Source organism: Urocampus carinirostris, chromosome 6 (genome assembly GCF_059441175.1).
Source record: "Urocampus carinirostris isolate Australia breed hairy pipefish chromosome 6, RoL_Ucar_1.0, whole genome shotgun sequence".
Taxonomy (NCBI): domain Eukaryota; kingdom Metazoa; phylum Chordata; class Actinopteri; order Syngnathiformes; family Syngnathidae; genus Urocampus; species Urocampus carinirostris.
The window spans coordinates 38,654,974-38,715,034 of NC_142354.1; the positions used below are offsets into that span (position 1 = coordinate 38,654,974).

The 60,061-nt window shown below is 39.3% G+C and overlaps 1 protein-coding gene across 1 annotated transcript; it reads right to left on the reverse strand.

Annotated features, from left to right (window-relative positions):
• Positions 1-268: 268 nt before the first annotated feature.
• On the reverse strand, positions 269-36,203 carry nudt3b (nudix (nucleoside diphosphate linked moiety X)-type motif 3b). Its single transcript, XM_088338971.1, has 5 exons — positions 35,921-36,203; positions 31,452-31,562; positions 8,130-8,174; positions 7,957-8,041; positions 269-1,971 (listed from the first exon to the last, which is right to left on the reverse strand). Exons 1-5 carry the CDS (start codon positions 36,017-36,019, stop codon positions 1,775-1,777), a joined length of 537 nt encoding a protein of 178 aa, XP_088195097.1. The 5' UTR covers positions 36,020-36,203; the 3' UTR covers positions 269-1,774.
• Positions 36,204-60,061: the final 23,858 nt, after the last annotated feature.

The following is a 60,061-nucleotide window of genomic DNA, read 5'->3' on the forward strand; positions in this document are numbered from 1 at the left end:
TTATTCTATCCGATATCTCAGCCTCATCACTCCTTCAACGTCACACGTACATCTAACTGGCATTTCGTCGATCCCCGTTCACGTGATAATGACACCCTTGTATGCTCGGCGTCGATCTATACGAGAATGAAACGATTTACAATAAAAACATCTTCCGTGCATATCTACAACAGCGCCTCCGTTTTCACAGTATGGAACAGGCGGCTTTTGTGGCGCGGCCAAAGAAAACCCTTGCTGGATGTTTAGGGAGAAAGAAACAGAACAAAACTAGTATCCCAAAAGCATTTTACATGTTAAAAACAAAGTGTCACACTGTACAAGGCTTTTTTTTGTGCTGCATCCTGCCACGCACAGCATCGCCGATTTGAACTTTCAATGTCAAACTGGGGTGCAAATTAAATACATAAAACCTCCCGTTTCTACCTAAATGCCCCCAGTAGGACGAAATCTGGACCACTCCCAATATAAAAGACACTTAAATAATCGTTGGCTATCTATGTGCTGTGTGTCCAGTGTAACCGAACTCATGCAAGGTAATTCAGAACTTGTATTTGGAGAAAAATCGTTGTGACCGGAAGCAGTACAGATTTCAGTCTCCTGGGTTAGCATCGGTGTAAATACAATAAGAGGGAAATTCATCAGGGGGAAAAATAAAAGTCAACAAGCCCAAAGTCACCTGTAAACAATACAAGCCAGGGATGTCAAACTCAGTTCAGCTTTGGGGCCGGATCCAGACTTTCTGTTCTGAGATGGGATGAGTATAAGAATTTCAATTCCAAATTTTTAGCTTTGTTTTTCAGTATGTTTTATCATTCATCCTTCATTAGTAACCTGCACTACATGCTATACGAGGATAATTAGGGACAACACATTTTTCACAAACAATGGGAAAAATATATTTTCAGATTTAGCATTGAATGTGTTTAACAGATGGGTGAATGCAGTTTTAAATCCGAACCAACTCACCACGCTATACAAACTTCAACACTGTCCTTTAGCGGCCAGAGAGAACATTTGGTTTGCATTGATTTAAAATGTTTTACCTTTTGACAAAAATGACCAAAAGACTTCACGGCAGGCTGGATTTCATCATCCGGCGGGCAGGATCCGGCCCACAGGCTGTATGTTTGACATTCCTGACATATGCAAACTGAAAATGGAGGGGGGAACAGGATATGTACTGCATGGTTTTTGAAATGTTTGTAATTTGACCCTCAGCGTGTGGCGGAAGACATTTCAGTTCATCAAAAAAAGTGTTTAAAAAAAACCTACGCTCAAGGTGACAGTATAGACATTCTTTCACTCTCTTTGGAGTGAATGTTCACCGTGCAAATGTCAGAAGAGCACAAAAAAAGGGATCGAAAAACAGACAAAAACCCGGAGGCAGGGGAAAAAAAAAAAGAAGTCAAAAATGGAAAGGACATCAAGAGTCTGTTTTAAGCACAAGAGAGATACACACATGACAACAGTAAAACGCATTTTTTATCATTCAGTTAACACGCAAAGGGTGCATCGAGAGGAAAGTAAGGGGGGCTCTTTTTGTTTTCATGCAACGAGGTTCAGTATAAAGAAAACGGACAAAAAAAAAAAGGTCAAAAAATGTACAAGTCGTCTGCCCCCAACACTCGTCATCAGTCTGCGCCAAGATGGTGGCGCCAAGGAGTCGGCAAGGCAAAGCAGATAGAAGAAAAGTAAGAGCGCGAGTGGTGGCCGAAAGCTCCCGACGTGGAGGGTGGAGAGGGCGCGGTGGTCGGTGTTCGATTCAAGTTTTTAGTTATCTGATATCCGAGACAGAGCTCTGGTTGATGCTGTAGTTCGGGGAGAGCTCCCCACCTATCGTGGCCACCAACGGGGTCCCGTTGCTGGTCAGGCAGCTCTCCTGGAGAGCCTCCAAGTAGGTGGCCTGCACCGGCTTGTGACACCGCAACAACTGCATGGCATCATCTATTTTAAACCATTCCCTTTTCCTTCCTGTTGATGACACACATACACAGCGGTGGAGATGCAGGTCAAGATAAAGAACAAATGAGGCAAACACTTCATTTCAAGGGGTTGAGGGGAACACAATTTGTGTTAAGGCTATCCCTCTCATTTTTTTCCAAACAAAATCAAAAATGGATATACAGTGGAACCTCGGTTATCGACCATTATCCGTTCCAGAACCCTGTTCGAAAACCGATTTGTTCGATCACCGAAATCATTTTTCCCATTAAAAATAATGTAAATCGTTTTAATCCGTTCCAACACCCTGAATTTTTACCTTGAATGTTTAACGTAAACATAAAGCTAACCCAGGCTAATCGTACGTTCGCGTTATCGTAATCTTCCGTACGAAAGATTACGCTCACATGAACGTGTAAAAATAAAAAAAAAACAGGTCGTTTACAAGTCATTTAGCACCCGGGTCTCCACAACAAGTGGTGAGCGGTTCATTGGAAAGGGGGCTCCGTTCCAACACCCTCAATTTTGGGCTCCGTTCCAACACCCTGAATGTTTAACGTAAACGTAAAGCTAACCCAGGCTAATCGTACGTTCGCGTTATCGTAATAATTAGGATTTCTTACCTTTGAGGTGGTCAGCTCATTCATATTTGGCTATTATTTCTTTCTTAAATGCAATAGTTGTACGCACTACTTTTCTTTTTTCACCAGTAGCAGCTATCTGCTTGCACTGACTTTCTAAGAAAGGGGCTAAAACACCCGTACGCCGCTCAGCATCGCACCCTAGCGTACGCACTCACGCATTACCGGCGTTCGAACTCCGATTTTTTGACCGAACAGCGAAGCAAGAATTTCTCGAAATTTTTGGTCGGACACCGATTTGTTCGAACTGAGAGGCCTTCGAAAACCGAGGTTCCACTGTACTTAAAAACTAGATCATGAGAGATTCCAATGACATATGAAAAATATTCGTTATTATACCGTTATCACACCTTTTACTCACGGTGCCAGAAATAAATGTTGCAGGATGGTGAAAACAAAAAGTCGTCCGGAAACATGTAAATAAATGCAAAGTCCGATTCATCATCAGATGCATCAGTCGTTTCCCTCGCCGTGATTTTTTCGCATTTATCTTTCAGGACGACTTTCTGTTCTCTCCATTCTCCAACAATTTATGTCCCTTTCGTATGTCATCTGTACCACTAGTGGTCGAGCGGTTAGGTTTGTGGTCAGCGACGATTTTTGACTGATCCAAAATTGCAGCAACTAAAGTGTTTAAAATGTGCAATAGTAACATAAGAATAAATATGCTAGCTTTTACTGTAGTTCTAATTCCCAACACATTAAGAGTCCCGTGCGCCTTATATATATATAGAAATATGACAAAAGACTACTTTCGGGAGTGCGCCGTATAGTGCAGTGTTCTCGTTTGCCCGCGTCCCTGCGTCCTAGACGCATTATTTTTGCTGGGGACGCATTGTGTCAAATCAACGTGCGTCTCGGGACGCAACTTTTTTGACACAAAATTGTCATTATTACCAGATTACTTTTTTTTTTAACAAAGATTTACCGCACTCCAAACTTTTCGTCAGGCAGATCCGCCATTGTTGTTTTGGTCTCGCGGTTCGAGTTTTCGTCTGCACGCCGATCACAGCCAACGAGATCTCGTTGCTTCGAGATTACGTCATTATTGTGGAGCTTGTCGTCCAGCGAAGGTTAAATATTAGGTGAAAATCAACAAAAAATTAGTAATTTCTACAGTGTCAGCAATAAGTGGAAACATAATGCAGAAAGTGATAACAACGGCAATAATTCCGGCACGAAAAAACGGCAGAGAAATTCATATCTGGCAACCTGTACGTCTTTGCCGTACAAAGTACGTTTATTATGCATTTTAAGACGTGTACGACGTACAAGAAAATCTGTACGGAAAAACCTAAAATTTGTCAATGAGGGTTCGTATACACCGACTATAACGAAACGGCAAATCAATCAAGTCAAACGAGTTCGAGTTGTGTAGTGAAAGGAAGTCCGTCTTTTTTTTTTGGCTCAACTCATTAAAGAGAGCCGGCTCTCAAACGGCTCACTTGCTTTGATGCATTATATTACAAATGATTATGTTGTATAAAGAAGTTGAGAAAAAAAAGGAAGTACAAAAGGAGAAAATGAAAAAAGACAGGTTTGTGGTTATCCCTTTAATCGGTATATTACCAACAATAATTTGATGCAGAAAATGAATTAATAATTTGAGGATTAAAACTGAATGAATATATAGATTTTTATTATATATTCGTCACCGATTTACAATTTCAACCTCGATAACACTAAATTTTGGGGACCCATAGATCTCTGTTGGGACCCATAGATTTTTGAGCATCACTTTTCACAGGTAAAATGAACAGTGCTTATAGTCCGGAAAATACAGTATTTATTTTCTATAACATTTATGATACGGCTGTGCCATTTGTGTTTTCTTAGGAGAAAATCAGCGGGTTTAAAATGAAAATTGACAACATGGTTAGAGGGAGGAAAACGTCAAAATAAAATGGAATTGACAATACTTTGGTTATGTTAGAAGAAAGTAAGCACTAACTGTATGAATTCATTTTCCTGTTGTGAAGCTTTGACAGCACAAGCTCGTTGCCACAAAGCTGCAGATGAGGTTAATTGTATAATCAGCTCCTATTTAGGGCTACAAAACAACAGTCCCACTAAAGTGAATCTGTGGAATTTGCTTTAGCTTCAAGGGAAGCTGTGAACTACAGTAATATTTGACGAAAACTTCAGTAAATTCTGGACTATAAGCCGCTACTTTTTTCCCAAACGTTCAACCCTGTGGCTTATTCAGTGATGCGGCCAATTTATGTAATTCTTCTAACGGCCGCCAGCGGCGCTCGAGTACAAAAGGTAAGATTTAGACCGGTGGAATATATGCGCCGAGGAAGACTGCAAGTTCTTAGCTTGTGCACAAATTAAATTGGCGTAGAAATATCCTCACCATGCAAATTGCAAAAAGAAAGGCACATGACGCAGCTTTCAAGCTAAATGCAATCGAGCAGTCCGATAAAGAAGGAAACAGAGCTACTGCACGTAAACTTTACTTTACGAGCGTGTTGCTAGCGTGTGTTTGAATGAGGGAGCGTGGGACGACGTCTATATGACAAAGTCTCTTTCCCATACTGGGGAAGACGACTTTGTTGACGTCAGTTATAAGGAGGAAGACGAGGACGGTTTACCCGTGATTACTGCAAGTACGGTATGTTTTTTTAACAGAGCCGTTTACTGTGTTGCGAGCGTGTTGCCAGTAGCGTTTTGCTACCCTTCACAGGCACGGTTTGGGATGAAAGTTATAATATTATTATTAAAGCTTTGAAAACTCTCTCGGTGTACCGTCTTTCTTTGTAAATATGTGTAACCATGTATAATATGTATTTGCAACTGTATATTTTTGTAATGTATTTATTTTAGAGACTTATTCTGAGATGTTTTCCACAGGCGAATCAAAAAGAAGGGGCAAAAACAACGGGGGCTGACGGGAAGTGGAGTAAAGGTGAGACGGGTTTGTGGACGCAGCGGACAATAGTGGATATATATTTTTCCCACCCTTACCTTTGGAAATATAATTTTTTTTCCCCTTGGATTATTTTCAACGGGTCCTGGACTCTGCAGGTCTGCATCAAACCTTAAGTACCGGTATCATTTTCCGTTCATTTTGCCTGCTGTGGTTTTTGGACTGTGTACTTTATATTTAGTTAAAATCGCGGGACTCAAAGTCGTAAATTTGTGATTGTGTTACATGTTTTAATGTGGGCGCATGCGGCTTATATACAGGTGCGCCTTGTGTAAGTACAAAAGCGGTTATCCCCTTAAAATGTGGTGGGTGCGGCTTATAATTAGGTGCGCTCTATAGTCCGGAATTTACGGTAAATACGGTAGACCCATGGAAACGGCGTCCCCACCTTACGATGCGGATTAAGATGCTTTTTTTCCACAGCTTCACGTCACGGCTCATTCCCCTCTATAAGACTACAAAATATTTTATGTGCCCAGAAACGTACAAATTCAAACTTTGCAGTGTTTATGCGATGACTGTGCAAGTCACGTGCCTCATGCGACTTTAAGATAGCTGTCAGCAATCGCTAGACGTCATGTAGGATGCTAGTCCACCATTGGTTTGAGTCTCAGTATCATGAAGATTTTATCACTCTACCGGCCGAACTACCTCTCACAATGCCTTTTTCTCTTTTTTCCCCGCCAAGAGCCTCGTGTGCATTGTAAAGAGTTTGCAATTGGACAGTACAATATCTCATATTTTGTACTGTATTTATTTGCTATTGGTCCTAATGCCTGCAGTGATGCTAAAGGGAGAAGCAAATATATGATAACCATGGAAACAAAGCTTGCGATTGTCAAGGAAATGAGAACGGGTGATTTCACCCTTGTTAAGGAATATGGCCGCAACCAATTAACGATTGGGACTATTATCGAGAATAAGGAGGCGATTAAAGTCAGTTTCAATCGCTGTTTCACATTACGCCAAAGTCAAATCCAATTTTATTTTTCCCTTCACATGTGTATGTTTTTTAATCATAATCACGTATATTACATACAAGCAGTACTTACAATATACCGTTTTGTTATTTGAATCCTTTATCTGAGGTTAGGAACGCATTAAGTAATTACCTTAGGTCTCTTACCGCCACCCTAAATCAATTTCACTTTACGACTCCCAACTTAGACGGAAAAATGTCGTTTCCTGAGGGTCTACTGTACACTGCCAAAAATCGCATGGCACTTTTAGTTTTAGTTTGCATAAACATATAACCCCAAAATGTTTTTTTCAGGAACTGCTTCGTTAAATGTTTCTTTTGAGGATTTCAAGCGCGATTGCATTTGTAGGTTAAGCCGGATCTTAAAGGCCACATTGAAAACTGACCTGTGCCATAATCCTGAATACTAATATCATTAAATGTTTTCATCACAAATTCCTGGGTATGTGGTCAACTTTGCATATATTAGGGTAATTGCCTTTTTTTCTCAAAATGATTTGCCTTCTGTAAATATAACTCAACATTTGAGGGTCACCGATTTATCTGGAACAGATAATCAAATTCAGGCATCTGCAGAGGTTTGCTGTAAATGTAAATGGGGGGAGGGGGGTTGTGTTGGTAGCAGTGTTCTGGTTTGCCCGCCTCCCTGCGTCCGAGACGCATCATTTTTGCTGGGGACGCATAGTGTCAAATCAACTTGTGTCCCCGGGACGCAACTTTATTTAACACAAAATTGTCATCATTACCCGATTACTTTTTTTTAACAAAGATTTACCGCACTCCAAACTTTTCGTCAGGCAGATCCGCCATTGTTGTTTTGGCCTCGCGGTTCGAGTTTTCGTCTTCATGAAATTCTTCGGAAGATCGCGGAGGCAAGGAAAACACATGTGTTTAAGCGAACGATTCGACGAAAGAAAATAAACAAAAGAATACTCCTAGCAATTAAAGGACTTTTCTGCCAAAATAGACTAAATTATATTCTTGGTGACATTATGAAGAGGATGATAATGGATTGGACCTTGAGAAGGCATTACAACTGTGGCGGGACAGCAAACCATGAAGTATATATGAATTGGAAAACTGGATAACTGCTTTGTATTACCAATGAACTGTGATGATTAAAAGTGCATGAATATATAGACTAATATTTCAGCAATATTATTTTGTATAATGTACAATATTTTTGTGAACTGAAAAATCTTGAAGTGATAACTGATTTTTATAATAAACTGTGATGATTAAAACTGAATGAATATATAGATTTATATTATATATTTGTCGACGATTTACAATTTCAACCTCGATAACACTTAATTTTGGGGAGCCATAGATCTCTGTTGGGACCCATAGATTTTTGAGCATGCGAGTCCCCGGGACCCATCACTTTTCAGACGTAAAATGAACACTGTGGTAGTAGTACAGGGGTGAGAATTTGTAAGGTGCAAGTAAACAACAGTGCATTTTACCAATGTTGACAGAGTCCTCCCAGTCCTCTAGAACCTCCGTAACAATCAGAACATAGACAAAGGTTCGGTGTTTCCTCTCCTGGTTCTGTATCGGATGGAAGGGAAAGGAAGAAATCAGGTTACACACATTTACTCTTGACCCAAACATGAAAGGTAAAGTAACAGTGGCTCACCTCAAACACGCCGACTAGGCGACCCAACGTCCCCTTCACACCCGCCTGCCCAAAAAAAACACATAAAACAAAGTGAGACCCCTCAGGTACGATTAGAGCGAAACTAATACCCCAAATTGTTGCATTCAGCCATTAGGATTCCAAGGACCTTATCAGGCACCATGGAGGATCCCCTGTGTAGTCAGTCAGGCAGCATTTTTAACAATAATCAGAAATGGTTCTTATGAACTCCTAAAGCCATATCAATATCAAGGATCGTATAAGTAACAATTTAAAGAAAAGAGCTACTTTCCGTTGGCCTAATTATAAAACACACCATATTAAATTTGCCAGGTATTAAGAGCAGTACACTAAATGGAATTCATATATTACAGGTAGCATATAACAGCAGTGTTCTCGTTTGCCCGCGTCCCTGCGTCCTAGACGCATCATTTTTGCTGGGGACGCATAGTCTCAAATCAACGGGATGCAACTTTTTTGACACAAAATTGTCATTATTACCCGATTACATTTTTTTAAAAAACAAAGATTTACCACACTCCAATCTTTTCATCAGGCAGTTCAGTCAAATGTTGTTTTGGTCTCGCGGTTCGAGTTTTCGTCTGAACGCCGATCTCGGGTTGTATGTTGAAAAGTCTGTCTCTTTTCAGAGAACCGGCTTTTTCGGCTCAACTCATTCAAGAGAGCCGGCTCTCAAACGGCTCACTTGCTTTGATGCATTATATTACGAATGATTATGTTGTATAAAGAAGATAAGAAAAAAAGGAAGTATGAAAGGAGAAAATGAAAAAAAGACAGGTTTGTGGGGATCCCTTTTAATCAGTATATTACCAACAATAATTTAATGCGGAAAATGAATTAATAATTTGAATAAGAAAATGTATTATTCTACTTAATTTGCATGTATTTTTTCCTTCTACAGTAAACGTCCAAGCGACTTCATTTTTGAACTTTTTTTTATAATAAACCTCATTCATGTCGAGCAACTCAGTGTCTCACAACAAAATGTTCATTAACAATATATATGATATAAGGAAACACATGTACAATATAACATGATAAACTACATAAATAAACATGTTTGAAAAAAAATAAAAATGATTTTTTTGTATTTTGTAAGGGAAAATACGACAGTTTGTAAGGGCATGGAGCACACTAAATTTTGGGGACCCATAAATCTCTGTTGGGACCCATAGATTTTTGAGCATGCGAGTCCCCGGGACCCATCGCTTTTCACAGGTAAAATGAACACTGCTGTTCTGACATTCATGTGATCCAACAAAATGGGCATAAAATACGACCGCAAGCCAGATCAAGCTCCTGATTTTCTCTGAATCACCATCCGTACAGGTTGAAGGATTTCTTTAAGAAACTTTCCAATGTTCCATTCACATACTGAATGCAAGCTAGACGCTGACTTTGACAAAAGGTTCACAGGATTTTTTCTTCATCTTCCAGTAACTGTTTATAAATAGCTGTTTACTCCACTTGCGGTGTCCATGTCGCACCCTTTGGGTTTCAAGAAAGATCATGTGGTGGGCAGGGTTGGGTAGGGTTACTATAACTTGATTACTTTCAATTACTTTTGGATTACCCCAATACCAAATATGCTAAAAAAAGACAAAAGAACCTAAATATGAATAAAATGACTCAATTTTGTGCAGACTTGGGGAGTAACGGAACACATGGAACGGCAAAAATGATGTTGGCGAGCTGTTTGGATTTTTTTTCATTTTGTTTCTGTCGCATTTTATGTTAGTTTTGCCGGAGATCAAAGAAATCAAAGCCAGGAGAGAAAGCTTACCACGTGTTGTGAGTCATCATTTTATTCATATTTAGTTTATTTTGTCCTTTATTGGTAAAGTAATTAAGAGTAATCAAGTTAAAGTAACCCTACCCAACCCTGGTGGTGGGAGGGGGGCAAAAACCCAGACAAGAGTTGGAAGGAGTTCAGACATAACCTGGTCACAAGGATAAAGATTGCTTGGTTTAAAATTTTAAGACGCACGGCTTAGAAACAACATTTCAAATGATGTAACAGCTTCCCGTGTATGCAAAGATGGAACTGGGATGTGCAACGACCAAATAAATAATAATAATAATAATAATAATAATTTCCTTGTATTGTCATTCTGTGTAACAATGTACACAGAACGAAATGTCGATTGCACCTGACCCGTTGTAGCGAGCCGATGCAGCCGCAGCCAACAGAGGGCGCCGCCGACCACTTTTTAAGTCTTAGGAATGACTCGGCCGGGGCGCGAACCACCGACCTCCCAGTCTCAAAGCGGGCGCCTTACCATCTAGGCTACTGAGCTGGTAACACAGATACTGACAAGCAAACTGATAAAACGTGTTTTTTTTAATGGTTTTGCACTCATGCAGTGGCCAATTATATTGATAAAAAGGCAATTTTTCCCCAAAAAAATCCAGAAGTGAGGGAAAGCTGGCACAGGGTTCGTACACATTTTTCATGGCCGAATTCAAGCACTTTTCATGTCCTATCAATGCCAATTTTAACTATTTTTCCAGTACCTTTAAAGCACAGGTGTCAAACAGGCGGCCCGCGGGCCAAATCAGGCCCGCTAAAGGATTGAATCCGGCCCGCAAGACAACACTCAGAGAAGCGCAAGAGAAAAACAAGCTGCAGGTTGAAATATGTCAACTTGATGTTGCCAAAGCCAGGTGCCTCTCACAAAGACACTGTACTTGTATGTATGTATGTATCTCTCTCCCTCTCTCTCTCTCCTCCCACTCTGTCTCTTTCTCTCTCTGTGTCTTTTAACCTCTTTTGCTCCAACTTCTTTTTCTCTCTTTTCTCTTTCTCTCTTCATACCGTTTGCGCTTTCTTTTCTCTTTTCTCTCCATCTGTCTTTCTATTTCTCTTTGGATTTCTTTCTTCCTCCCTTTCATTTCCCCCTCTCGCACGACTTTTTATCTTTTGTTTCTCACGCTCTCTCTCTCTCCCTCCCTCTCTTTTTCTTTCTTTGTCCTGCCCGCTCTCCTTTTCCCTCCCTCTTTCTCTTATTTCTTTATCTCTTTTTTGTTCTCTTTAATCTACTAGTCTGGCCCCCGACAGAATGTTTGTTCTATCGTGTGGCCCCCGACTTAAAATGAGTTTGACACACCTGCTTTAAAGGAAGAAATCCAGCTTCTTTCAAAATAGCGTTGTTTTTGTTGATTGTGATGCTAGCACAAACTTTGTGCTATTTTGAGCCGTTTTTTTTTTGCATAAATGGGCTGCTATAAACTGACATGAATTCTGCCATTCTGCTGAAACAACGTATGCGCAGCCAGGCTTCATCACACTTGTTTACAAACACCGAGTTCAATACGGAAGACACAAAAGAAAGGAAGTACAATATGTATAAAAAGTAGAAAAATAAGTCAAATTTTGACTCATTTTTGTGATAGTGATCATTATGAAGCAGAGTGCATTCAATCTGTGAATCTTAAAGACTACTAACCTTAAGCAATTTTTTTTTACTCTTTTAATTATTATTTTTTTCACAGACGATCCATGTCTAAACTGGTTAAAATAGAATTTTAAAAAGTTATATTTTTTTGCATTTTATTATTCAGTTTTGGCACTGAAGATTTAATATTTCGAGTTCTATTGTTTTGCGTTTTCAGGGATTTTGTGTTGTTCAATTTTCAACTGCTTTTGGCTCATAAATTAAGTAATACAACAAATCTATGTTCTAATTAGTTGCCAACAATTTTAATAATCTATTTTATTGATAAATTGTTGCAGCCCTAAGTATCATGTAAAAAGCTCAAATTGATTTGTATTTTACATTTTTTGGGGGGAGTAGATCCGTTAATATTTTAATTTATATGTCATGCAGTTTTCAGGTATACCCTGCAAAACATATGAAATTACTAAAAATTAAATAATTTGGTGCATATTTTTTATTATTCAATGGATAATTTATCATTAAATAAACAAAAAAAATCTAAGAAGCCATTTGGGAGAAAAGAGTCAGTGAGCTGAGCTAAAAAAGATCGAAGATTTTCTAAGTAGAACAGTCCACTTAGGTGCAACCAAACAGGGGTCATTATGACAACGCCATCATGAAAAAGTCATTTTCATTTTGTGTCGGCGTCACTGTCACGCACTTAAAAAAAAACAAACTTGTTTTCATTTATTAAGTGGTCTAAAAACAAGGGCAAATATTTAAAGCATTTAAAAGCACTTCACCCCAAATTCAAGCATTTCCTGACCTTGAAAATATAACATTAAAAATCAAGCATTTTGAAGGTTTTCAAGCACCCGTACAACCCCTGCTGGCACCATCCCGCGACGAAACAAAGCCACCATAGAAACACAAGGAGGAGCAATGAAATCAGCATCCGTTATTGTACTGGGACTGGCACGGTGAACGGCATTTTCACGGTGCCAAACCACGGACAGCCGGGCAAGAGGATTCGGTGTCTTCGCTCCGATTGAAATGCCAACAGAGTCAACAGCATGTACGCTCCAGAAATACTCAGTTTAGGCAACAGATAAAAGGGGTCACAGACAATGTTCCCTCTAATTTTCCACGGGTCTGAGCGTTCACACAAGGTCGGTGAGCAGCGCTTGAAACAACAGTGAGCAACCATAATCCCAAGTGTGGCAACTAATCAATTATCAAACATATTCAAAACTTGACATCGTTACATTTTGCTGAGTTTCCGGCAATGCAAAATGTTTTTTCTCTTTTGAATGAATTGACTCATGTACGATTGCCTACAAACGTTGTTTGTTCTTACAATTCTTTCACAAGATATCCATTTCTTTTTATTTCCTGATATATTTTGTCGCATAATATTAACATTTTTGGGGGCTTATTTAGTCGGTTGTAAGATACAGAACTGTACTTAATCACATTTTATAGTGGAAGTACAATGTTGGCAACAAGATTCACTTGTTATAATTGGAAATGATTTGAATGCAACACAAACTTTTTCTTCTTTTTTCCGTGTTTTTTTTCTACCTTTTTTGAAATTCCTTTAAAAAAACATCTCATTGTGTTTATTTTTTCCGAGCTGTTCCTTTTTCTTTTTGTTCTCCATTTACTTTTTTCCTACATTTCTTTCTTTTCTTTTTTTCTGGCTTTTTTCTAAATGTTTCCTTCTTTTTCTCTTCCTTTTGTTTCTTTTTTTTCTCAACTTTTCATCACTTTTTTTATTTTGCTATTTTTTTTCTTTTTTGTTCTATTCCCCCTTCATTTAAGTCATTTTGTGCATAATTTTGCATCATATTTGGTCATGTTGGGATTAAAGAAGCAAAAACAACCTGAACAGCCGTTTAGGACCCGAACGAGCCGGTTCCTTTTAGTGAGCCGAGCCGAAGAAGCCGGTTCCCCGACAAACTCTACTAACTTTACTCAACTTTGTTCTCCTTCGACTAGACTTCAAAATACTGCATTTAGGACACAACGTCAGGGGAACCTAAGTATTTTTACCTTCATGCACTGTAACTTTGACTTAAGTCGCTTCTTAATTCGTAATTTTGAGCCCTCATTTTTGTGCGCTGGCTAGATTTTCTTGTGCGCTGAGAATGTGCGATCAGTGCGCAATTGCGCACGAGCGCAGCTTAGAGGGAACACTGGTCACAGATGTAAAAAAATCGGTTTGAGGGGGACACTTGTTAGGACTGTATAATTATATTTATCCTACAGTTGACATTTAATATGTTATATGTGTTCTCAGCTATGTTTGAAGAGTTCTCAGCCTGCAAGGCCATGAGTTGTGTTTCGATGTACAGACTGTGTTTTTGTTCTCACATACCAACGGATGTACCCTGACCTATGACCTGGCATCCCATAACTCAAGATTGTTCTTCACCAAAGAGCCTGGGGAAAAAGGAGTTTTCCCAGGACCAAGGTCACCTGTCATCATTGGATGGAAAGCAGACCTTCGAAAGAAGACTAATCAACTCTACGTAGCAAAGGCAAAAACTGAATATTAGAAGGGAGGTTTTTCGAGGAGATCCTCAGAGCCAGAGCCGAGCCGAGCCAGAGCGCAGCAAGCAGGGCAGAGCGAGCGAAAAGATGTCTAACAACGGAATGTCGGCGGTTCTCAAAATGATGATTAATAAAGTAACTAATTATAAAGAACCGATTCTCTTTGTCCTATATTGCAGAGCGTTTTATTATAAATGTTGGAAACGTGAACCTAACATTTAATTGGTCCTTCGAAACCGGATTCCAAGATACCAGATGATTCCAGGACGCGAGAGGAAAATCCAGGAAAGACTGTGGCCACAGCATAAAGACCCTTTTTCCGGGACTGGACCTTCCCTCGCGGGCTGGGATCTGACGGTTGACGGAAAGCCAAGGACTTAGAGAATCGTGAGTAAAATTTATTCGTAACATTGTGTGCATGTAGATAACCGGTAAAAGAAATTGACTCGCGAGCGGGGGGGGTAGATTCTTAAGGTTTAAGAATCCTCCGTCGAAAAGATTAAGAATTCTCTGTAGAAAAGGAAAATCTTAACAGAGACAAAGTTTAAGAATCCTCCGTTAAAAAAAAAAAAAAAAAAAAAAAAAAAAAAAAAAAAAAAAAAGAAATTACGGGGGGCAGATTCTTAACAGAAAAACCCTGACAATTCTAGACTCTATCAGGTAAATAGTTTTCAGACAGTTAAAATTCCGCGGGAGGTGTGGACTCCCCTAACCCAGCGCTTTAAAGTTAGTTAAATTTCACAAGGATGTGCGGAGTCCTCTGTCAACTGAAAATAAGTGGAAAAAGAACAAGCGATGTAAGAACGTGATCACGATAAAAAACAAGACGTCTGTGTGATTGAGAAAGAGCGAATGAAATATAAAGTTGCCCCTGGGCAATTGTATTTATATAAAAAATAATAATAATAATAATAATAAATACTCGATGAACTCATAGGTGAAGAGTCATTTATAAGGAAGACCCGACCGCAATCGAGCCTCTGTGTTACTGGATAAAAGTGAGAAATTTGGGAAAAATATAAATGAGCTATTTAGATGCGTTAAATCAAAATAATGCCAGAATAATACCGAAAAAGATAAAATATTCCTGTTTTCAGTTCAAAAAATTGGTAAAAAAGGACTGGGAAGAATAGGAAAAATCTAATTGAGTGAATTGAAATACACTAATTTGAGATAAGGGCATTTTTATACCAAAAAATATTGAAAAAATTGTTTATAAATACTTTTTTTTTCTCTTTCAATTAAAATGGAAAAAATGGATTGAGTGAAATTCAAATGAGTAAGATAACTCATAAATAAATACATGCCATTTTCACATTAAATAGGTGAAGCTAAAATAGTAGATTGAATTGGTTTAAAGAAAAAAAAAAAAAAAAAAAAAAAAAAAAAAAAGGGAGAGAGAAACATAAAGGGGAAAGTTAATTAAATATTAAGAGAGATAATTTGGTGAAAATTAAGTGAGACTAACCTTAATACAATAGATTGGAAAAAAAAAACTTACTTTTTCAACATTGAACTGTTTTAAATCTAGAGTAAGTAAATGGGTAGAGTGGAGCACATTATAGAGTGCTTTTGAAGATCTTCATTGACTTGAAATGCGTTGTTTAGATGCAAACCATTTGCGATTTATGGCATTACCTTTGTGGAAATACCGTAATGTATCCTAAAAAGGAGGATAACGAATATACAGGGCCATATAGTGAACCGCGTCGATTAAAGGGAGGAAGAGCAGGCACACAGTAATACGCCTCGCTCCACGCCGCCCCCACAATATGCCAAATCATTCACATGCGCTAACACCCCCCAGGCCATTTACCCACTTCCGAGGAGAAGCCGTGAAGAGGGTAGGGTTTTACCGCCCGATTCTCAATGGCTAAAAGGCCAAGTGGACCCCCTTATTGACAGAGTAAAACATAGATATAGATAACGAGAAACTGACTAATCCTGAGTAGGTCAGATCATGGGTCATAGCACGGCCTTGGCAGTGATTAATTAAAAAGGGAGTTATTTTTCTGGGTTGAATAATGGTTTTAAATCTAGAAGTGGGATTCACACGTGACACCGAGCAAGCTGTGAATAATTAAAAAATAAAATAAAAAGAGGTGAATATGAGGACGCAGGAATTAAGTGGACACTAAATTGAGGAGAAGATAAAGTTATAGTGAAACAATATTTACACAGAAATATTTGCATGTAAGATGTTACATACAGTTGAGATTTGTGTAATATGCATTTGGTGAAAAATAGTCAAAACATGTGACAGTAATTTTATAGATAAGCTATAAAAATAAAAGAAAATTATATAAAGGATGAAAATCTATTTGAAGGCAAATGAACATAGACATAACATATTGTTTTGCTTTAGAACAAGAAATGAGAGAATTGCAAAGTATTACAATAATAAATTCGACTACAAAAATACTGTAGTGATACAAAAACTACACTATTTTGTTGCCATAATGAGAAATATTATAGACTAAAAAAAAAAAATATATATATATATATTAGTGAACTATCGTGAAAACACTGCAAAGGAAGGAAACGTTTGATTTTACAGCAAAAGTGTTGCTCTAACGATGTTTTTGAGTTTCAGAATTTTGGTTCTTGTCTCATTTGGACTCAAAAATCCGCTGAGGAGAAAATGGAGGAACGGTGAGGAAAAAAAGTAGCATTACTAACGATGATGAAGATATTTGAATGGGATGAACGATGGTAAGTGAAACACCAATTTTTATGATATTAAAGGAATATGTCAACAATAAAGGCGTTACAGGTGAGAACCAGAAAAGTTTTGTGTTCATATTCGGCCGGTATGAACCATAACTATGATAAGTAGATCTCATCTTGTTGGAATCCATCACAGCGATCATCGAGCAGCGATTGGAGGACACCCTGAACTGGTTGCAAGCCAATTGCAGGGCACACAAAGATAGACAATTCACTAGCTCATTCACACATAGGGACAATTTGGACCAGTCAGTCCACTTGAAATGCATGTTTTTTTTTGAAAGAGGAAAGTAAACCGTAACAATGAGAGCATGCAGGCTGGCTTGGAACACACACACCTGTTCCCAGGTCCTTAGTAATGCCGCACACGTGCTGGCCACTGCGCCACCGTGCTGCACACACATATATAATATATATCTCATCTCATCTCAGCAGCTGCACTGCTTATCCTCAGTAGGGTCGCGGGGGTGCTGGAGCCCATCCCAGCAATCATCAGGCAGTGGGCAGGGGACACCCTGATATATATGATTTTTTTTTTAAACTGAACTATCAATAATGATAATATGATAGGAATTTTGAATTCCGTGTACTAGCTTGCTAAAAGATTTATAGATCTTGGCAGAACCCCTGAAATTTAGTGATACAAAGATCGAACTTATAAATCGGTGACAAATATAGTAGATATCTGCGTATTCATTCAGTTTTGATCATCGAATTATTAATTTATTTTCTGCATTTGTTGATGGTAATTGCGAATAACAGGCTTGTCTTTTTCCATTTTTCTACTTACTGTACTTTTCTTTAACATCTTAGTACAACATAGTTCGTGATATCAATCATCAAAACAAATGAGCCGTTTGAAAGCAAGCTCTCTTTGATGAATTGAACAAGGAAAAAAGCCGTTTGTCTAATAAAAAGACTGACCTTCGCTCGACAAGAATTACCAACAACAATGACGTAATCTCGAAGCGACGAGATCTCATTAGTGAAGATCGGCGTGCAGGAAAATAAAAAAAAAAACTCGTACAGCAAATTCAAAATAATGACAAAGCTTGTAATGCGTTAAATCTTTGTTAAAGAGTAAACTAAATGATAATGAAAATTTAAAGGAAAAAAAAAGTTGCGTCCCCAGCATAAATGATGCGTCTAGGACAGGTAAGTGGGAAAATGAAAACACTGAGTGTATAATACAAGATAATTATACAGAATAGTTTAAAAAGAAAGGATATTTGAGTAAACAACTAATCATTTTTCGTTGAAAATGCGAATAGCAAAGGGTAATAACTTTAAGACGTGTAGTTTTGCTCCTAATAAAGCAAGGACGATTAAAGCAATAAAGATGACTAAAAACGGTCCATAATTTTAGTGTCAATCTTCTCGTTCGTAAATGGACAAATTCAAAAGAGGCGTAATACGTAAAAAGATTATTTCCTTAGTTGTTCTCGTATTAAATAATACATTACTCTCAATAAAATAATCAAAATTTTGAGAGAAGTTTGAAAATGACGACAAACTAACACAGAAAGGAAAATTCGAGATTAGAAATCATTAATAACGTAGCTGAAGCTATTTCAGTCAATGAATGAAATGTTACCTTTAAACAAAGGAAAAAAGAAACGTATTAATAGTCGGACCAGATCATGTTGATCTGTATAGCCTTGATCACAAGGGATCTCGAAGGGCTGCATAGAACATAGACTAATGCGTAGAAGCAAAGATTGTTGCGCAGAATAAAAGATAATGAATAAACAAAATAAATACACTCAACAAGATTGGTTCATGAGTGACGGGTATGTATTGCTGTATATTGAATCAATAACAAAAGATTGATTATGATTACAGAGAGAAGAAAATACAATTAGAAAAGTTATGACATTAAGTTCGATTTGGCATTTTTAGAGATTTTTTAGATCTTTTGAGATTTTTGATGTTTAGATAGTGTGTGGGTTTGGAATTTTGACAAGTTTAGCCCAAAGGACAATTGGGAGGACAATTGATTACACACTGAATTTTTTTAGAATGAGTGTTACAATTGACAAATGATAAACAAATGTGTAACAAATACTGATTTATGGTTTGGTTAAGTTAAAAGGAAACAGTTTCTATGGAAGAGCATTTTTAGAAGACAATGAGAAACTGATCAATCTTGAAGAGGGCCATAGGAAAAAACGGATTAGTTGATTTTGAGACATATCGGGCTAATTTAAGAATAATTGCATGGGAAATAAATGAATAGAAATTAATTAAACTAAGATAATGTCTACTAGTAGTTAAATTGAGAAAAATTTGAATAATCCGGTTAATTTACAAAAAATCCCACTACGTAAGCACAGTGGAATTAACGAGACTCTCAAGTGCCAGTGAATTCCGCAAAAAGACTCTTTCTAAGTCTCCAAAGGACATATAAATCTGTCAAAAAGAGGCCATGGACTAATTTGCTGAAAGAGCCAAAGACATCAGTCATCCATTGTCTGCGCCGCTTATCAACAGCGAGGCCAAGGGAGTGATATGGAGCACATCCCAGCTACGCTCATAAACAACGAGCTCACGGGAGTGTGGGGGTAACACACACGGCGAGACGTAAAGTGTTGGGCCTGCGGTCGAAAGGTCACATGTCCTTTGAATGTGAAGAAGAAAGCTCTGCTGAGCATTACCAAACAGCGTGACTAGGCCAAGATGGTATTCAGACAAGGTCAAATAGATAGATAGATAGATAGATAGATACTTTGTTCATCCCCGAAGGGAAATTCACATTTCCAGCAGCATCCCTGAGCTGAGAACAAACAATCGAGAACAATCGAAAATAACACGGGAGCTGCTGGAGTGGCTGCCATTCGTGACGGCGCCGGAAGAAACGATTCAATTTGAATCATGTACAAACAAACAAACAAAATATTATTGCATATGGTAGCAGTTCTTTTTTCGAGCAAAATATAGAGTGGTTTTCGAGTGCCCTCTTGGAAACAAATGAAAATCATGGAACTTCAATGGACGCTCAGATGCCAATTTTTGAACGCTCATTGCAAATCCTGTTGCGTTTTTGCTTTGGAAAATAATTGTTCATAAGTATGAAACTGATTGTGCTTACTTGAATAATGATTTGTGTTTATGGTAACTGTGTGTACAAAATAATGTTTGCCATAGCAGCAGTATTCTTACCTGATCCACTCAAGCCAGATGCTATGGCTGGGATACAACCAGTGATTGAAAATTTAATATAAGCAGGGGTGTTAGTGGAATGTGCCGACTCCCCAGTAAACACGCCACAACATGCACTCTTGGTTAATATCGTGGACCTATAACAACTCTGTGACAGTGACTGTGCCACCAAATGCCACCATTGTGATGTCCATACCGATAACCTCTTTAAAAGGGTTCCAGTGAGGCAGTCTAGGGAGACAGCCAACACATATTACTGGGCAAGGGTGGGAGGAGTACTGGTGGTACGTGTTTGGACACGGAGCGTTCCAAGGGTGGGAGTATTTGGTTATAACGGAAGCAGGGGAGTACTGGACCCCAGGGGACAGCTCTGAGGCCCAGTATTTCAAAAAATCGGGTTAAATTGCAGCATCAAGGAAGCAATTTACAACTGACTATAACCGTTACAAACCAGACAATTCGACCTCCGGGATCAGATTTTTTTTTTTTTTAACAGCACGTGCTGGGGTTTCACGTTATGGGCCTGGTCCTCGGGCATGGACCCCTTTTTTCCCGGTCGTAGTGTGTGTAAATGACAGTATGAAATCGACTGATCAGCCAAAATTAAGTAACTACTCTGTAACGACAAATATCACATCAGTAAGCATGTCAGTCGAAGACATTGATGGGTGGTTCAAAGTTACCACAGGAATTTCAAGGATAGATAACAACTGGTTGCTAATGGCTGAGCAGGCGGCACATGCTGTCATAAATGATTGTGTTGTGTGTAGTCTGAATGATATACAATGTCACCGAATGTTGACAGTCAATATAACATTTAAACCACTCTCCCGGAGTGACATCTGGTGGTGGTGTGGAGAAGACAAGTTGTATGATAGACTACCGTACAATACCACGGGATTGTGTGCATCTGTGTCTCTTATTTTACCTGTGTCTATAACCGCCACCACAATCCCTGAATTGCTAACATCTGTGAAGAGCTTGTTATCACATGCATGGAAAAGTAAAGGTCTACCTATGCCTGGAGTGACAATGATCCTACACACATCGACAGCATCGGTGTTCCAAGAGGCGTACCAGATGAATACAAATTAGCAGATCAAGTAGCAGCGGGTTTTGAATCTTTGATTTGTTATTGGTGTACAATTAATAAAAATGTTGACAGAATAAACTATATCCATTTCAATGTGCAGAAGTTAGGAAACAAAACAGAACAAGGTTTCTCCGCCATACACGAGCAACTCTCTGCTACCTCCCTCATGGCTTTCCAGAACCGGATTGCTGTTGATATGCTACTGGCTGAAAAGGGAGGGGTCTGTTCTATCTTTGGTGACCAATGTTGCACGTTCATACCGAACAACACGGCAGCAGATGGAAGTCTGACAAAGGCCCTGGAAGGCCTCAGGTCACTTAACAACAAGATGAAAGACCACTCAGGAGTTGACACATCAATGTGGGATGGTTTTGGAGATACGTTTGGAAAATATAAAAAAAAATAATAATATCAGCCATGATGGCAATAGCCGTTTTTGCGGCAATTCTCACATTGTGTGGATGTTGTTGTATTCCGTGCATAAGAACATTGCTAACGAGACTAATTACAACAGCTCTTGCCCCAATGCAGGCAAAGATGGTACCTTTGTATGCTCTGTTGCCCTCGGACACCAATGCTGACGATGACTCTGGCAATTACCATAAAAATGACGATGGTGAAAATTGTAATGACACAAATGTTGATGATGATTTCCTGTCTCTGCATTTTCCTTATATTTACTCAGATCCTGGTCATTATGACGACAACCTCTAAGTGTAACAACTGTGTTGTATTCATGATTTCTCTGTTGAAAATCTATTGCGAAATGACAGTTGAATGAAGTATTATATCAACTGTAGGATAAAGAGGAGGGAAATGTTAGGACTGTATAATTATATTTATCCTACAGTTGACATTTAATATGTTATATGTGTTCTCAGCTATGTTTGAAGAGTTCTCAGCCTGCAAGGCCATGAGTTGTGTTTCGATGTACAGACTGTGTTTTTGTTCTCACATACCAACGGATGTACCCTGACCTATGACCTGGCATCCCATAACTCAAGATTGTTCTTCACCAAAGAGCCTGGGGAAAAAGGAGTTTTCCCAGGACCAAGGTCACCTGTCATCATTGGATGGAAAGCAGACCTTCGAAAGAAGACTAATCAACTCTACGTAGCAAAGGCAAAAACTGAATATTAGAAGGGAGGTTTTTCGAGGAGATCCTCAGAGCCAGAGCCGAGCCGAGCCAGAGCGCAGCAAGCAGGGCAGAGCGAGCGAAAAGATGTCTAACAACGGAATGTCGGCGGTTCTCAAAATGATGATTAATAAAGTAACTAATTATAAAGAACCGATTCTCTTTGTCCTATATTGCAGAGCGTTTTATTATAAATGTTGGAAACGTGAACCTAACACACTCTTTTCTAATTGCTGCCCCTCTGAACATGACAAAGAGCCAAGACAGAGATCATGTTACAAATAATTAAAAAAATACAATAAGAAACAAAGAATATTTTTTATAAATTCAACTTCTATAGCTCTCTTAAACCAATTACAGTAAATTTGAATTTTGACACAACGAACATGAAAAATCTTTCACTTAAACCAGGGGTGTCAAACTTATTTTAACTCAGGGGCCACACGCTAGAACAAACATTCTGTCGGGGGCCGGACTAGTAGATTGAAGAGAAAGAAAAAGAGAGAATGAAATAAGAGAAAGAGGGAGGGAAAAGGAGACAGGGCGGGACAAAAAAAAGAGGGAGAAGGAGAGAGCGTGAGAAACAAAAGAGATAAAAAGCAAAGTCGTGAGAGAGGGGGAAAGAAAGGGAGCGGAAGAAAGAAATCCAAAGAAATAGTAAGACAGAAGGAGAGAAAAGAAAGCACAAAGGGTATAAAGAGAGAAAGAGAAAAAAGACAAAAGAAAAAAAGGAAGTTAGAGCAGAAGAGGTTAAAAGACACAGAGAGAGAAAGAGACAAAGAGCAACAACGGAAGAGAAAAAGAGAGAAACAGAGAGTGAAAGAAACAGAGAGTGGGAGAAAAAGGGTGGAAAAGAGGGGGAGAGAGAAAGAAAATGAAATACAAGTACAGTGTCTTTGTTCGAGGCACCTTTGGCAACATCAAGTTGACATATTTCAACCTGCAGCTCGTTTTTCTTTTGCACTTCTCTGAGTGTTGTCTCGCGGGCCGGATTCAATCCCTTAGCGGGCCTGATCTGGTCCGCGGGCTGCCTGTTTGACACCTGTGACTTAAACTAAAAACTAACAGTGCAGGAAAAAATAGGCTTAGCAGCAACTTGTATAACGGGTGCATCTAAACTTTTTTTTTCACAATAAATAAAAATGTCAATACAACCAACATGACTTAAGTGCATCGAAATTTCAATGGACCTGTGGGCATTCCCGTTTAAGAGCCAAATGGCCAAACTATTGTTATGATAAGAGCTAATATATCACTCTCCACTTAAATGTGATTCCTCTAAACAACTACACCATCTCTTAATTGCAAACACACTTTTCTATCAAGTACACAGGCATGTCGGGTCGACTTAGCTGAGCTGCCATTTTAACGTTATTGTACCCGATTCTGTGGCTTCGCCTCCGGTCGCTTACCCAATCAGAAGGCACGGGGTGGGTAGCGAGGAGGGAGGGAAAGAGTAGGACCAAGAGAGAGTCTAGGATGCATCAGACATAATAATCGGCCCATCAAATATATAAAAATGTGATACCGATATCCGTCAAATTCACAGATATCGGTGCCAATAATAAGTCGACCTCTAGAATATATGGTCCTACAAAGGAGAACTCAATGCAGTTACGGTGGCACGATCTTGAGCTCAGAGTCCAAGAATTTCTCTCTACCGACATATTTCTACAATATATATACTTGCATCGAAGCTGTTTTTACAATGCTAAAATAAACTAGACAATTCCCGTGGCAATTGTAAGAGTTGTGATTGATCTGGAAGATGATATGGGGATAAAGCATAAGGTTTTTAATTGGGAGAGCCGTACTTGTACATTTTTACTTGGTTCTGTGGGGGGACTTACCATTTAGCCGTTAGCATCACTTTTTAGCATGTATCCGTTAGCATAACTCATCATATTTTCAGTATTTAGTTGTGATGACTCATGAGGCCATTAGCATAATTTGTAAATATGAAGTCGTTAAAATATTGCCTTTACCAAAAATTTTACGATGAAGAAGTTAGCATTGCCGACAGTTTTTACAGCGAGCTTGCGCTAATACTTGGGCTGGCACAGCCAGCCCAACCCATTGCTGACAGTGTTTACAGCTAGCTTGAGCGAATACTTGGGCTGGCAAAGCCAGCCCAACTGATCACCAACAGTGTTTACAGCTAGCTTGCGCTAATGTTTCGGCTGGCTTTGCCAGCCCAACACTTTGCTAGCGGCGCACATAGCTGTTAGCATCCTTTCACTAGCATCCACTCTTTGGAGTTCACCATTTACCCATGGTTAAAGGTAATGTGGGTTGGGCCCCCTCAAGCCACCCTGGACAGTCCCTGCTTACTGACTATCCTCTGGAAAAGCCCTCATTTCCATGACTACCCATAGAAATGAATGGGCCCATGTATTTCGGATGGGAGATTCTCAAAACCCATTATTCCGGATGGGGACTATTTTATCTTGCGGGGCCCCGGAGACTCGTATCGAGAATCTGTATTGTCGCAGGAGAGTCCTGATTCGGCCGGAATTTTTGGTATATGAATCGTTGGGCTACTCCAAAAGCTCTGGGAGGAGAGGCCCGTCAAAATTCGGCGGAAGAAGATAGATATAATAATTTTAATAAGATCTCGGGGGATTATAATAGTTGTGCCTGCTTTGCCCTGTGCTTACAGCACTTGGCAATGTAGTTGTGCCTTGCTGAAGCAATCACAACTAAATACTGAAATCAGGGGTCAGCTTAAATGCGCAAGTTTGGTTGTGTGTCACAACTGACCAGTAACAAACAGTGGGCAGCGTGTGGAGAGGGGGCTTGTACAAAAAAAAAAAAAAAAAACGAGAAATCAGCAAATGTAAGCACAGAATTTATGGGAACAGAGTGCTGAATTTCGGTCATTACCCAGAAATTAAGTAAATCTTCCGAGTGGTTTTAAGAACAAATAACAAAATGGATTGGAGTGTCTTGGCTGTGTTAATTTGCGAGCTCTCAAGATAGCACAAACCAAGAAATATGAAGGATTCACTGCTTCCATTGGTTGGTGTACCTGTTTATTTCTATTTCCTTTATTATGCGACTATTTTTAATCAGTTAAAGGGGTCGGCTTCAATATGACACGCTAATTTTGGGTGTCAGTAATTCAGGGGTAACGCAATTACTTGTCAAATGAAGTGACTAGTAATGGTGACTAAATACTTATTTTCAGTAATGCACCAAACACTGGGAAAAGTACATATAAGGTTTTTGCAGATATTTTATGACTCAAATACTACAATAAAGCATAAGATGCCTTTCTAACTGAGAACATTTACTTGCAGTTGATTTTTTATAATCACTGAGACATGTGGTTTAAAAAAAGAATGATGGCCTTTAGCTAAAGTCCTTGGGAGAAGGAAAGGAAGTAAACTTTAATGTTTGTGTCCATTTGGCAGATGTGGAAATTAATTTAGATATTTACAATGGCATCGGTGTGAAGACTTTTGAGGTAGATGGTTAAACTATTGATTATGTTTTCTGGAACTTGCAATTGTAGTCAAAGGTTGGCGTTCAGCTCAGGACCTTTTCAAAGGCCTGAATAGGTTTTGTGTCGAGATTTCACGCACCCCCAACATTTACCAATAACACCGAAGGTCCTCTATATCATAGCAAAAATATATTTGTTAGAATATCTCTATGGAATTATGTTAATGGATAGAATACCTCACATACCACAGACCAGGTATACTCCAAGTTTGCATGCATCCCATATAAGACCTCAATATGCAAGATAAATTGCAATTAGTGCCACCCTTGTTTATTCAGTACATTCGAAATATTAAGGTATACAAAATTGACAACTACGATTTTGAAATATGGCTGCCATGTGGGTCAACGTTAAAAAATATGGTGCGGCTTCATAGAAGAATATTTTCTATTGAGCTTCTTCCATTTCCAAATGAGCTTCCCCCTCAAATGTGTGAAACTAGAAGCATCTTCAGGTAACTTTTGGCATAGAGCTATTGGTGTTTTGTCAATGTGCAGTTCTGCAACCTCAATGGAAGTTTTTAAATCAAGGCTTAAGACACACTTCTGTTCTAAAGCTTATGATTGATGCCCACCTCATATTCTGTATTGTCCTGTCTTTTTCCGACTGCCTGCCTGGTGGTGATACGAAGGAGAAGGACGATTTGAGATGAGTCAGCGGACCAGCGTTTGACCTGAAGCATGTGAACGCCTGCATGGACCAGCTGGCAGAGATGGGAAGCTGCGTCATGGCCGTCATAGACTTACTGGACTAGTTTACAGGCTGGGGGCGTCGCTGCTGTCATGCACTTTCCGGACAAATTTTCAACATGTTACCTAGAGTTTACTATGTTTGTGTACCGTAATGCTAAATGTAATTCACCCTGGTCATCCTGAAAGGGGGATACCACTTGTGAGGTCCCTTCTCAAGGTTTCTCTTTTTCCTCACGCTGAGGTTTTTGAGTTGTTACCTGCCCGCATGTTGGTTTAAGATCAGGTAATTGTGTCATTGTAATCATGTGCAGTCCTTTGAGACATTTTTGTGATTAAGGGCTATATAAATAAATTTGACTTGACTTTAGGCAGAAATAGGGTAAGAGTGAGAGTTGTATCAATAATGTTCGCTTGTAGTCACCTTCCTCACATTTTCCTGTCAATCTGTGACTTAGTTTGCCTGCATTTTACTTTAAAAGGCACAGCCCATTGACAAATTAGAGTGGAGAGTTGGCTGGTTTTAGACTGGCTGGGTTTTGAGAAACTTGGCATGAATTGTGGCCATTGGCAGCAGATTTAATGTGTGTATGTTGTCATGCCGTTTCTTCAATAAAGCGATTTAAAGACCACCAGCGGCTGTGTCTATCCTCGACCGCCTACATTAGTAGGAGTGCTAACTTGCAATTGTAGCCTTGTACATTGAATTAGCCAACATCGATTCTGTGTATTGGCGTACTAATCATGCTGTTGGGGTAAACATTGCACTTCATCTTCTTTTCTCATTCTGTCTTTAATGACTCTTTCCTCCGGGCTCACTGCTAACAGTGCCATTTCATTTCTAAATGGAGTGTTGAGTCTGACTGCAGTAAGAACCACTCATGTGAAAAAATGCGGCCTGTTACACGTCGAGAAAGAATTTCTTATGAGTTTGTACACCTTTTTCATGGCCAAAGGTAAGCACTTTTTAAGGACTTTCAAGGCCAATTGTTCCACTTCTCCATTACCCTTAAAATAAATCTGATGAGTATTTTGCAGTACCAAAAATGTATTGGCGATTTACATTAGTCATTTTTAATCTTGTGGTTTCATTTTTAAAGACATATGCTTTTCAGATCTTGAGTAAATAGCGAATCTATTTGTGGATCGCAGCAACATGTGTGTAAATATTTTTGAGACAAATGTCTCCCCATATAGGCGTTGGGTAAAGTGACGGTAATACTGTATTGTAGCTAACATTTTCAGTTGCAGAAAGTTCTTCCCATTACAATTTACCGCTGGTAAGGGTTACCTTAATTTTCTGCATGGCCCATAATAAACGTCCACAATAGTTAGGTTATCCACGCACAAGTAAACATTTCATAGTGCCCTGTTTAGATGTAGCATGCACCTGTCCTCCTGGGCGCCACCCATAGGAGGCCATGACGCTCATATGGCAATGCCATACAAAGTAATGCCAGTTGACGTCAATCAAGAGGGAAGAAATGCAATGGATATGAATAACCTCCAGAGAGCAGTGTTGGCGTTGTTATCAAGCAACCTTGTTGTAAAACATGGCAACAATTACAAGCACTTCACCCAAAATCCAAGCACTTTTCAATCTTTAAAAACACAACTTTAAAATTAAAATATGTTTTAATGATTAAGCACGGGCAGCACGGCGGCGCAGTTGTAAGCGCGTGTGCGGCACAGTTCTGAGGTTGTGAGATCAAACCTCCTGTGTGGAGTTTGCATGTTCTCCCCTTGCTTGCGTGGGTTTTCTCCCACATTCCAATAACATGGATGTCAGGTTAATTGGCCAGTCCAAATTGTCCCAAGGTGTGAATGAGCGAGTGAGTTGTCTGTCTGTTTACCCTGCAACTGGCTGGTAACCAGTTCAGGGTGTCCCCTGCCCAATGCCCGAAGATAGCGGAGATGGGCTCCAGCACCCCCGCGACCCTACTGAGGATAAGCGGTGCAAAAAATGGATGGATGGATGGATTTCAAGCACCCTGAAAATTACACATATTCATTACTGCAGCCAAACTTCAATAACTTCCTTTTTCCAAGGCACTTGTCCTGAATTGTGTCATGTGTGAGAGCTATACAAGCTGACATTTGGATTGGGAAGGAAAACACCAATTAGTTTATGCAAAAATCAGCCGGTTTCATTTAAAGAAACATTTTTGATATGTTTAAATAAGGTTCAAAGGGACACTGTGTCCACTAAGTGTCACTATATTATGTCGTGTAACCAAAAACAAGAGCAAAAAAGCAGAATACAAACTACAGCGACTCAAAGTGACCAAACCACACCATTTTTTCTTCACACTTTTTAGCCAAGCCTTTTCCAAGCTTTTTGTTCTTTTCACATACCTGTAGCATCAAGACGACAGACAAATAAGCCAGCTCCAAATAAGCAAGGCCGTTACATCAAAAAAATGCAATATATATATATATATATATATATATATATATATATATATACATTTTTAAATGTATACATTTGTATGATAGTTCATCATTTAAATCAATTTCAATTTTCATTTATTTATTTTTACTACTTATATACACTGTCCCTTGAATTGATTTTCTAGCATTAAAAATAATAGTTTAACCAAACATTTTCTGTAAAATTTTGACATTTTATTACTCGATAATTGGGGTTTGTAAATTTTACGTTATCATGAACTCAAAGTTTTTAAGAAAGGGGTCGGCAAACTATGGTCCGAAGGCTGAATCAGGCCCGCCAACAGATTTAATTTGGACCACGAGAAGATGTTAAGAAGCGCGCACGAGAAAAATGAGTGGCATCATGTCAGACAATGATCTGAAGTTATTAATGTCCACTGGATGTCGCCAGAACTAAGGGTCAATCGCAAAATAATCCAACCACTGTAGCTGTATTTGACAACCACAACTTCATAAATTGTAGTCAGGAGAACTGGCGAACATTTGAAGCAGCGAGACTCCGGAATTCAGGTGAACATTTTTGAAAAAATAAAAATCAGAAAAAGACCCTATAAAACATGAAATAAGTTCCACTTAAATTAGTGTTTGATTACCATTTATGTCACTTTCTAGTTTTCCCAGCGATAAATAAATGGTAGTCGAAATTGGAAATTATTTCAATTGTTGTTCCACATTTTCTTTTTCTTTTCTTTCCTTTTTTTTCTTTTTTACAAATTCAGAGATGATAAATATTAAAAGTTATAAAATAATAATAAAAGAAAAACATATTGAGAAAAAACCTTTAAAAGTTGTTTTATAAATCGAGTCTTAAACCCATGAACCATAATTTAATCGTGAGCCTGACCTTGTCTGACATTCAAACTCTGCTGTGTAACATGATGACGACGACGGCATTGACGACATGTTGCTAGGCTCTGCTTGAGCAAGCAAACAAGAGTCGAAACATGATTTAACTCTCAGGTATAAGGATGGGCGTAAAGCCATTGATAGATAGATAGATAGATAGATAGATAGATAGATAGATAGATACTTTATTCATCCCCGAAGGGAAATTCACTTTTCCAGCAGCATCCCTAAGCTGAGAACAATCGAAAATAACTGAGAACAATCGAAAATAACACGGGAGCTGCTGGAGTGGCTGGACCAAGGCCTCCAATAATCGAATGCTGTCCATCTGTGTCAGCATTTTCCCTTGATTCTCTTTAAGTTAAGTAAGCATACTGTTTAAAATCAGTTACACAGTACTGGTTCTTGCAGGTGTTATTTTTGGAGGGAAGGACATTATTGATGGGCGCTTAGAGAGCTCAGGCTCTGTGGGCTTTTGGGATTGCATAGTCAAGATGCTTTACGCTAGCTTGTCACACCAGCCACAGACTGGTCATCTGCCACAGGCAGCACAATAAAGGTTTTATGGAAGCAAGAGTCCAAATATAGTTGATCTCGATAGGAAATGTAGCTTGGCAAGTAAAGCAAACAGGATATTAAGAAGCATAGTTTCCCTTGCGTTTCCCTCTTTCCCATGAAATAAAAATAAAATTGCCGTTAGCTTTTTTTTTGCAAAAAACAAACAAACAAAATTGCAGTAATTGTGTAATCTCATCTCATTAGCTACACCGCTTATCCTCAGTAGGGTCGCAGGGGGTGCTGGAGCCCATCCCCGCAATCATCGGGCAGTGGGCAGGGGACACCCTGAACTGGTTGCCAGCCAATCGTAGGGCACACAGGGACAGACAACTCGCTCGCTCATTCACACCTAGGGACAATTTGGACTGGCCAATTCACCTGAAATGCATGTTTTTGGAATGTGGGAGGAAACCGGAGTGCCCGGGGGAAACCCACGCAAGCACGGGGGGAACATACAAACTCCGCACAGGAAGTCTGGAGCTGGATTTGAACCCACGCAGGAAGTTCCCAAGACATGAACTGTGCCGCACATGCGCTAACCACTGCGCCGTTGTGTAATATTTGCTAATATTTAAAACAAATTTTAGTTGTAAAATGTACTCAATTTCATATTGTAGTAATGTGATGTAACGACTCTAACAAAAAAAAAAAAGAAATACTCATTCATTACTTTTAAATGAAATGTTACTTTAAAACAACACCCAAAACTTAGACGACAGCTCTTTCTGATGCAGATTATAATGAATGAATGAAAACTTTTATTTCGAACATTAAAATAAAAACAGGACAAAAACAATGAGTCAACAACAAAACAATGGGCTCACAAAGTAGGAGTAGCATCAACTACTGCCAGAGGACTGAATCAATGTAGGATTTTTTATGCGTCGGTTTGAGTGGCTATTGTTGACAGATTAGACTAACTGGGGACATCTAAAAAAAAAATCAAGGCCATATCAGCTTGATACAGATCTCTGTAATTGATACTCGACCACGACTGAAGGTGACAGGAAATTAAAAATGGACTTTGTTAATTATGGTACCTAGTTATTTAAATACCATTTCTGTCCCAACCCTCTCTTACTTTTTACTTATCGTACAAAATAAACTAATAGGTACTGAATGTATACCGAATTGAGGGCTAGCATGAAATTCCTCTATTCGGATTACTGCACAAACAAATCATTACAACAAAAAAAGTAAAAACACACCTCCTCGCACACTTCTCTAACAGCAGCTACGTTCGGTTCCTCCTCAGGTTCCATGCCCCCACCAGGAACGATCCACTTATCAGGATGTCTACTGCTGCTCACCAGCAGCACCTGGAAAAGCAAACAGATGGTGAGTTAAAAGGTCTGCCCTGAATTCTTGGATGAATGGAAGTTGTCTATTCACACTATTCAAGGAACGTTCAGCAATTTGATTTTCCCCAATGTTCCTGCACGGAGTCTGCGCTCGGAAAATGCCGGTCTACTTGTGACTCCGAGAGCCAAGAAGTCTACAGGCTCGAGAGCGTTCTCCATCCGGGGCCCGGTGTTATGGAATGCCCTGACACCGGAGATAAGATCTGCAACCTCAATGGAAGTTTTTTAATCGAGGCTTAAGACACACTTCTATTTCAAAGCTTATGTTTGATGCCCACCTCATATTCTGTATTTTCCTGTTTTTTTCCGACTGCCTGCCTGGTGGTGATACGAAGAAGGACGATTTGGAGATGAGTCAGCGGACCAGCGTTTGACCTGAAGCATGTGAACGCCTGCATGGACTAGCTGGCAGAGATGGGAAACCGCGTCGTGGCCGTCATAGACTCTCTGAACTAGTTTACAGGCTGGGGGCGTCGCCGCTGTCATGCAGTTTCCGGACAAATTTTCAACATGTTACCTGGTGTTTACTATGCTTGTGTATAGTATTGCTAATTGTGATTCACCCTGGTCATCCTGGAAGGGGGATTACCACTTGTAAGGTCCTTTCTCAAGGTTTCTCTTTTTCCTCACGCTAAGGTTTTGAGTTGTTGCCCGCATGTTGGTTTAAGATCAGGTAATTGTGTAATTGTAATTCTGTGCAGTCCTTTGAGACATTTTTGTGATCAAGGGCTATATAAATAAATGTGACTTGACTTGACATTCTAATATGACAAACTACGATGTTGGCGGACTTGCTAACACGAGGTGGTGTATCCCTGGATTTTCACAAAGAAAAGTTTTCCATCTGCCGCAGGGATGTTGAATTTTTGGACTGGCGTGACGTCATCTACTTCGCTACAAGCACCCCTAGGGCATCATGTTCATCTGTTAATAAACAACGGGGTAGACTGCTGGAAGTGTGAATTTCCCTGCGAGGATAAATAAAGTATCTATCTATCTTACTATGATATTACCTGGTTGTAATTATTAGAAGTCGAGTTAAAACGGGCTCAGTCAACCAATAAAACATCATGAAAGTTAGATATCAAATTTCCGGGAAAATCAAAATAGCTGGTAAGCTATTTTCAGAACCTGTCCTCGGGCTAATTAGGTGTTCTTACTCTGTAATAGTCTGTGCAGACCTTTGACACTTCTTGTGATTAAGGGCTATACAAATAAACATGACATGACTCAACTTAGGGGGCTACCTAGTACCCACGGGTTACACGGAGATCCCTGCTCTTGACTTACTAAGCTACATGTTCCACCAGGTGGACATAATCTGTTGAAGTACACGCTTTTACTTACGAATGTATCTACATATGAAAATTTCAGGTTACAAAGTACCTGAACTTGAAAATATTGCTTCTAGTTACAAAGGCATTTCAGGATAAGAAATCAAAAATACAGTACAGTATGCGCTGCTATTAGCCACTCCCAGAGTTTCCGGAACATAAACAAACTGGCTATCGCTTAAAATCTGCCTGGCAACCCAATCAGCATGCTCTTCATGTCACTGTCACAGTTCAGAGTCAAAGACGACAAGGAGGGCCTCGGCAAGATAAAGGGGAGTAGTATGCAGCAATCATTCAAGCAGGCCAGACTAAAGACATTTTAGCAAAATCCATGTAGTCTTAATTTGTGGAAAGGAATCAATTGGAATAAGTGTTGATGTGTCAGGCTATCACTACAAGTCAAGTCATTTTTATTTGTATAGCACTTAATCAACAAAGAGTCTCAAAGGGCTTCACAGGTTATTACACAGACTAATTTTTCGGACTATTATTACACCATCCCCTGATCTGGAACCAACATGAGGGCAAGGAAAAACTCAAAAACCTCAACATGAGGAAAATGAAGAAACCTTGAGAAGGGACCGCACATGTGGCATCCCCCTTTCAGGATTACCAGACAGCAAAGGATGTTGCAATCACAAATAATACAGAGATATTGTCCACGAAAAGTAAAGGTTATTCATATGTCTCAGTTTTTCCAAGTAACGCGAGGTAAAAAGGTAAATTAATATTTTTATCATTTCCTTTTTCATTTTTTTGTGCCTCCTCTTTTATGTTTAGTGTACAGTAATCTAATTTTAGCATGTATTTGTTTCATGTTCTGATGTTCTTTAATCAATTATTTAAAACAATCATACGCTACCTTTGCAGGAGTTGGAATGGATTAGCGCATTTGTATTCAAAATGAGTTTCTACTAACTAAGTTCTTAGGTTAAGAAGCTACTTTCAGAACAAATTAAATTTGAAAGTAGAGGTACCACTGTTGTGGAGTTGTTGGTTTTGCAATGTTTTACCTCTCGTGACTTCTATCAGGAAAACGTAAACAGACTTAACTATGGTGTCATGAATTTTCCAATGTTACTGATTTATGTTCATCATTGCATATTTGGGTGAAAAGACCGTACCGACTGTGGGGTAAATCAGCAGGGCTGAATTTAATTTCTTGGTTGGTGAATTTGGAAATGCCACAAGAATTCATCACGCTTTCTAGTAACATTATTCAAACTGCTGAGACGACAAAATGGCTTTTATTGTCATTTAGGATTGTCACTTAATGTGCACACCTGGAGTGTTTAGAATAGAATAGAATGGAATAGAATATACCTTTATTGTCATTGTTACAACATGGGTTGAATATATTGTGACAACGAAATTGGACGTGGCACTCCAGGACCACATTTTACAGTGAGGATAAGGAAAACAAAGAGATAAAGGAAAATTGGAAATATGAACAAGGTTAAAATGAATTAATTAAAAGATGGGATGAGGACAAATAGTGATTAATAGGTTGGCCGAGGGCAGCACGGCGGGGCAGTGGTTAGTTAGTTTCAAAACAAATTAAATTTGAAAGTAGAGCGCGTGTGCGGCACAGTTCTAAGGTCTTGGGAACCTCCTGCGTGGGTTCAAATCCAGCTACCGGACTTCCTGTGCGGAGTTTGTATGTTCTCCCCGTGCTCGCGTGGGTTTCCTCCGGGCACTCCGGTTTCCTCCCACATTCTAAAGAATTCATGAATTCATGCATTTCAGGTGGATTGGCCGGTCCAAATTGTCCCTAGGTGTGAATGAGCGAGCGAGTTGTCTGTCCCTGTGTGCCCTGCGATTGGCTGGCAACCAGTTCAGGGTGTCCCCAGCCCACTGCCCGATGATTACTGGGATGGGCTCCTACACCCCCGCGACCCTACTGAGGATAAGCGGTGCAGCTAATGAGATAAGATGAGAATGAAATAGAACATACCTTTATTGTCATTGTTACAACATGGGTTGAATATATTGTGACAACGAAATTGGACGTGGCACTCCAGGTCCAGATTTTACAGTGAGGACAAGGAAAACAGAGATAAAAGAACAAAATTGGAAAGCTAATGAGATGAGATGAGATTGGCCGAATTGCAGTAATATGAATAGTGCATTCCCAAGCATGGCAACATAACGGGTAAAATTTTGCCAGTTATTGGTCCAAATCACCAAAGTGTATTACAACATATACCAGGAAAGCTGATTCAAAGCAAACATGTACAATTAGGTTTCATTTTTGATGGTCATTAAAGTACTTTTTTCTTTTTTCCCCTCTACGACTACAGTTAAGTACAGTACTTTTACCACCCAAGTTTTAAATCGCCACCGAACTTCTCTCGGTCACTTAAAACCGCAAATAGCCGATGAAACAATAAGACCAAATCCGGGGCTGAGGTCTTATTACATAAACAATAAAAAAAATCAATTTCTGTTGACGGTCAACGTCTACGATTATGCAAGCTCGAGAGTCCATTACTACATTTTGTATTGTCTCTCGTCTTTAGCTATTAGTCTAACATTAGGGTACCAACCGCTTTAACATTAGACGCAATAAAGAATGAACTTGAGCATGCCGTTTTACCTGAAAGTTGTCAATGTTTAGTATGTTTAAGCGAATTTCAGAATATTAAAATGCCAATCATTCCTAGTTCATAAAAAGGTGGACCGCCGGCTGGAAAAGAGCCGGCCGGCGTAGGCATTAGCATTAGCTAACAGCTAATTATGGGGAGTAAAATACCTCACATTTAAGAGGTTTACGTTATATTTGAAAACCAAAAGGGGTTGGAAATGAGTAAAAAAGTATATTTATTTTAACGGAGTCTCTACCACTGACGCGAGCTGAGGGTAACGCCCGTAAAATCACGACAGCACTGGTGACGAATATCCCCATATCCAGCTCGTAGTGATGCTAATAATGCTAATGCTAAAGCTAGCATGGCCCGACATTAGCCACATCCTCGCACTCACCTCCTCCTCCGATTCGCTCCTGAAGCACAGACAAGCGGCGCGCTTCTTGTAACCGTCCCCGTCGTACGTCCGCGTCTGGTTGGACTTGAGCTTCATCATCGCGGAGGAAGTTTAAACACTTTCAAAAAAGAAACGGAAAAATCGACCGAATTCGAAGGCGACGCTAGTAGACGCAAAGTCCTCAGCGATTTGGGTTTAATATAAATAACTTCTTCTCCGCTTCATTTTTACACAGCTCGGCGTATCTACGGCAAAGTCGCCATTACAAGGAGCCGCTACGCCCACGACGTAATTTAACCTTTAATAGCTCTGCGAGCGTACGAAAATTGCGTAGTTGCTCTTGTGGGATTGAGGCTGCGGGAAGCTGGGTCCACGCAACTCCGCGTGCGGACCTGAGAGATCCGATAGAGGAATCGGACACGTTTGGTTCCAAGTTCCAACTGTCAATTCACAACCACTTGTTTGCCCCCGGCTTTACCTTAACTTGATTTTGAAAACATTGAATTCCATTTCTATATCTTAGAATTTTAAAAACGTGGAGAAGTCGGGTGTCCCTTTGATTCAGCTGTTTCAGCACCGCAGGTGATGGACAGCGCTACTTAACGTCCAGAAATTATTGGGAACGTTATTAATGATTACGTTATTTCAACACAATTCAAACTGAATATTTTGGGAAAATTCTTTATCATGTATTATTTTTTGGGTGATTTCTGTGCAGCAATAACATGTCAGAAAATGTAGAATACATTTTCCTGAAAGGACAGTGTGTAATATGTAACGCATCCTAGTGCTAAGTGGTATCAAAACATTTATCGAAAATAATAGAATAATATAAACAGGCATTTGTATATATATATATATATATATATATATATATATATATATATATATATATATATATATATATATATATATATATATATATATATATACATCTCATCTCATTAGCCGTACCGCTTATCCTCATTAGGGTCGCGGGGCGGCTGGACCCCATCCCAGCCATCTCCGGGCAGTGGGCAGGGGACACCCTGAACTGGTTGCCAGCCAATCGCAGGGCACACGGGGAAAGACAACTCATTCGCTCATTCACACCTAGGGACAATTTGGACCGGCCAATTCACCTGAAATGCATGTTTTTGGAACTTGGGAGGAAACCGGAGTGCCCGGAGAAAACCCACACAAGCACGGGGAGAACATACAAACTCCGCACAGGAAGTCTGGACCACTTATTCTCAGTAGGGTCGCGGGGGTGCTGGAGCCCATCCCAGCCGTCTTCGGGCAGTGGGCAGGGGACACCCTGAACTGGTTGCCAGCCAGTCGCAGGGCACACAGGGACAGACATTTCGCTCGCTCATTCACACCTAGGGACAATACACACACACACACACACACACACACACACACACACACACACACACACACGCAAATGTGTGTGTGTGTGTGTGTGTGTGTGTGTGTATCTGTTAATCACTAGGGTTGTAGTGGCACCCTTTCATGTGCTGTGTCTTGGGCAAGTATATCCTGTACTGTATATGTAACGTTAAGAATGTTTGTGTCAGGTTTTATTTTCAATCACAGAAACCATATACTTTTTCTTTATCACACATATTTTTAAATCGCCAGGGATCCACTAGGGAGCACCAAAGAGCCGCATTCTGCGGGCTACGTAAAAAAGATAAAATAAATAAAAATGGTGCGGTTTGGTCACTCGAGGTCTCAGCAATGTGTATACTTTTGTTGTGGTGTGTTGAATTAGTTTTAGGCTGCACAGAACAATACAGTGACATCATGTCTAGAACTAATAAACTGAAAAAATACGGTTTAATTTAATATTACTATTGTTTTTACTTTTATCCTTTAATATTTTAAAAAGTGTTATCATATCTTGTAAATGTATTTGCACCATGAGGATGATATTTTCGAATTCAATTGTGCATATCACATGTTACAATGACATTCTATTCTATTCTATTCTATTCTATTCTATTCTATTCTATTCTATTCTATTCTATCTAGGGGTAACATAATACCCCCTGTTAAGTATGTGACTATTGCTCAAATCAGATAATCAGAGGATATTAACACGAAGAAAATGGTGTTTGTCCTTTCTTGTGGCACTTTGAAAGAATAATTAAACGGTGGTTATGAAGTACCAGTAATTTGAATTGTTTCATTATAATTGATAAGTTTACATCACTTGGATGAGTTTACCCACAAATAATTTAGTTTTTCCACCTAAGTTTTAGACTCATCTTCCATCTCAGCTCAGTTATACTTAAGACAGCTTATCAAAAACTATCAAAATAACTCAGACACTGAGGTCATATCACATGAACAATAAGAAACATTTCTCTTGTCAGTACGCGTCTACAATAATGCAAGCCCAAAAATGCATTACTTATGTTTACTTTTTTTATGAATAGTGCACAGGCTATGAACTATTGTTGTGCGAGAAACTGACAACTTGTTTTGGGGGAAAATAAACTTCTGATCACTACAAAATCCAAGGAAGTCATACTTTACTTTAAGAAGACAGGCACGGACCCAGCTTCTCGAGTCATCAATGGAGACTGTGTAGAGCTAGTCCAGTCCTTTAGACACCCTGAGAATGCTCAGGAAAAACAACATGGAACAGAAGCTTCTGGAGTCCTTGTACAGAGGCACAGTTGAGAGAATTTTGGCAAAGGCATCATGGTGTGGTATGCTGGAAACACTGCACCAGCCAGAAAATCCTTACACAGAGTCATCAGCACATCCCAGAGAATCATTGACTCTTTACCCAGTTTGGAGGACATCACTAGCTTGCAATACTGCAGCAGAGCTAAGAATTTAAGGAAGGACTTTTCTCACCACGGCCACCGACTCTTTTAACTGTGATCTCTCCAGGGCCCATAAAACAAGGACTTACAAACTCAGAAACAGGTCCTTCCCCCAGGGCCATCACCACACTATAATCTTGTTCATCAACTTCTTGTAAATATTTTTGCCTATTTATCCTAAAAAAATCGTTTTTAACTTATTTTTCTCTTTTAAGCCTTTGTTACACATTCAACCAGGAGTGCCACGTCTAACTTCGTTGTAGAACAGGTTCACTACGTCGTTATCAATGACAATAAAGAAAACTTTAATTTTTATTCTCTTGATTTGAATAGAGTTTAGAGATTAAAACCATCTTAATTTCCTTTTAGTTTTGTAAATGGAAAAATAAATCTGAATTCTCACAATTTAAAGGGGTGTGCTAAATTAGAATCTTGGCCAACATAAAGTGGCATATGGATCTCTGTGTGCATGTGTGTGAGCAACGTTTTTTTGCATTTGTGGACTATTTTCATTGTAAAAAATCCAAAAGATAGAAAAATGTCCAAAAATATTTTCAATCTAAATCTTTCCATACAAGATGCATTGATCATTTTTTCTCATTTTTCTAGTCATGGCATTAAATGTCTTTCTTCTAATAAGAAAGTAAGTCATTAAAAAGAATAAGACTATTTTGTGAAAACTAAAATCTTGTAAAACTAATGAGCCTGATATACAACCACAACGTCCAACCCCACTGTGTAATTACAAACTCCTTTTTTTTTAGTTGACAGGAGTGCAAGATTCACTTGCACACACGGATGGGGAAGTAAACCATAAAAAAAAATCACCAACACAGCATTTGAATTTTCTTACAGAGCACTGATTAATCCAATTTTCATTACATGTAATAAAAAGGAAAATTCATAAGGACTGACTGTGCTTGTGTGCACAGATGCAACTCCCTTTTTCAGCTCTTGAAACGGGTAGGCAGTAGCTTGACATAAAAGTATATGTACATAAAGAGGTCATACTCAAGCGGCTGCAAACCAAGATGCACGTTCACGAATCACAGTTGCCAGGGCAACCTTCTCTCATCCCCGCTGCCTGAGCTACTCACACGCTTGGAGATGAACGGGGTGGACAGAATGCAGTCGATGTCGGCGTGAGTCTGTCCACAGGAGGACGCTCTTCTCTTTCTAAACATTCACAATCATGTTCAATTTAAGCACACCCTACTAGGACTACAAACTACTAAGTATTTCAACGTATTGAAAAACTATTACTTGCAGGTAAAACTATCATATGCACATCTTGTAGTGAATTACTTGAATTGTGCACTAGTTTCAAGTCAATGGTGATAAACACCTCAAAGTCCACATCAGGGCAAACTGAGACATATTTCGTTACATCAATGGAGGATCAATCTGCCATACGTAAAAATAAATCTATAAAAACATAAACACCAAACAAATATACGCCATATAGATAAACAAACACATAAATAAATCCCATAATCCCTAAATATATGTTTGCAATGTATTTTGTAATTTATTTTGTTAGATATTTTGTTGTATATTTGGTCACAAAAATGTTATTTAAATGAATGGGCAGGTAAAACTTGCTGAGCATTTTACCTATAAGCTGATTCGTTCATTACAGATCAACCAAAAGGTGAAATGTCCAGACAACTTGGCCGTGTCTTAATTTGAAATTTGTTGTGCCAAAATACACGACAAAATACATGAAAAAATACAAGACAAAATACATGACAAAATACAAGACAATTCATAATAGAATACAGTATATTAAAATAAATATAGAACTAATGACAGGACAAAATACGTGACAAGATAAATTAAGAAAACAAATACCAAAATAAATATGTGACAAAATAAATGACAAAATGCATAAATAAATGAATAAATTCTAATCATCTCTTATATATGGATATAAGGTGATTTATTTACGTGTTCATTTATTTATTTGAATTGAATTGAATGCCTTTATTGTCATCATACAAGTATAAAGAATTTTGAGCTCCACCACAAATGCACGCATAAATAGGAATAAGAAAAATGTGTACGATAGAAAATAGGATACAATAAGGTAAGAAAAAAAATGTGTGCTATACAACCAGTATTGAGCTACTGTCGGCTATATAGAAAGTGTCTGAAAAGGTGCAAATATTTTGTCATATGGCGTTTTTTCAGTGCAAACTGGAGTTAAGAATAGAGACATCTCTTGGGAAGAAGCTGTCTCTGAGTCTATTTGTTTTGGCGGGTATGGCCCTGTAGCGCCTACCAGAGGGTAGCAAGTTGAACAAATGGAAACCAGGATGTGTATTCACTTATAATGTTTATAGATGGTGGACAGGAGTGGTAGGGGGCGGCCGATGATCCTCTGTGCTGTGTTGGTCACCCTCTCTTTGTGTCCGCTTCTGTACAGCTTGAGTGTGACACAGACACAGCGCAGGTCAGCAGGCTTTCAATAGCTGACCGATAAAAAGTCACCAGCAGGTTGATGTTGAGTACCGTAAATTTCGGACTATAAGCCGCTATTTTTTTCCCAAATGTTCAACCCTGCGGCTTATTCAGTGATGCGGCCAATTTATGTAATTTTTCTAAAAGCCGCCAGCGGCGCTCGAGTACAAAAAGGTAAGATTTAGACCGGTGGAATATATGCGCCGAGGAAGACTGCAACTTCTTAAATTGTGCACAAATTAAATTAGCGTAGACATATCCTCATCATGCAAATTGCAAAAAGAAAGGCACATGACGCAGTTTTCAAGCTAAACGCAATCGAGCAGTCCGATAAAGAAGGAAACAGAGCTACTGCACGTTAACTTTACTTTGCGAGCGTATTGCTAGCTTGTTTTTGAATAAGGGAGCGTGGGACGACGTCCATATGACAAAGTCTCTTTCCCATGCTAAAGGAAGACGACTTTGATGACGTCAGTAATAAGGAGGAAGATGAGGACAGTTTACCGCGATTTCTACATGTATGGTATGTTTTTTTTAACAGGCCCGTTTACTGTGTTGCTCGCGTGTTGCTTGCATGTTGCTACCTGTCACAGGCACCGTTTGGGATGAAAGTTATTATTATTATTAAAGCTTTGAAAACTCTCTCGGTGTCTTTCTTTGTAAATATGCGTAACCATGTATAATATTTATTTGCAACTGTATATTTTTGTAATGTATTTATTTTAGAGACTTATTCTGATATGTTTTCCACGGGCGAATCAAAAAGAAGGGGCAAATACAACGGGGGCTGACGGGAAGTGGAGTAAAGGTGAGACGTGTTTGTGGATGCAGTGGACAATAGTGGATAAATATTTTTCCCACCCTTACCTTTGGAAATATACTTTTTTTTCCTTGGATTATTTTCAACAGGACCCGGACTCTGCAGGTCTGCATCAAACCTTAAGTACCGGTATCATTTTCCGTTCATTTTGCCGGCTGTAGTTCATGGACTGTGTACTTTATATTCAGTTACAATTGCGGGACTCAAAGTCGGGTTTGGGTTAATTTTGTGATTGTGTTACATGTTTCAATGTGGGCGCATGTGGCTTATATACAGGTGCGGCTTGTGTAAGTACAAAAGCGGTTATCCCCTCAAAATGTGGTGGGTGCGGCTTATAATCAGGTGCGCTCTATAGTCCGGAATTTACGGTAGCTCCTTCTTGAGCACTCTCACGAAGTGCAGCCTCTGCTGTGCCTTTTTGATCAGTGCTGAGGTGTTGGCTGTCCAGGAGAGGTCGGCAGAGATGTGGACCCAGAGGAACTTGAGGGACTCCACATATGGCATTCATTTGCAATTATTTGTTGGTTTTTGCATATGGGAGGATCAATCCTCCATTGAAATCCAAGTTTTTTTCCTTTTCATCCTCATTCAGAGGTGATTGTTGCCATCTTACGATTTGTTTGAGTTTTGAGGAAAATTGCCTCCAGTGTGAAGTAGAAATGGGCAGACTTTACTTTGATTTTTGCAGTTGCACATTTATGCAGCAATGAAAACTGAAATGTAACATAGATAAACTCAAACGAAGAGGATAATAACAATAATGCCAAATTCACATTTAATTTGTATCTTTTCGGTTGACAAAATCTTTTGATTGGTAAAGGCTCAGTTTTGATCAAGCCACATGGCTGAAGAATTGGTATTGGATTGTGTATGAGGAAATGGTATCGTGATATCCCTACTGCAAACTAGACAAGTACTGCCATGTCTTTTACTAAAACGACAATGACAACGATAAGGACCAAAACTCAGATAAAAAGCACTACTATTAAGTGAATAAAACTGCAAATACCATTGTGCTATTACTAACACTTTTTGTACAAATATGAAAACTACCAAAAGTATGTTTGGCAAAATAGACATTAATATTATAACTACTACTACTACTACTACTACTACTACTTCTACTACTACCACTAATACTACTACTACTACTACTACTACCACTACTACTACTACTACTACTACCACTACTACTACTACTACTACTACTGTCCTGTGAAAATTAAATAGGTAAGTCTAATTAAAACTTCAGATTTAACATTGGCAGAACTCTAGAAGAGTACTACTAGTTCTTAATCTACTTCTACATTTTCTCCTCGGTGGCCTTGGGGGTATGGCGCCCACCCCGAGACTGGAAGGTTGTGGTTCAAGCCTCGGCCGAGTCATACCTAAGACTTAAACATTGGTACCCGTTGCCTCCCTGCTTGGCGTTCAGCATTAGGGGTTGGAATTGGGGGGTAATGACTACCAACACCTCAGTTGGATTGAGCGAGGGGGCTGAGAATCCCCTCCTCTGAATCAATCTCCCAAAAAGAGTCAGAAATGACTCTAGCCACCTCCCACTAGGGGGATATGGCTGTGGTATATATATATATATATATATATATATATATATATATATATATATATATATATATATATATATATATATAGTCACGGGGGAGACCGGACCAGAACGGAGGCAGGAAGGGAGAACTCATTTGCGGTGACAATCATAACTTTTATTTAACAAAATAAAAGTCGTCCAAAACTCCGGGACAAAACAGAACTTAAACATTCTTACACTCAGAATGGGCAGGTACAGGTTTCCTTCGACTCAAACTAAACAGGACAGGGCATAACAGAACGGAAAATGTGTAATGAGCCAACACCCGCAATACCCACAACCCAACCTTAAGTAGCACACACGCAATTATCTGATCTGCTTCAGCTGGTGCCCAGGGGGCGGGGCAGACCGGTCGCCACGGCGACCATGCTGGCCATGACATATATATTTATACATTTTCTCCAACTCTACTATAACTACTACATCAATGAATGGTATGCAAAAACTAGTAAAATTAGTACCAATCTGCCATTATTCATAAATAAACATTCCGCATAAAATCCTGTAACCACTTTTACTGCTGCTACAAATTGTAACTACAACTAATGTAAATCAAAATCGTCCCAATATTAACATTAGCCGTGCCGATAAATGCATTTGTCTGCATTTTCTCCATTAGGATTCATGCATTATTTACAGATCAATTAAGAAAAGTGCCCGAACATTGTGTACAAATCTTTCCCTTGCCAGAAAGGGAAAATCTTTTAAGTAGTCTTGTATAATCTCACCAACTGGACTCCTAGGTGAAGGTCATCGATGCCTAACGTGTCTTTAATGTCACTATCGAGGTTTGGCGAATGAGAAAAGAGCTCCCGTGAAATAAATAACTGACTTAGCAGCATTGACGTAAGATGAACACAAACCGACATGCATTTAAATGGAATAATCAGAAAAGCTCTATTAACAGACTATATATTAAATGCCTGTGCAACCTCATCTTATAACCCCATGTAATATAGCAGCAGCAATTTGTTTTTGGGCTTGTGCATAATGGTTTATGTCTTTTTCAGTCAGAGCCTTAAAGGACATTAGCAAATTAAACCTTTTTCTTTAAATACGCACGTTAATGACCGGATAAATGAGCAGGAGATTGGTGTTTTTGCTGCTGCGCCCGAGGCCAGAGAGAAGATTGCCAGCCTGGCAAAAGAAGCAATTTGCTGCCGTGTTGTGTCAGGGGCCTCAAATGGCGCCGCCTCTTGATGGACATAATGTCATCAGTATGATATATTCTTATTTGTCAAATTATATTCGATAAGTTTTCAATGCTGACGGGTAAATAAAATGGATGGTGCAATATGCTTCGACTGTCATTTTATTGCACATCCTTCAATGTACAGTGGAACCTCGGTTTTCGACCATAATCCGTTCCAGAACCCTGTTCGAAAACCGATTTGTTCGATCACCGAAATCATTTTTCCCATTAAAAATAATGTAAATCGTCTTAATCCGTTCCAACACCCTGAATGTTTACCTTGAATGTTTAACGTAAACATAAAGCTAACACAGGCTAATCGTACGTTCGCGTTATCGTAATCTTCCGTACGAAAGATTACGCTAACATGAACGTGTAAAAATAAAAAAATCAGGTCGTTTACAAGTCATTTAGCACCCGGGTCTCCACAACAAGTGGTGAGCGGTTCATTGGAAAGGGGGCTCCGTTCCAACACCCTGAATGTTGGGCTCCGTTCCAACACCCTGGATGTTTACTTTGAATGTTTAACGTAAACATAAAGCTAACCCAGGCTAATCGTACGTTCACGTTATCGTAATCTTCCGTACGAAAGATTACCTAACATGAACGTGTAAAAATAAAAATAAAAATGATGAAGAAAATAATTCTGAATAGGATTTTCTTACCTTTGTGGTTCACATCCTCCTTACTCTTTAGTATCGTACTGATCGTAGATTTAGCCATGCTGTATTCCCTAGCAAGATCAGACACTCGCACACCTCCTTCATATTTTGCTATTATTTCTTTCTTAAATGCAATAGTTGTACGCACTACTTTTCTTTTTTCACCTGTAGCAACTTTGCTGCTTGCACTGACTTTCTTCGGAGGCATAATTAGGGGCTAAAACACTTCGTACACCTATATAGAAAGCGTAAGCAAAACGATAACAGTTGGTCACGACGCTCAGCATGGCATCCTAGCGTACGCACTCACGCATTACCGGCGTTCGAACTCCGATTTTTTGACCGAACAGCGAAGCAAGAATTTCTCGAAATTTTCGGTCGGACTCCGATTTGTTCGAACTGAGAGGCGTTCGAAAACCGAGGTTACACTGTATAGGCATCCAAACTGATTGAATATGTCCCAACGTGAGCAGAAAATAGGGGGCACATTATTTAAAATGGACTTTAGAAAGAATTGTATACAAATGGTCAGGCATGTGGAGTGCTTGCCCTCCCATTCAGTGTGAAAATAAACAACCGAGTTAATCTTCCATCTGCCCATTTCTGTCACTGAGCTGGCCAAAATGACCAAATCTGGCCCGAGTAAATTTTTATCGCATCACTATAATTAGTGTTCGCATTTTATATGTCATGGCTCACATGCTTCATTAAAGACTTACTTGTCCACACAATATGAATGTATGTGGGATGGGCAACCAATACAAAGAATATATAGCTTTTCTTAACTAAAGACTACTGGGCTTGATGTCCAGCTCACCAGAGACCCTGATAAAGACAAACTGAATAGAAAATGTAGGAGTGAATGGCAGTTCAGATAATGTACAATGCGGCAAAAAAGAATATTTTTACTCCACACCGAAATATCTCTCTCATCTCTCATCTCATTAGCTACATCGCTTATCCTCAGTAGGGTTGCGGGGGTGCTGGAGTCCATCCCAGCAATCATCGGGCAGGGGGCAGGGGACACCCTGAACTGGTTGCCAGCCAATCGCAGGGCACACGGGGAAAGACAACTCATTCGCTCATCATTCACACCTAGGGACAATTTGGACCGACCAATTCACCTAACATGCGTGTTTTTGGAATGTGGGAGGAAACCGGAGTGCCCGGAGGAAACCCACGCAAGCACGGGGAGAACATACAAACTCCGCACAGGAAGTCTGGAGCTGGATTTGAACCCACGCAGGGGGTTCCCAAGACATGAACTGTGCCGCATGTGCGCTAACCAATGCGCCGCCGTGCTGCCACACACCGAAATATAATAACTGAAAATAAAATTACTTTCAAATGTTTCTTTCTATGATTTGAATTTGTTTAAGATCTGCACAGAGTTTCGAACATATTTCCCCGCTGCCACTCATTTCTTAGACACAATCGAATGAACTCTTCTTTTTTTATCTTTCTTCTGGTTTGAAATGGCATTCGGACTTAACTTGTTGCAGACCTTTTCTAACTTTCACCATTTTCAAAGTAAGATAAAAACAGATAGATGTGGTGGAAAATAAAGCATAGGGACTTAATGAAGAGAGTTGGGCTTTGTTAAAACATGCATAACAGAGAAAATATCTAACTTTCAACCTTTTTAAGGACACCTCAAACGACAAGGAAAAAAAGTGCTGAACAAAGAAAAAAAATCAATAAGTTCAAATTTTTGTATTACTTTTGTATCCAATTTTTAATCCACATTTTGTCTACTGAAAACAAGAAAGAAATATGACAAAAAAATCTCAAAATCTTATGCACATGGAATAATAAATCTGGGGTACAACTACAGTGTTCATTTTACCTGTGAAAAGTGATGGGTCCCGGGGACTGGCATGCTCAAAAATCTTTGGGTCCCAACAGAGATCTATGGGTCCCCAAAATTTAGTGTTATCGAGGTTGACATTGTAAATCGGTGACAAATATATAATAAAAATCTATATATTCATTCTGTTTTAATCATCAAATTATTAATTCATTTTCTGCATCAAATTATTGTTGGTAATATACCGATTAAAGGGATAACCACAAACCTGTCTTTTTTCATTTTCTCCTTTTATACTTCCTTTTTTTTCTCAACCTCTTTATACAACATAATCATTTGTAATATAATGCATCAAAGCAAGTGAGCTGTTTGAGATCCGGCTCTTTAATAAGTTGAGCCGAAATAGCCGGTTCTCTAAAAAGAGACGGACTTTCACGACACAACTCGAACTCGAGATCGGCGTGCAGACGAAAACTCGAATCGCGAGACCAAAACAACAATGACGGATCTGCCTCTCCAAAAGTTTGGAGTTAAAAAATGATAATGACAATTTGGTGTCAAAAAAGTTGCGTCCCGGGACGCACGTTGATTTGACACGATGCGTCCCCAGCAAAAATAATGCGTCTAGGACGCAGGGACGCGGGCAAACGAGAACACTGCTACTAATGAACGAAAATGATCAAAACTGACAGGTGAGTGCAGATTCAATAGATCACATTCATTGCAGCAATACTTCTATAAGCACCAGTCAACACAGTTTAGGCCAGTTTCGAGTTAAATTTCTATTTACTCTTTTGGTTCATACAAGAATCTATCACGGTAAGTTATGAAGCAGTGGTTAGCGCGTGTCTGGCACAGTTCTGAGCTCATGAGATTGAACCTTCTTGTGTGGAGTTTGCATGTTCTCCCCTTGCTTGCGTGAGTTTCCTCCGGGCACTCCGGTTTCCTCTCACATTCCAAAAACATGCATGTCAGGTTAATTGGCCGGTCCAAACTGTCCCTAGGTGTGAATGAGCGAGTGAGTTGTCTGTATCTGTGTGACCTGCGACTGGCTGGCAACCAGTTCAGGGTGTCCCCTGCCCACTGCCCAAAGATATCTGGGATGGGCTCCACCACCCCGCTACTCTACCGAGGATAAGCGGTGCAGATAACGGACGGACGGAAGTTCTGAAGCTCTTTTCCAGACAAAAAGTGAGAACTGTTTGAGAATGGCTTTCTTTTCAGTCATCACATGATAGATTCAGGTGGCATGTGCACCTTGGAGATTGACAGCATGTAAAGTTGGTCCATTGCTTCTCCAGGTGGTGACCGATACCAGTATTTTTCGCTCTAGTTAAATCAAGTCAAGTGAAATTTATTTATATAGCCCTTAATCACTAAAATGTCTCAAAGTACTGCACAGGATTACAATGACACAATTATCTGATCTTAAACCAACATGCGGGCAAGGAACAACTCAAAACCTCAGCGTGAGGAAAGAGAGAAACCTTGAGAAGGGACCTCACAAGTGGTAATCCCCCTTTCAGGAAGACCAGGGTGAATTACATTGAGCATTACAGTACACTAGGTAACATGTTGAAAATGTGTCCGGAAAGTGCATGACAGCAACGACGCCCCCAGCCTGTAAACTAGTCCAGAAAGTCTATGACGGCCACGACGCAGCTTCCCATCTCTGCCAGCTGGTCCATGCAGGCGTTCACATGCTTCAGGTCAAACGCTGGTCCGCTGACTCATCTCAAATCGTCCTTCTCCTTCGTATCACCACCAGGAAGGCAGTCGGAAAAAGACAGGACAATACAGAATATGAGGTGGGCATCAATCATAAGCTTTGGAATAGAAGTGTGTCCCAAACCTTGATTTAAAAACTTCCGTTGAGGTTGCAGATCTTATCTCCGGAGGCAGGGCATTCCATAGCACCGGGGCCCGGATGGAGAACGCTCTCAAGCCTGCAGACTTCTTGGCTCTCGGAGTCACCAGTAGATACATTTAAAACCAAGCGGGGAAAAACGTCATTGTTCATATGCCATTTTAAGGCAAAATGCTTGTCTGGTTTGTCTGTTCTCCATTTAATGCATTTTTTGCTTTTTATACCACTAGGGGTTGCTATTACCACCTTGCCTAGTCCTACCACTACCCAAAATCGCCAGACGCTACCCTGAATGATAAAATCGATACAAAGTGACAGCAGGATGCGGTGTAATCGCGCATGATAGAAGCAGCACACAGCATCACCTGGCTGCTGACAGATGCCCATCTGCCCACAACAACAAATGATGACATTTTTCCTGGTACAGACTCACATGAAAAGACAATGTTCCCTCTCTATGTGATGCCACCACCGAGGACAGATAGTTTTTACACTTAATCACGTTTAACATCCACGTGCTGTTCCTTAATTGCCTGTTCCTACGATGCAGCACTGCCACATAAGGATGCTTGGTCGTGTTTTTTTTTAACAGACATGTTTGCATTTCATGCCAGAGTGAATTGAGAAACATACTTTTTGACATTGCATTCTAATTGGACATTTGAAAAATCTGTATGAAAATAATTCCCCAGTGAGTTACCATTGCCCTGATGTTGTGGAATTCTCTTCGCCTTGAGACTCAAAATGCAACATCAGTGGAACTGTGTTAATCTAGGCTTTAAACGTACTTCTATTCTCTAGTTTATGAATGACCTATATTTCATGTTGAAAATATCTGTGTATTATTTGTTATTGCAACATCCATTGCAGCCTGGTCATCCTAGAAGGGGGATTACCTCATGTGCGGTCCCTTCTCACGGTTTCTTCATTGTTCTCATGTTAAGGTTTTTGAGTTTTTTCTTGCCCTCATGTAGGTTTTAAATCAGGGGATGGTGTAATACTAATCTGCGGTTTCCAATAATATTGTGGTTAAGGGCTGTACAAATAAACATGATTTGACTTGTTCATAAAGTAGCAGACGTTGTTGTGGGCAGCACGGCGGCACGTGTGCGGCACAGTTCTTAGGTCATGAGATCCAACCTCCTGTGTGGAGTTTGCATGTTCTCGCTATGTTTGCGTGGGTTTCCTCCGGGCACTCCGGTTTCCTCCGACATTCCAAAACATGCATTCCAGGTGAATTGGCCAGTCCAAATCGTCCCGAGGTGTGGATAAGCGAGCGAGTTGTCTATCCCTGTGAGCTCTGCGATTGGCTGGCAACCAGTTCAGGGTATCCACTGCCCACAGATAGTTGGGATGGGCTCCAGCACCCCCGCGACCCTACTGAGGATAAACGGTGCAATTAATGGATGGATGGATAGACATTGTTGTTCTGGGTAGCTTTGTAAAAGAATTTGAAATATTGAATAACAATTCGATATTGTGGATTATCTTATGTTTACAATTTTATGCTACACATGACATTTACAAACACACTAAACCCATAGCCAGGCAATAGTGAACAAAGATCTGTATTTTCTGGCATGTGATGATTCATCAATGCGTCAAACCAGCACAATGTCATGCCAACTATGCTAATATAGAAGACTTACTTTCAAAATGATATCAGTTGCCTCAAATGCCTTGTATCTTTTTGGAGAAATACAGTATAACAGGTACGAGTACTTTCTCATGGCTAGATCAAACAGTTATCAACGAAAAGAGGTTTCAATTATTCATCTTTACCCTGCTTGTGTTAAGGAAGGGGTCACTAACCTGATGCATTGATACAAATTTACTTGGTAAGCTTTGTGCGTCCAGGCTTGGGGAGTAACAGAATACATGGAACGGCAAAAATGATGTTGGCAAGCTTTTTGGATTTATTTTCATTTTGTTTCTGTCACATTTGATGTTAGTTTTGCCGGAGATCAAAGAGATCAAAGCCAGGAGAGAAAGCTTACCATGTGTTGTGAGTCATCATTTTATTCATATTTAGTATATTTTGTCTATTATTAGCATATTTGGTATTGGAGTAATCCAAAAGTGTTTGAAAGTAATCCTGTTAAATTAACCCTACCCAACCCTGGTAATTTTATGACAAGTGGACCGGACTGGGTACTAAAATTTGACTGGGGGGCTTGCAGTGTTCATTTTACCTGTGAAAAGTGATGGGTCCCGGGGACTCGCATGCTCAAAAATCAATGGGTCCCAACAGAGATCTATGGGTCCCCAAATTTTGGTGTTATCGAGGTTGAAATTGTAAATCGCCGACAAATATATAAATAAATATATAAATCCATATATTCATTCAGTTTTAATCATCACACTTTATTGGTAATACAAAGCAGTTATTACTTCAGATTTTTCAGTTCACAATATTGTACACTATACAAAATAATATAGCTGAAATATTAGTCTATATATTCATGCAGTTTTAATCACTTCACATTTTTCAAATCATATATTCTTTGTGGTTTGCTGTCCCGCCACAGTTGTAATGCCTTCTCAAAGTCCAATCCAGCGAGAAAGCTTACCACGTGTTGTGAGTCATCATTTTATTCATATTTAGTTTCTTTTGTCTTTTATTAGCATATTTGGTATTGGAGTAATCCAAAAGTAATTGAAAGTAATTAAGTTAAAGTAACCCTACCCAACCCTGTATATATGTATAAGTTAGTTGTACTTCAAATGTTTTATTCCCTCGTGCGTTTGTGTTTTCATGTGTGCATGACAGAGAGCGAGAGAAAAGGGGGGGAAAGAGAGCAGAGCGGTTGTGCGCCACTAAAATTTCGACATGAGTTGACACAAGCCCTGATTAAAAGCACTAGAACCATTTTTTTCTTGTTCCTGTTACAGTAGATTCATGTGTAAATTTTGAAGGTCACCATTGTCATAAAAAAACATTCTGATGGAATCTGTTTGGCAGATTTATTGAAAGGGTCATCAAAACATTAGATGGGAGATCATGAGTGATGACCAGTGTTCCCTCTAAGTTGCGCGTGTGCGCAATTGCGCACTGCTCGCACATTCTCAGCGCACAAGAAAATCTAGCCAGCGCACAAAAATGAGGGCTCGAAATTGCTAATTAAAAAGCGAATTAAGACAAAGTTACAGTTCATGAAGGTAAAAATACAAGGGTTGCCCTGTCGTTGTGTCCTAAGTGTGATATTTTGAAGACGAGTCGAAGGAGAACGAAGTTGAGTAAAGTTAGTAGAGTTTGTAGGGGAAAAGTCTTCTTCGGCTCGGCTCACTAAAAAGGAACCGGCTCTTTCGGGTCCTAAACGGCTCTTCGTGTTGTTTTTGCTTCTTTAATCCCAACATGACCAAATATTATGTAAAATTATGCACACAATGACATAAAGGAAGGGGGGAGTAGAACAAAAAAGAAAAAAAATACCAAAATGAAAAAGTAGTGAAAAGCTGAGAAAAAAAGAAACAAAAGGAAGAGAAAAAAGAAGAAAAAAATTAGAAAAAAGCCAGAAAAAAAAGAAATAAATGTAGGAAAAAAGTAAATAGAGAACAAAAAGAAAAGAGTAACAGCTCGGAAAAAATAAACACAATGAGATTTTTTTAAAGGAATTAAAAAAAAAGTAGAAAAAAAACACAGAAAAAAAAGAAAAAGTTTGTGTTGCATTCAAATAATTTCCAATTATATCAAGTGAATCTTGTTGCCAACATTGTACTCCCACTAAAAAATGTGATTAAGTATAGTTCTGTATCTTACAACCGACTAAATAAGCCCCCAAAAATGTTAATATTATGCGACAAAATATATCAGGAAATAGAAATAAATGTATATCTTGTGAAATAATTGTAAGAACAAACAACAACGTTTGTAGGCCGTACAACCTTTGCAATATGATAATATACAACATGAGTCAATTCATTCAAAAAAGAAAAATAATTTTGCATTGCCGGAAACTCAGCAAAATGTCATGTTTTGGACATGTTTGATCATGAATTATCTTGCCACACTTGGGATTATGGTTGCTCATTGTTGTTTCAAGCGCTGCCCACCGACTTTGTGTGAACGCTCAGACCCGTGGAAAATTACAGGGAACATTGGTGATGACACAAAAAAAATTGGAAACTGTCAAAGGCTTCTCAACATTCGGCCCTCGTAATGAATGACACCACTAGACGAGAGAGCCTTTTGAACCGGAGAATTTACATTCTGAGTAATTCTCATTATGTGTCCATGAAATGAGAAGTGTCTGGGGGCAGGTGATTACGCCCCGGCGGGTTTGCATTTGCTTCTGCCGCCCAGGATTTCCGTGAGTGACTGGAATTAAAGTGGCTTTCAATTCTCTCCGCCCCGTGGCTAATTGAAACAAGGAAGCTGAGCAGACGGGATTGGAAGGCGTGAAAATGTCGCGCACAGAGCGGGCACTCCCTGGGAAAACAGTGCATCGATATTACCGTATTTTCCGCACTATAAGGCGCACCTAAAAGCCTTTATTTTTTTCAAAAGCTGACCATGCGCCTTATAATACAGTGCGCCTTATTTATGGATCAATTTTAAAATTGCAAAGTTTTCCAACTCACTTGCAGCCGCCGACTCGATTTTCCCCCGAACGCCAAGTAGTACGCGGTGTATGCTGGGATTTATTTACCGGCGTTTCATTGGCTAACCAATGTGTCAATCATCATTTGAATCGATCACTATTGGCTAAAGTTATTCGGAGGTCAAGGGGCGGATCTTTTTTATCAATTACAGGCTGGCATTGGCTCGAACGGCAAACAAAGCCTGCAATGGGCCGAAAAAGATGTGTCAATCATCAGTTGAATCGATCACTATTGGCTAAAGTTATTCGGAGGTCAAGAGGCGGATCCTTTTTATCATTTACAGGCTGCCATTGGCTTAAACGGCGAAACAAAACCTGCAATTGGCCGAAAAAGATGAACGCGTATAGCATGTGACTGACGGCATAGAGAAAGCATTTTTTTCTATTCTGTATTTGTAAATATTGTATTCTCCTGGATTTACTACCCTCACGGATATAAGAGGACATTGCCTGCACATTATTATGAACACAACGACTTCGGTGAGCTTACTCCAGGTTTTATATTGTCCCTGTATCTTGTTTCAGACTGAACTCGATGTTTCTGTGATAAGCGGTGCAGATAATGGATGGAACGGAGTGTCTATTTTTAAATTAAACTCAATTCCAAGTGTTTATTGTCATATGCACAGTAAAGTTGCGAGCGAAAAGGAAAATAGATACTAAGGAATGGTTAGCATTTCTTGAATCCCAAGACTTGAACCTTCCGAATGATGGAACGACGCATTTGAGTGACATCTTACGGACACCGCATCCGCACGTGTTCTCGACACGTATTTGCGTCTTTGCAAGCTTTGGGAATGTTAAGGGGGTAATAAGTTGGACTGAACTATCTGACTGTTTTGTCCACGTTCCCATTGTAGCGCCTTATAATCCGGTGCGTCTTATGTATGTCAAAGATAGGACCAAAAACTATTTTTTCGGGGTGCGCCCTATAACCCGGTGCGTCTTATAGTGCAGAAAATACGGTAATTTGGAGGGCTGTGCCTTTTGGGGTGGGACCCCATAACATTTCGCCTTTTCTGCCCTCAACATTTTTACACTGCTTTTAAAAATAAGGCCTGTGAAAGTTGCACAGGAAAAAGTAACAATGTCATAAACCTTATAAAAGCTGTCAAAGTTGAAATACCGTAAATCCTATTAAAGTTGGACAGGCCACTCTATAAGGTTATCGTAAATACAACCGGATCCAATAAACATTTGTAGATCCCCTAAAATAGATGCTGCTGTATTGGCTTGTGCCGCCAAAAAGAGTGCTACAAAGCACAAGGAAGAACAAAAACCTAGGAGACTCTAGATCAGTGGTGTCAAACAGGCGGCCCGCGGGCCGGATCAGGCCCGCTAAGGGATTGAATCTGGCCCGCCAGACAATGCTCAGAGAAGCGCAAGACAAAAATGAGCTGCAGGTTGCAATATGTCCACTTGATGTTGCCAAAGCCAGGTGCCTCTCACAATGACGCTGTACTTGTATTTCTCTCTCTCTCTCTCTCTCTCTCTCTCTCTCTCTCTCTCTCTCTCTCTCTCTCTCTCTCTCTCTCTCTCTCTCTCTCTCTCTCTCTCTCTCTCTCTCTCTCTCTCTCTCTCTCTCTCTCTCTCTCTCTCTCTCTCTCTTTTCCTCCCTTTTCTCTCAGTGTCAGGTCAGTCTCTCTCTTTCCTCTCTTTCTCAAGTCAAGTCATGTTTATTTGTATAGCCCTTAATCACAAAGAGTCTCAAAGGGCTGCACAGATAAAATACTATTGCCAACTACTAAATTATGACAACATCCCCTCATCTTTCTCTTTCACTCTCAGTCTCTCTTTTTCTCTTCTTTTTTCCTCTTTGTCTTCTTTGTCTCTTTCTCTTTCTGTGTTTTTTACCTTCTTTTTATCTCTCTTTTCTCTCTTTATCTCTCTCTCTCCTGCTATTTCATTCTCTTTCTCTGTCTCTCCTGCTTTTCCCTTCTCTCTTTTCTTTCCTTCTCTCTTTCTACCCATTTCCCCTTCTCTCCTTCTCTCTTTCAATTTCACTTTGGATTTCTTTCTTTCTCTCTCTTTTTGCCCCTCTCTCACTATTTCTCTTTTTATCTTTTCCGTTTCTCACACTCCCTCTTTCTCTCTCTCTCTCTTTCTCTTTTTTCTTCCTTTCTTTCTTTGTTCCACCCTCTCTACCTCTCTTTCGCTCTCTTTTTTTATTTCTTTCTCTTTTTTCTTTCTCTCTAATCTACTAGTCTGGCCCTCGAGAGAATGTTTGTTCTATTGTGTGGCCCCCGTGTTAAAATGAGTTTGACACCTCTGCTCTAGATGGTGAAACCACCCAAATTTTCCCAATTTTTTTGTCCAGCCTTCCACAAGATTTTTGAAGGTACCCTTGGAGGCAAAATGGCAATCACGTCATCTCGCTCTAGGTCAGGGGTGTCAAACTCATTCTAACTCGGGGGCCACACGATAGAACAAACATTCTGACTAGTAGATTAAAGAGAAAGAAAAAGAGAGATTAAGAAATAAGAGAAAGAGGGAGGGAAAAGGAGAGAGGGCGGGACAAAGAAAGAGAGAGATGGAGAGAGCGTGAGAAACAAAAGAGATAAAAAGAGAAACTGTGAGAGAGGGGGAAAGAAAGGGAGCAGAAGAAAGAAATCCAAGGAGAAATAGAAAGACATAAAGAGAGAAAAGAGAAAAGAAAGCGCGAAGCGTAGGAAGAGAGAAAGAGAAAAGAAAGAAAAGGAAAAAAGGAATCTAGAGCAAAAGAAGTTAAAAAGACACAGAGAGAGAAAGAGACAAAGAGCAACAAAGGAAGAGAAAAAGAGAGTGAAAGAGACAGAGACAGAGAGTGGGAGAAAATAGGTGGAAAAGAGGAAGAGAGAGAGATAGAGAGAGAGAGAGAGAGAAAAAGAAATACAAGTACAGTGTCGTTGTTCGAGGCACCCAACATCAAGTTGACATATTTCAACCTGCAGCCTGTTTATCTCTTGCGCTTCTCTGAGTGTCGTCTGATTTATTGTTTTTATTCTCTGCTTCTATCTTCTGTGTTTTTCGTCCCATTTGACAACTACACTTTGGACTACTTTCTATCCTATGGACATGGGTTTTAACGCACAAAAATGCGTTCATTCGAGGAATCAACTCCTTGCCCTGAAGAATTCTCGTGCCGGCGTGATGAGGGAGCCCTATCGTGGATGGAGAGCCGGAGCTAGCTAAGCAGCTAGCGGCGTTATAAGTCTTCGGTATTGTCTGTAATCATGGGAAATGTGAACTCACTACCAAATAAGATCGACGGCTGTGCTGGTGAAAAACATCAAAGCGCACAGGGAGTGCAGTTTGCTGTGTTTTACGGAAACGTGGCTCATGTCTAGCATCCCGGACGCTAACGTGGAGCCACCCGGAGCTACCCGGACCGGAGCTGCTATCCGGAGCTACCCGGCTCGAGCGCTGTTAGACAGAGACACGAAAGCCTGCGGGAAGCTGAGAGGAGGTTGACTCTCTAACACGAGGTGGTGTATCCCTGGGCACCAAGAGTTCCATCTGCCGCAGGGATGTCGAACTTTTGGACTAGCGTGTGAAGTCATCCACTCCGCTGTGGCTAAACTACAACAAAGCACCCCGAGGGCATCCTGTTAATCTGTTAATAAACGAGTTAGAACTGAAGCGACTATTACATCACTGTATGATGACTTAGTTAAACAAAACTGGAATTATATATATGGTACAGATGATGTGGATTGTGCGTTTGACATATTTTTGGAAATATTCACCAACAAGTACAACAAAAATTGCCCAATGAGACAAATTAATATTAAGAATAAATCTGTAAACCATCCATGGATAACTAAGGGTTTACATAATGCTTGTAAGAAAAAAAACTACTTATATAGAAAATTTATTAAACTAAGAACTAAGGAAGCCGAAACCCGGTACAAAACGTATAAAAACAAATTGACAGGAATATTAAGAGCAAGCAAGAAATTATACTATACCAATTTATTACATCATAACAAAAGTAATATCAAAGGTATTTGGGATATATTAAATAGTATAATAAAAGGAAAGAATGTAAGCAATGCATATCCAAACTATTTTATTGATAAGAACAGTGAAAATTATAATTTAAATCAAGTTGTGGAGAATTTTAATAGTTATTTTGTAAATGTTGGACCAGAGCTCGCTGCAAATATCCCAGAGTGCAGTGGTAAACAATTTGAGTCACTGATAAAAATGAACTCCAAGACCATGTTTTTATCCGGGGTTACGGAATCAGAAATCTTAGACGTGGTTAACAACTGTAAAAACAAAACGTCTATGGATTGTTTTGACATCGATATGGTACTAATTAAGCAAATTATAAACAGCATTGTGAAACAATTGACCTACATCTGTAATCTATCATTTCTAACAGGCACATTTCCAAATCAAATGAAAATAGCAAAAGTTATACCAATATACAAAAATGGGAACAAGCACATTTTTACAAACTATAGACCGGTATCTCTGCTTCCTCAGTTCTCTAAAATATTAGAGAGACTTTACAATAATAGACTAGAACAATTTGTAGATAAACATAAATTGATTAATGAAAGTCAATATGGTTTTAGAGCAAACAGATCAGCAACAATGGCAATTATTGATGCAGTAGAAGAAATCACCCACAGTATGGAAAAGAAGAGATACGCAGTCGGGGTATTTATTGACTTAAAAAAAGCATTTGATACCATTAATCATAATATACTATTAAAAAAACTGGAAAGATATGGCATCAGGGGAGTGGCTTTGAAATGGATTCAAAGTTATTTGACGGGGAGGAAGCAATATGTAAAAATGGAAGAGTTTTCATCTGAATATTTGGACATCTGTTGTGGAGTACCACAGGGTTCTATCCTGGGACCAAAGCTATTTAATTTATATATTAACGATATTTTTAATGTTTCAAAACTATTGAAAATAGTAGTATTTGCAGACGACACTAACATTTTCTATTCAAATGATAACTATATGGATTTGGTAACCTGTATTAATCGTGAACTAATTAACCTAAAAGTATGGATGGATATAAATAAATTATCTTTAAATTTAAATAAAACCAAAGTAATATTCTTTGGTAATCGTAAGGCAAATCAAGATTTAGAAGTAAAAATGGATGGTGTCACGATAGACATTGTATCAGAAATTAAGTTTTTAGGGGTCATAATAGACAATAAATTAAGTTGGAAAACACACATCAGACACATACAAACAAAGGTATCTAAAAGCATTTCAATAATTAATAAAACCAAAGTTCTTTTACATTATAATGCATTGTATTTATTATATTGTTCTCTAGTTCTGCCATATTTAACCTATGGTGCAGAAGTCTGGGGCAATAATTACAAAAGTTCACTACAGCCCCTTTTTATCCTTCAAAAACGTGCAATAAGAACCATACACAGGGTAGGATATCGGGATCATACCAATATTTTATTCATGCAGTCCAATTTATTGAAATTGGATGATTTAATAAAATTTTTCACTTCACAACTGTTATTTAAGGTCAACAAAAACATAGTGCCAGAAAACATACAAAGATTATTCACTCGGAAAGAGGGAAATTATAACTTGAGGGGCTGTGGTGAATTCAAAATCCCAAAGGTGAGAACCACCAGGAGAAGTATGTGTGTGTCTGTGTGTGGAGTCAGACTTTGGAATAATTTGCAAAATGAAATCAAACAATGTCCAAATATACATGTGTTCAAATTTAAATATAAAAAAGCATTACTGGCGAAATACAGAGATGAAGAAAATGGGATATGAGGGAGACTGGAAATACTGCACTTCAAACTATGGCTAACTTGTTGTTATTGTTCTATTATCACATCAGAACTGTTATAAGTATTGTGTTTATTTTTATTGATATTATCACTGGTGCCGCAGTGACATTATGCGCATTATGACGTTGAGGGATGGGTATTGCGAAGATTAGTGTATAAAGTATGTGATTATTGTAACTATTATAATTATTGATATCTGACCTATTTAATAAGTATATCCATGAGATTTTGTTGTATTGGACATAAGAGGAGCTATATATAAAATGTGTTTTATAGGGAAGATAAAGGGGTAGGAAAAATAAGCATATGCTTCTGACTACCCCTTTTCGAACATGTGTGACATTATTTCGTTGTTGATTCATTGTTTTTGTCCTGTTTTTATTTTTATGTTCGAAATAAAGTTTTCATTCATTCATTCATTCATAAACAAAAAGGGAGACTGCTGGAAGTGGGAATTTCCCTACGGGGATGAATAAAGTATCTATCTATCTATCTATCTATCTATCTATCTATCTATCTATCTATCTATCTATCTA

What these genes read in the sequence shown, in the direction of transcription:
- nudt3b (XM_088338971.1), bottom strand. Translation starts at nt 36,019, where the DNA reads ATGATGAAGCTCAAGTCCAACCAGACGCGGACGTACGACGGGGACGGT. An exon ending in GGAGCGAATCGGAGGAGGAG is followed by an intron (nt 31,563 to 35,920) that starts GTGAGTGCGAGG and finishes TTGCTTTTCCAG; the next exon opens with GTGCTGCTGGTGAGCAGCAG. An exon ending in GGAGGACTCTGTCAACATTG is followed by an intron (nt 1,972 to 7,956) that starts GTAAAATGCACT and finishes TGTCATCAACAG; the next exon opens with GAAGGAAAAGGGAATGGTTT.